Source organism: Strix aluco, chromosome 1 (assembly GCF_031877795.1).
Source record: "Strix aluco isolate bStrAlu1 chromosome 1, bStrAlu1.hap1, whole genome shotgun sequence".
Classification (NCBI taxonomy): Eukaryota; Metazoa; Chordata; class Aves; order Strigiformes; family Strigidae; genus Strix; species Strix aluco.
In genome coordinates, this window is record NC_133931.1 from 43746149 (window position 1) to 43818237 (window position 72089).

The following is a 72089-nucleotide window of genomic DNA, read 5'->3' on the forward strand; positions in this document are numbered from 1 at the left end:
ATCATTCTCTAACTATGTAATATATGTCCTAAGGTTTCTGATGTTCTTATCACCACTGTTTCCAGATGCTAATGGTAATTAGCTTCACTGTGTGCACTTCTTTAAGGTCTTGGTCCATTAGATAATAATGATGTTTGGTAGCTCTCAGCAACAGATAAGTGACAAAAATTTGCTCTCAGATTGTGTTATGAACTGTCAAATGTGGGAGCTCTCTACCAGTGGACAGTAAGCATTCTCTTCTCCTCAAAGACTTATGCTAGTGTCCTCTTCCTATCTGCTCTGTATTGCCTAATAACTGTGAACATGTAGAGAGCCCCAGTGTGTAAGTGGATTTCCTGTAGGATAAGATATGCAAAGGCCAACTGTAGCAATAATGAGCATAAACTCCCTTAAAGGCCTAACTTAAGGTCTGTTCAAGTTCAACGCAAAGACTGTTGACATCAATAAGATTTGAACAAAAGCTTTAGGGGTGCCTCTTCGAATTAATGAGAGTGTCCCACTGAGGCAAATTTATCACAGGATCAGGTTATTAGTATATGAGAAGGACACATGGTTGGTTCCTTCTCTTTAAACCTCATGATAGTGTTGAGGCATCTCTATTTATCTCTATCTTTGCCTGGCTTTCATAAAACATTTTTAGGAAAATATGAGTATGTTATCTAAGCCACAAAAAGTTGAACTTTATTTTATTATCTAAGAGTTAAACCTGCAAAAACCTGAGTCTGGAAACATTAAACTCACTCATCTTTCAATGCAGTTAGTTCAATTTTCCTGTCAAACTGAAACAATTACTTTCCTTGGAGAGTCAAACATCCTTTTTTTTCCCCACCCTTGACTTTCATTTAAAAAAAAAAAAAAAAAAGAGAAGATGCTGTTCTCTTTCTGTGATTTTTGGGAAAAAACATTAATGCCAATTAAACTGTAATTTAAACTCACATCTGTCTTTCAGTGCTGCTGAAATAGGTAATACTGAAAACACTCCACGGAGTTTAGCTGTCTTGAAATTTTGAATTGTTCATACAATCTGTTTATTTTACTCTTCATAGTTTGCCTGCATGCCATATTTAGTTAAAAGTGAGCTAAATGTAAATTGCATCAATCTTTGTTTTTTCCAAACCCTTTGCAAACAAAATTGTACAATGCTTTGCAATATCACTAGAGAAACTTTCAGGACAATTTTAATCACGATTTTAGCCTTATGTTCTGGTTTATAAACAGCTTTTCTAATCTCTCAAGATACAAAAGATATATATATATATGTAAATGTCACATTTAGCAGCAGATTGTGCACATTGGCTGGGCCAGGCGCATACTTAACATTTATCTATTGGCTTGAATCCAAGAACTCACTTAAATTACTCATGTGCTTATGACTGGATAAGTGTTCAGTGGATTGGGGCCTAGAAAGGAAACGCTTTTTTTTCCAGTCCTAAACTTGCAATGCTTGCCTAGTTTTTATAACTTTGAAAGTTGTGTCATGAAATGCAATTTACTTTGTAATTCCTTTCTTTTTTTTAATGGAGCAGGACAGAGTGAGTGGTAAAAAGAATGACATGGTAGAGAGAATTAAGATGAAGCTAAATTAGTTATGGAAAATACAGTTCAGATGGTTAGGAGGCATTTTTTTCAGTTTGAAGTAAAAAAAAAAGACAAAGGTTCTGGTCAGATTCTTGCAACTTCCCTATATAGGAATCATATAAAGCAACATGAAGAATTGCAGACTAGTGTGGTTTGAATCTTCCAGTTTACTCCATCCTTCTATATGCAGCCATTAGAAAACTTTGATTTGCTAGAGGATTTCTGAAGAAGTGGTTGCTCAGCATGTGTTAAGTGTATTTTAATTTTAAGCAATTTAAATAAAGTCCAGGAACAATTAGTAGAGTCTCTTAGCTCCTCTTTCTCTCCTACTGCTTTCTTTCTCTACACACACAATGTTATTTTCACCTTTTTTCTCCAAATTTATCAAACAATATAGGCATATTTTAATCTCTCAAGAGGATGAGAGAAAATGTAAAGGCTGGAGTTAATCATGTACCTTGTTATATGAAAGCCTGTGTCATACATTTTTCTTTTTACTATCTTGTTTCCTTTTTCTGCATTGACACTTTCTTTTCAGATGGCTAAGTTTTGAGGCAGAGATGTCTATGCCCAGTGTCTTCTTAGAGAGATACCAGGGTTGAAATGATTCCCAAACATCTTTGCTTACAAACAGGAATAAATTCCAAATGCTATGTCAATGTATGAGAACAAGATGCAAAACTAGAGTAACGGAATGATGTGTCCCATCTACTGGCAGATTACACGAGTTCAACAAAACAGAAACAAATGAAAGTTGTTGATAGGCATCTTGCATTAATGGTTCTCAGGTGAAGAGAGACAGTTTGCTGATGGACTTTTCCTCAGGATGACCTTGGCTCGAAGGGCTGATGATCAGCTGAGATCCCTTCTGCAGGGTCCCTTCTCCTCCAGGATGAAAGTGTCTCAGTAACAGGGCCTGCCATTTTGTGTAATTTCTCTTTTTTTTGGTGAAAGTAAATTATGTATATGTGGATGAAATCTAGAATTCCTCTCCATTTCTGTAGCCACCCTGATAGTTTCCATAGCAACTTGCCTAGAGTTTGGAAGGAGGCACACTGCCTGCAGGAGGGAGAAGGCACAAAGGTGATGTGGCTTGTTAACACGAACATGGCTGCAACACGAGCAGGATTCTCAGCACGATTTTTAAAAATTATATATATTTTCTTTTTATTTTTTTTACTCTCATAGTCATCTCTGTTACCTGAAATGCAGTGCATGAAATACTCCTTACTCTTCCTAGGCTTTTAATTCTCCCCTTTTCCCTCTAGTCTGCAGTGCATGAAGACTTCTCACACCCTTTCGTTGTCACTTAGGTTCAGTGGGCTGCCATTCCACCAGCACCAGGTCCTGGGGTATCCTGGTGCCCCTTCCTCTCCTTTTCCTGAACAAGCTCCAAGGGATCTCGAAAGGTGACACATGTTTGAATAATCTAAGCAACTGCTGACACCAGTGCACCAATATTTGGAGGTTGTGCTGTACTTGATGGTAGTTGTCTCCTTTGTCAAAAAAATCAGGTAAAGCAAGGAGTGGATAAGCAGCAGAGGGGAGGTGTAAGGTGCTCTGGAGTGCAACCCCAGAGGGCAAGGTTTGAGAAGTACTGTGACTGTACTCAACACAAATGGCAGAAAATGTTTGCCAGAGAACAGTATGATTTTAATTCTGATGTCCAACTTTATACATACTGATTAGTATGATGGTAAAAAAAATACATTTTATAGGCAGGAATTAAAAAAACATGGCCCCTTAAAGAAGAGGAGACAATCCTGCTAGAGGTAACTAGATAACTTACTCCTCCACTGTAGTCTTCACCCATGTTTAGGAAAAAGAACCAATTCCAATGATCACTTATAGCATTTCTGATACACAAGCCTTTCCTCTCTGTATAAATCTTGTTTGTGAAGGCTTTTTTTTTCTCTCCTGCTCATATTAGCTGGGTTTCAATGCTGTCCATTTTGAACTTAGACTTGATGGACTTTGTTTCTAGATTTTAGATGGAAACTATTGACCAAATGCACTACTGAAGCTTTCAAAAAGAGTAGATTTTCTAACCGGGAAAATCAAACTAGAAAAAAGAAAATATAGAAATCCTCCCTGGAGGTAACTTTGAGAAATGCCAAGGTTTTTTTGTTATGAAGAAAGAGTTGCTGATCATCATGAGGTTACAAATGACCTTGTACTTTAAAAAAAATAGAGAAATGAAGATCTTTGAAAGTTAGATTTGTGTCTTGCAGAGCAGGATCTGCACAACACAATGAACAATTTTGAAATTACTTTTCTGAGTGGAGAGAGTGACTATGACTTTGTTCATTTGCCTTGTTTTCAAGACTGATATTTTAGGGTGGGCAATATATTATAATGTAGCCTATACCCTTGGTGAGGTAAGAAGCGATACTTAGAGACTAATTATTGTATCTCAGTCTCAAAACTCACCACTGGTGCTGGCTGTGCTATAAGGGAAAGCTTAACATCAGCTGTGGTCTCCACAGTGCAGTAAAAGGAATTGTAGGTTATGTGCTCATAGATAAGGGTATGGTTTGAATATGTTATGCCAAGATCCTTTAAAAATACTACTCTTCTCTTGAAACTGCCATGAATTTACACTATTAAGGAACAGAGCAAATGGCATTTCTCATTAACTCTTCAGTGTTTAAATTGTCTGTTTAACAAATTCTTTCTCAGAACCTGAAGCTGATATGCCTGCATGGAGAGATTATTTTACACTTATGCTATTTGAGACAATGTAAAGGACCCAGGTGAGATCATGAAGTGAAGACTCTAAAAGGCAACACACCAGCTCAAGAGCAGATTTTTTTTTTTAATTCTGTTTTGATATTAAAATTTGATTGTGAAAATCCGCCCTAAGTTCCAGACGGTCAGACTTTGAAAGGAGAAGGCAAACAAATGTGGAGGTAGTAGGGATGTTTTGCTTGTAAAATATTACAAAAAACAAAATGGAAGGAATAAAATTACCTACCAGTACTTCAGATAAGGAATTACTTATAAATCCATGTAATTCAAATTAATAGAGTGAATATGGAGATCAGTTTTAACAAGATTTGAAAAGAAATTTATTTGAAACCTAGACTCTTACAATAAGATGCTGTAGAAACACTCTTGAAGATATTTCAGCCAATACTGTTCCCATTTCCTGATCTTCTGGTTACTCATCTTCATCTATGGTAAGACAGCTTTTGAATTAAATTGCTGAAGTCAGTTCATGAGTATTTAAGATCAAGCCAAATATCAGTTGTCTTTCAAAGCAAATAATCTTTCTTTTTCCTTTTTATGTTTTGGCCTTGTGGGCTTTAAATAGTGCAGTTTTGAGTCACAGCAGAAAAATCGCAGCTCAGTGGGTGAGAAGTCTGCATGTGAACCAGAAGAGCGCAGGTGGTCTAGGGGAGATTGTCTTGGGATAACACACCACGATGACTGACTCCAAATGACTGTCCCTGTGAGAAAATGTTCAGAGGTGTAATTAATTCTTTTAGCCGCACACTTAAAGAAACATTGCTTTATCGAGCTGTTTTGTTTCATAATGAAACTTGTTCACTTTCACTGGAATGAGACACACAAACCTTTCCCAGAGAGGACATTTCTTCATTAATGCGATCAAGACAGCTAAAGCCTTCCCTGAATTGTCAACATCCATGCTGCATTAAAAATCTTATTTCCATATCTTAATTCTATTAATACCTGTTCCCTTTCTCTCCTTGTAACAACTAAGTGAAAAATGTTACAACTTTATAAACTTTGGGCTGGCTGGTAGGGATTCTCACAAATGCTGTTGCAAGAAAATCTAATATTCTGGATAGTGCATTAGCTCAGCTCCCCTTCTTTCTGAAGGGCAAGGATCTGTACTGTAAAGGTATAGTTCACCTGGAGGTCAGCCTGACAAGCCTCTGATCAACTGTTTGTGTGCCTGATTTAATATAAGACCAGGTTTTCACCTTCATTTAGTGACTGAAAGCTTAAGATAGCTTTCTGCCTTTCAGCTGCACCTGAAAATGTGATGGGTTCTTAGTTACAGTGAAGTATCAGACAATCTAGTTTACACAAATTGACATTAATTTAAACATTACAGTGTTATTAAAACAAAGCAGCTGAATCAATCTGGACCTGGTGGGGTTTCCGTTTGCTGTCTTGTCAGCTTGCTGAAATGCTTAGGCTTCCAATAATCCAGTTTGGGATTGATGCTGTTGGTATTTTTTTTAATTGAGAAGGTTTGAAAAGGAAGAATTAATTTATCTCTCTCCCCCATATTTTTCTTGGAACTGTGATCTCACCCACCTGCTGCCTGTGGTCCCTTGCCAAAGGTGGTTCTGTGTTATTGCACAAGGAAGAAGAGTTTCAGACAATGTTGTGCAGAACTAGAGGAACCCTTGAGACTATCACTTATAGTTTTGCTTCTTTTGAGGAACATCACTTTTCTTCATCTACCTTTTGGGGAATCTGTGCCTGTTATTTTGGGACAAGTTTTTGAGACTAGAAATTAGTGGGAGAGATAAAACTCTGCCCATTGAAGAGGGTGATGAAACTCCCAGTAACTTGCAGAGACACTGACTTTTTTAAAAATTTTTTGCCCCAGTGACACTTTACGTATTCTGCATAGCAAGTGACAACATAAGACTGTTTTTTCCTGCATTCTTCTTGTCACTGTATCTTTATGAAGGTCTCGTGTACAGAAAGAGGAGAAACCACTGAAAAAACAAAGCTGTTGGTGAGACAGCAACTCTTATGGCTTGACAGAAACTTTTGGGAAATGGATGAAGTGCTGAAGCTGACAGAGAGAGCTTCACGTGATACCTGTTCAAGTGTGATCAAAGAGGACAGCAGCACCCTGCTGCTGGGACTTGGGTAAAAGTTTCAAGTGTGCATTTGTGTTTGCTCTGAAGAGCAAATCTCACTTTTTTACCTGATTCCACAAATAGAACTGTGCTTCCAGACACGACCCCTGGTAATTATTGCCATTAGACTAAAAGCTCCCTTTGGTACCTCTGTTCTTGGTTGCTGACATTCATTGCCTGACAAAGAACAGGCTGCCAATTTCTTTTCAATGATATTTTTTCAACTTCTGAGTTAGAAACTCTTTCAAAACTGGGTATTTCCCTTATGAAAGTATGGCCAAACATATGCTTGGGATCTAAATACCTGAGAACATTTGTGTGTGGAAGTGGGAGGAACAGAAGTGTCACTGCACTTTAGGAAACTGGAAAATGACATTCACATTTGTTCCTTCTGGGCACCAAGGTTCCAGCAGTCTCTTGACTACCTCCCCTGCTGTGTAAGGGATCCTGCTTTTTCCTCACCCTGGCACAGCACCGCCAGCATCCCGAGGCTTTCTGCAGGGCCCTACTCATGTGTTTATTCAGCTCTCTCCCACCCTCCGTGTTGCTGGGCTCCATCTCTCTGCACTTTGGCACCACAATCCCCTCTCAGTAGCATTATTTCTGGTACATGGGTAAAGAATGGGGTTCTCTGTGGGTTAGAGGCATTCATTATATGCTGCACTGCAGGCTGCTTCATTTATCATCTTGGTAAGTCTTCTGTAATTAATGGGATGAGACTAACTGAGATTGTACATCACACAATTTCAATTCCCATTAGTACTGAACGTTAGAGAGATGCAGCAGCACCCTATATGTGTATGTACAAAAATTTCATGTGCTTACACTGTTATATCTGCATCATTATAGCTTTTTGTTAGAACTAAATCCAACAACAGAAATAAGTATCATCTTCTGGATTAATTAATACTTATGGAAACTGATCTTTTTCTTTTCACACAGAATTTTTTGATCCTGCATGAAAAAGCATAATAAAAAATGACTATATCTATTTTATAGGCAGAAGTAGCCCTCTAGCTTATAGCAGTGACAATAAGCAGGACTTTGAAGGACTACCAGGTCTGTGGAAGCAAAAGAGACACCAGAATAAATCTGAACTGTGGAACAAGAGAGAACACGAAATAGAAGGTATCACTTGATGAGAGTTCCTAGATTACTGTATGTGAAATTTGGTTGCTAAAAAGTTATAGATTAATGTAATAGATGTAAAAGCTCATTATATGACCTACTAGCAAAACTCCCACAGAAGTCAATGTCATTTCCATTTAAAATAAAGGCATTATTTTGCAGGTCTATTTTGTGTGTTTGGATAATCTCTTCTCTTTCATTGACATAGTGTATTATTATGGGACTATTGATTGGACTACTGTCCTAATCTATAGGTCTGAATAACTGTGGTATGATACACCTGGATGAAACTAAATATATATAAAGCCTGTATCCTACAAAAATTAGGTACTATTAAAATGTTGATGGTATTCACTTTGAACAAGGCATCATTAGTTTTTCCCTAAATAAAAAATGTTTCCAGCACCCAGTTGCTTGGATAAAATGCTGTCTCTTGGAAACTTCAGTAAGAAAATAGTTCATCTTGGAGGTGAACATCCTGACACAAATGGTAAGTAATATACTTGTTACAGCCATAATGTGACTTGAAATGCCTTTCCGACACTGAAAAGTATTATTTTTCCTATTTAGGGTTTTTGAACACTAGATGACTCCTTGGCTTTTACATCAGAAAAGTACAGTAAAAGACCTTTCCATTTTCAGCTCAGGTTGCCAGAATCTGGTCAGATCACTGTATTTTCAGTCAAGCAGAATTCCCTCTTGAGGACCTAGTTGACAGAGGATCATAGAATCATAGACTGATAGAATCATAGAAGGGTTTGGGTTGGAAGCGACCTTAAAGTTCATCTAGTTCCAACACCCCTGCTACAGGCAGGGACACCTTTCACTAGACCAGTTGCTCAAAGCCCCGTTCAACCTGGCGTTGAACACTTCCAGAGAGGGGGCAGCCACAACCTCTCTGGGTAACCTGTTCCAGTGTCTCACCACCCTCACAGAAAATAATTTCTTCCTTATATCTAACTTAAATCTACCCACTTTCAGTTTAAAACCATTACCCCTCATCCTATCACTACACTCCCTTACAAAGAGTCCCTCCCTGTCTTTCCTGTAGGCCCCCTTTGAGTACTGGAAGGCCTCTATAAGGTCTCCCTGGAGCCTTCTCTTCTCCAGGCTGAACAATCCCAACTGTCTCAGCCTGTCCTCATAGAGGAGGTGCTCCAGCCCTCTGATCATCTTTGTGGCCCTTCTCTGGACCTGCTTGAGCAGGTCTATGTCCTTCTTATACTGGGGGCCCCAGAGCTGAACGCAGTACTTCAGGTGGAGTCTTATGAGAGCAGAATAGAGGGGGAGAATCACATCCCTTGACTGCTAGCCACAGTTCTTTTGATGCAGCCCAGGATACAGTTGGCTTTCTGAGCTGCAAGTGCACATTGTTGGCTCTTAGTCAGTTTTCCATCCACCAATACCCCCAAGTCCTTCTCCACAGGGCTGCTCTCAATCCACTCATTGCCCAGCCTGTATTTGTGTTTGGGATTACCTTGACCCATGTTCAGGACTTTGCACCTGGCCTTGTTGAACTTCACAAGGTTCACAAGGGCCCACCTCTCAAGCCTGTCAGGATCCCTCTGGATGGTATCCCTTCCCTCCAGTATATTGACTGCACCACACAGCTTGGTGTCATCGGCAAACGTGCTGAGGGTGCACTCAATCCTACTGTTCGTTTCTCCAACAAAGATGTTAAACAACACTGACCCCAAAACTGACCCCTGAGGAATGCCATTCATCACTGATCTCCACTTGGATATCGAGCTGTTGACTGCAACTCTTTGAGTGCAACCATTGAGCTGATTCCTTATCCACCGAGCGGTTCATCCACCAAATCCATGTTTCTCCATTTTAGAGAGAAGGATGCCATGTGAGACAGCGTCAAAAGCTTTGCCCAAGTTCAGATAGATGACATCAGTTGCTCTTCACTTATCCACCAATGCTGTAACCCCGTCATAGAAGGCCACCAAATTTGTCAGGCACGATTTGCCCTTAGTGAAGCCATGTTGGCTGTCACCAATCACTTCCCTATCTTCTGTGTCTTGGATGGTGTGTCTGGAGCTCTTGTCTGCGGAGACTGAGGCAAAAGAAGTCACTGGGTACCTCAGCCTTCTCCATATCCCAGGTGACCAAGTCTTCCTTTTCCTTCCAGAGAGGACCCACATTTTCCCTAGTCTTCCTTTTATCACTGATGTACCTGTACATGCATTTTTTGTTGCCTTTTACGTCCCTGGCCAGATTTAATTCTATCAGGGCTTTGGCCTTCCTAACCTGATCCCTGGCTGTTTGGGCAGTTTCTCTGTATTCCTCCCAGACTACTTGTCCTTGTTTCCACCCCCTCCAGGCTTCCTTTTTATGTTTGAGCTTGTCCAGGAGCTCCTTGTTCATCCATGCAGCCTCCTGGAATTCTTACCTGACTTCCTCTTTGTCAGGATGCATCACTCCTGACTTTGGAGGAGATGATATTTGAATATGAACCAGATTTCTTGGACTCCTTTTGGATGACAAAAAGAGGATGACATCCTCTTTGGGATGACAAAATCAAGCTCAAAATTTGGACATACCTTGATCAAAGCAAGTTAGCAGTCCTTTTTATTTATTTATTTCCACTTTGCCAACCCTGAACAATAGTTTTCCTTTGAAATATACTTCACAGTAGTTATAATTTTGCAAAATATGCTGCATCAGATTTTTAGCATGCATATCTCCATTCTCACCTTATTGATTTCTGAGTAGGTATGTCTCATAACAGGGGTAATAAAAATCACCTGTTAGACCACATTCTCAGAAGTATTCTCCAATTTATTTGTTATTTCTCTAATTTAGCATATTTTAAAAGTGTGTGATTGGTGTAGGAAGAAAAAATCAATATGCCATTTGACTAGGATTTCCCTGGGAAATAGGAAGGTGTGTAAGACTAGCTTTCAGATGGCAATGTTTTTTCTCTTTAGGGAGTTCAGCTGCTCTTTGCAGAAAGATATTAAGGTCTTCCTAGTGGTACCACAGTAATGTGTCCTGAAAGAGCTTTTGAGCTGATGTTGCTTTGGAGACAAAAGCAGTAATGCACATATATACACAATACCTATACTTGCCCCACTTTTATGGTACATACATATTTCAACTAGTTTATTTTGGACACAGCTGCCTCAGTAGGTTGTTATGTATGTATACTGTTGCTGTGAAAAGAATAAACCATACAATTTTATTGTAAGACAAAGCTGTCTTCTTGCAGAGGATCACAAAATATTTGTGTGATACCCAGCACAAGCTGACAAGCAACAGTGATGCAGGGAGTTTACTGCGATTACTCTTTTCCAAAGCATATGTTGCTCTTGATTATAACCTGACTTCTGAAAAGACCTGACTTCTGTTACTATGGTTGTGAGACACCTGCAAAGTGGAACAAATACTGTGCTCACTCTTGCACATCTTTTCCCACAGAGAAATTAATCTGTTCCTGCAATGTTTTGTTGTTGTGCCTGTTAGTGCTTCAACCTTGTTGCTCAGACCCGTTGCTGCCTGTCATTCTTATCTTAGTGACGATGTATTGGCAAACAATCAAACCCGTAAGGTGTGACATGCTTGTCATGTCCCGCTCAGATGAGGGAGACAAGTGATTTAGATTTGTAAATCCCCAACAGAGTGAGACAAGTCTCAAAGTCCAGACTTTTATTAACTTCACAGAATGTACTAATTGGATACACGATAATTGGCTAAGTATATGATGAGTTATGGCAGGCAATGTAGTATGCCTTACATTTCTTAATGGTAGTGAAGGAAAAAGGGAAAAAGGAAGGGAGGGAAATAGAATAGAGAAATAGAGATCACCAGTCTGGGTTCCTGCACTGGTCCTGTACAAGTTTGTCAGGGATGCATCTGTCTTCTTCACATCTTCTTTTTGCTTTCTCCCTTTCACTCCTCCCCCCCCCCCCCCCCCCCAATTTATACACACTTCCCTTGGGTCCATCCCCTAGGTCAACGCACATACGTACATATCCCATGTATGGGGAGGTGTAAGGTGCTTCATGGGATGATGTAATTAGCATAATCTTGTTAATCTTTATTAGCATATTCAGGGGTGTCAACTTTAATATACATTTCATGGATAATGAAGCAAAGTTCATTCACGGACAGATGGCCCTTGAAACTCAGGGTTTCAAGATGCACCAGAGCAGAACTGTCCTGCCTTCACAGGGCTCCCTCCTCCAGCTGCATCCTGTGTTATTCAGGCAGCCTTGTCACCTCCAAACTCCACACTATCCACCCCGTGACTGTAGTTTTGCTACTTGTGAGCATTTGAGACATTCCTTGGCTCAGAGGGCCTCCACTCCCCCCCATCCTTTATCTCTCTCAGACCCTGTTTTTGGGGAGTTACAAGTCGTCTCTCACAATGCTATGTGGTTCTGTTATCTCTGTTACCATATAGGCAAATAGTAAGAAAAAATAAATTTTTTTTAAAAACTCCTTGGCAGAGGCAGTTGGAAATACTTTGTCAAAATAATTTCCTAATAAGTGCAGATTTATTAAGAACAGGTTTCTTTCCTCACACATGCCAGCTTCAGTGAGAGCAAGGGAGCTCTTGGGTCCACATTAAGCTCTGGTTAGATTGGGAAAGATCTATTTGTACTGCAGGAAATCATTCATTTTGTGGTAGATAAACATGGTCCTTGGTGGAGAGGACACTTAGGCAGGCTTTATGTAAGCGCATCCCTACTGCAGCCTGTCTACTTTAAGCTGGTACACAGTTTGGATGAGACGGCCTTTGGACTGATAACTGAATGAGTCTGAAAGGAGTATCCCAACTGCACCTCTCTTTCCTTGCATTTGGATTTTTTAAACAAAGCATTATTTATTCACTCAAAGGTACAAAGCAAACATGAAAGGATAAAACCAAGGACCGCTGTTTTGGGTTTCCTCCTTGCTTTTTACCAGTGCTCATCAAATTCTGGCCTGTTGCTCCCCATTCCTCTGAAGACTTGATTTTTCTCTCCTGATCTTAAGCTTAGTGCTAGAAAGAGCAATCATCCTTACTCTGGGTATGGTGCAGTACCTGCTTCCAGATAAATGTTGCCAAGGTTTGCACTTGTGATTTCAAAGTCCTGTTTTTTTTTCTTCCAAACTACATTTAATTTTAAAGGATGTAATATACTGAACAGGGCTGATTTAATTTTTATAGGACTGAGGAACTCTAGGAAGTTTTCATAAACTTACTTTGTTTAAAATACTATTATTATGTAAGAAGCTTTTTGATTTCTTGGCTATTCTTTTCTCAACTGAAATCTTTTATGAGCTGTGTAGGTCTTTACTGATGACCCAAGTGACTTTGAGCCATGGATTTTTTGTGTTTTAAATCACTCCAGATACTTATTGCTGAATATAAAAACTGCATATAAACAGTTCCTGGAAATTTATTCCCTTGCAAAACAAATAGCAAAGCTCTAGAAAAATCATCACTTTGGAAAATCTACTAACTTGTTATGAAACAAAGGAATAAATCATCTTAGATGAAGCAATGTCTAAAATAAGAGGGAAGAAGATGAAAAGCTTACCCCTTATTAAAAAGTCTATAATTGTACTTCTAGTACTTTGTAATTACATAGTACATAAATTTCTCAGGCATCTGCAATTACTTTTAATTTTTGTAAGCAGAGTTCTAAATATATGAAAGATTCATTCTTATCTGTAGTTTTCTATTCAGCATATTATAGTTACATTTTTGCATATATAGTATCCAATACAAACACAAAACTTGACAATCTGGTTTTTTGTTTATAAACAATGTTAACTGCAGTGTATTAATAAAATATTTTCTGGTTAAATCTTCTGTCAGAAAGTGAATAAAAATGGAGTACAAACTCTGCAATTTAACCTTGGAAAAATTTAATGAATGGTAGTATGAACAGCGTTGGAAGAACAATTGTTGGACCCATTCATTGCAATAAGGTTGGTGGGAAAGTGATTGGAAATTTTATGTAAGATTTGGATGATTTTCATTAGCTTAGTAAATTATTTAAATTGGCTGATTCCTTGTACAGATTAGTGTTACATGTTTAGTGCTTAGCCACATTTTTTTGTTCATAGGATTCTTTTTTCTCTTCAGTTTTGTAAAAAAAAAAATATATAGTTAAGTCTATAATTTCCTCATCTAATGTTATAAATTGCTTCATTTATTTAAGTGTTTAGTAGTGATTTTTAAGGACAAGGAAGGTGAAGGTAAGAGCTGGTAGCACATATTTATGCTTGTAGTAAATTATATAGAAACACTTCTCATTTTATTAGGCAGATGTGTTTTACCAACAATTAATCGTCATGCAGTTGCTAAAGGTAACATAATATCCATTTTCAACCACATATATTTGCAAGCATAGCATCCAGTAATTTTATCATTGCATATTAAGAAGGCTTATAACCCTTGTCCAAGAATTGCATTGGGTCCCTTAAACAGTATGGGAGCATCTGAGAACTATTCTTCTCTCCATTCCTGTTAACTTCAGTGAACTTCAGGTCAGGTTCTCTTTTAACAGTTTGTTGTAGGATGTTTTTCTGAGTACAAACACATTTTAACAGTGAAGGAAGTTCTTCATTTATGCAACATTTTCTTTTTTCATCCTCAAAGAATTAGCATTTCTGCTGATTTGTTTTTCCCTTTGCTTTTCTTCATGACCCCTGACATGTGCTTCTTAGTAGGTAGGTGACAATTCCTAAAAGCTTTTGCTGCACATCATAAATGACAAATTCCTCTTGCAGAATCAGTGGGAGGCATTGTTGTGCAGATAGTATTGGAGTCTCCTAAAAGTAGACAAGGGAGGAACAGAAGAACAGCTGACACTACAGTAAAGAACATGTTGCTTTCCTTGATCCCATTTTAGTGGTAGCATAAATTTGATTGAGGCAGTTCAGAAGACAAGAGGATGTTGGAGGGAATGCACAGTGAAATCTGTTTGATGTGGACATGGTAAAGACCCTGAAAAGGTAGAAGAAATTAGTTTTGCAGGGCACCTGTGAGCTTGTAAAGAGACTGATAGGGTATGGCTCATGCGGCAGAGATAAGGGCACAAGGAAAAGAAGGTCCTGACCTAACATCCTCAGTGAACAATGTCTGGACCTGAGAAACAGCACCAGAACCTGAACTCCCCCACAGCTGTATGTGAGATCTACCTTAACTGTGGTGTTGCTTATGTGTAGCAGATGTAGAGTTAATTGCTTATTTATAGCAGATGTAGAGTTAATTTAACATAGCATGTAGGTGCTGATAATACAGTCACATATTGGGTGACTAACGGCTCGTATATCACTCTATTTGTCTTTCAAGTGTTATGGTAATTTAGAATAGGTATTCACCCTTGCTGTAGGGATTTCCTTACCCACTTCCTTTGACTCAGCTGGTGAATGGAGGGAAAGAATTGCTGCTGCTGGCAGCTCTAACTGGTGCGTGGAATGGGGCCCTGTTGACATGTAGCAGGTAGGGTCATCTGGTCACCTGTTCTAGCTCACTGGAGAGGTTCTTCTGTTTTTCTCTTCTGTAATCTTCTGAATTTTCAGACCATCATTTGAAAAGAAATCTAGGTTCATCCACAATTTTGGAGATGATCAAACTTTTCAATTCTTGTGTTTGCTTTGCTTTTCTTACTCTTATGATGCTTTAGAACTTCTTCCTTTTTCCACTTGCTACTTTCTTAAAAATACTAAATTTAGTTTTATTCATGATCAAACTCTTTTAGTCAGTGTTTTGCAGAACGGCCAGCCCAGCAGAACCCTATTTGGGCCACTGTTTGCTCTCATTGTACAAATAGTAAAAATAATTGTAAAAGGTTTTTATTTCTGCCTTGCCAGATTTAATTCTGACAGGTAGTGATGTATGCCACTGCCCACACACAGAGTATAATAATGTCCTTGGAAACAATTATATGTCACCATATCAAGCAATACAATATAAGACCTGTTGGAAACAGACTACTTGGCAAAACAGACTGTTGTTTTAATCCAGAATAGTAATTCTGAAATAATGATTTTTTTTCTGGAAATTCGGCATTTTGCAATGGATATATATTTTTTGTTCTTGAATACTTTTAGCTGCAGTAATGTGACTCAATAGTAGCAGTTCTTCAAAACACAAAAAATGTAATTATTTAATATAACCACTGAGTGTCACTTCACTTCTTACCTAGTCACAGAGGCATGGAAATTGGCCACCTCAGATTTAACCAGCCTTGAATAAGAGTGTGGTAATCAATACAGCAAAAATTCAAAAGATGATCGCTGGCAGTAGTAGGGCCTATTAGAGTGATTTCTGCATTGATCCTTCTGTCTTATATTCCTGCTTGGCCTAGTTTATTTAACTGTATTCTAAGTTATTTATACCAGGATTAATTTCTCTGGGTAACATTTCTTGATGCCTTTTTGATTTTAATGGAGTTTAAGTAAGAGTCAGCAGAACACTTCATCACACTAAAAAAACTTGTCAACAGTGTTGAAGTTTGTTCTGAGCTTTTTGAGACCTACAGTTTTTGAGAAGTCGTCTAACATTTGGTATTCTCTTTACCACACATTGCCTGTGTGAATGAACAGGTGAATATCAAAACCTTAGAAGAAGGGAAAGATTACCATACTCTTTTGAATCTTTTCCTTTTAATCCTGCAGTGCTGCATAGAAGATAGGTTTGGTTGGTTGGTTTGTTTTTTTTTTTTTTTTTTTTTTTTTTGCAAACTGTTCAAGGTATCCCCAAAAGATGACAGCTAACTGCCTTCTCCAATTATATGACATTTTCACGTTCAGTTGTCCAAAGTTCCCATTGCATGTTGCAACACCAGAAATCAAAAATGATCTGTCACACAAGCTCTTGCTGATACTTGGGTAGCTTTAGCTCATTGCAGAGAACAAATGTCCAACTGTAAGGCCCATCAAATATGAAGACAATAGCTTCTACAGGTACCTAATATAAAGCACACGAAAGTTTTACATAGTATATATTGCTGCTATGTCACTATGCCAACCAGAAATTGGCCTTGTTATTTCTTTAGCTGAAGATCTGTTTTATAACACAGACTCAGTGAATGAGGCATAAAAGCCCATGTGCAATTTTTCCAGATTCAGTCTTGAGGTGAATTTAATGCAGAAGTGAAATGTAGACCTTGGAAAATACATGTCTCTTCTGAGGCATGGAGGGAAACAGGTTCACGATCCTCTCAGGCTTTCAGGAGATCAGTGTCCCCAGGAAAGCAACACAGTGTCTGTCTCTTTTAGATTGCAAGTTCTCTTGTGCAGCTATTAATTTTCTGTAGGTGGATAAATGTCTACCACAATAACCCAGACTGGTTAGTATCTCAGTATCAGCAGTAAGTAACAATAATCAACCAACAGTTCCACTATGCGAGCATTTTTCTACTGATTTGGCTTAGCCTCAGTAGGCAAGGATGTAGTGCAGAAGTAATGCACCTCAGAGCTAGAGCTGAGGAGTGCTTACTCATCAGGTGCCAGGTAGTGTAGCCTAGGTTTCTCTCTGTAGAAAAGGGATCTGTTACCACACAGGCATGTTGTAGGACTTCCATCCAATAAAAACATAAATATACATTACAGTATTTAAGGGGACTGTAGTAACACCTGAGCCTGTAACAATTTCTAGACAGATTACATGGTTGGCTATTCATCATATATTAAAATTATACTAATTGTACCCAAGCTCATTGTACTACTTATAGCTCCCCATAATTCTGCCAGATATTTAACTGACTACACTCCTTGCTCCTTATTAGAAGCATATAGATTCTTCTCTTAATATACAAATTAACAAAAGATTTTGGACACATTTCCTTTAAAGAAAATACCCATTTTACTTTAAGGACTTGAGAGTTTTGGTTGAGAATCTCTTGCCTTACTGATCTGCCTAGTGTCTGAACTCAGAATTTAAATTTGGGAGCAAAAAGGAGTTTTAATCTAGATCTAAGATAAACTACTTCTATAATTTCAGCAGACTTTGTTCAACTGTTCAAACAATACTTGTTAAAATGTACTCATCTCCAAAATTTTTAAATGCTTATGGATTCATGCCATTTTATGTATAATTTTCAATAAAAACCCCAGTATTGTCTTGTTTCCCCTGACGAATTTGTATTAGTTTTAGCATATCCTATAACATAGCGTCCCATTTAGCTCTTGGGAGCATTTTTTTAGTCTTTTAATTCCGGTTTCGGTGAACAGTGATGGCTTGTAGTGAAGAACCACTGCCATCTAGGGGCTGAAAGCTGAAAGGAGGAGAAGTGTCTAAACCACTAGATACAGCCTGGGGATAATAGGATCAAGGGACAGGAAAAAAGGAAATAATTGAAAAAAAATCCGGCTAATAAAAATAGTGGGAAGCACAGAACAGAGACACCCAAATCCTTACCCAGAGACATTTGGGGTCCACAGGGATACCCTGGCTTTGGGGAATGGTGGGCAGGAAAAGTGGCATCTGCCTGCTGACACTGCCTTGGCTTTGTGTCAGTGACATCTGCTCAACGCCCCCCCCCCCCCAACCAGTCCCTCCGTGGGGCTGATTGACTGGGCATGGGAATGTGCAGGAGGAGATGGGTCCTCAGGTGCATCCAGACATCACGCCTCTTGGTATTTAAGAGTACTGCATACTTGAAAGGGATACTTATAAAGAAACAGAAAAACACTAAACAGCTTTGGGATCACACCTTTAGAAAGGTCTGACCTAAACTCTGGTTTGTGTGTGTGTGTGTATATATATATATATATATATGTTTTATTCCTTTCTTAAAGCTATTTTAATATCCTACTTCTGTTTATCATGCTTTTGAGTAAAATCTGAGGTATTTGATGCTTTTGAGTAAAATTTCTCCTACAGAGAAAATGCATGCTCCGTGTCAGGAATTCAGTGCCCGGGAAGCTGATGGAGCAGCTCATCCTGAGTACCATCACACAACACATGTGGGACAACCAGATGATCAGGCCCAGTCAGCATGGGTTTATGAAAGGCAGGTCCTGCTTGACAAACCTGATCTCCTTCTACAACAGGGTGACCTGCTTATGGGATGAGGGAAAGGCTGTGGATGTTGTCTACCTTGACTTTAGTAAGGCCTTTGACACTGTTTCCCACAGCATTCTCCTGGCAAAACTGGCTGCTCGAGGCTTGGATGGGCACACGCTTTGCTGGGTAAAAAACTGTTTGGACGGCCGGGCCCAAAGAGTGGTGGTGAACGGAGTTAAATCCAGTTGGTGGCCGGTCACGAGTGGTGTCCCCCAGGGATCGGTTTTGGGGCCTCTCCTGTTTAACATCTCTATTGATGATCTAGACAAGGGGATCGAGTGCACCCTCAGTAAGTTTGCAGATGACACCAAGTTGGGTGGGAGTGTTGATCTGCCCAAGGGTAGGGAGGCTCTGCAGAGAGATCTGGACAGGCTGGAGCGATGGGCTAAGGCCAACTGGATGAGGTTCAATAAGGCCAAATGCCGGGTCCTGCACTTGGGCCATGTGGTGGTTTAGCCCCTGCCAGGGTCTGAGACCACGCGGCCGCTACCCCTCTCCCACAAAGGGAGTGAAATGCAAAGCCCCAAGACTGAAATAAGGAAAGGTTTAATACAACAGTGCAATAGCAACACAACAAACAACAACAATAACAGTAATAGTGATAGCAATGAACAGAGCAAAATAGCTACCAAATACAGCAGTGAGAAGCACGATGTACAAAACCACGAGTGCACCGCACTCCTGCGCCAGGAAAATGTGACCTGCCAGGATGTGATCTGAATAACCCGGCTAGAGCTCCCCCCCCCACTGCTGGGGAAACTTAACCCTATCCTGGTTAAACCAGGACAGGCCACAACAACCCCCAGCAGCGCTACAGGCTTGGGGAGGAGGGGCTGGAGAGCTGCCAGTCAGAGAGGGACCTGGGGGTGTTGATTGACAGCCGTCTGAACATGAGCCAGCAGTGTGCCCAGGTGGCCAAGAAGGCCAATGGCATCCTGGCTTGTATCAGAAATAGAGTGGCCAGCAGGGACAGGGAAGGGATCTTACCCCTGTACTCGGCACTGGTGAGGCCGCACCTCAATTACTGTGTTCAGTTTTGGGCCCCTCACTACAAAAAGGACATTGAATTACTTGAGCGTGTCCAAAGAAGGGCAACGAAGCTGGTGAAGGGTCTGGAGCACATGTCGTACGAGGAGCGGCTGAGGGAACTGGGGTTGTTTAGTCTGGAGAAGAGGAGGCTGAGGGGAGACCTCATCGCCCTCTACAACTACCTGAAAGGAGGTTGCAGAGAGCTGGGGATGAGTCTCTTTAACCAAGTAATAAGTGATGGGACAAGAGGGAATGTCCTCAAGTTGCGCCAGGGAAGGTTTAGACTGGATATTAGGAAGCATTTCTTTACAGAATGGATTGTTAGGCGTTGGAATGGGCTGACCAGGGAGGTGGTGGAGTCCCCATCCCTGGAGGTATTTAAGAGTTGGGTTAACATAGCGCTTAGGGATATGGTGTAGTTGAGAACTGTCAATGTTAGGCTAATGGTTGGACTGGATGATCTTCAAGGTCTTTTCCAACCTAGACGATTCTGTGGGAAGTACAGCAGAAACCCGTTTCCACTCAGTGCATTTGCTGAATAAGTTGTCTTTGAACTCCCTCTGGTGGCATAAAGGTTTAGGAAGTATAAAAAGGTTTTGGAAGCAGAAAAAGGTTTTGGAAGCATTCGTGGAGCCTCAAATTACATAGTTTTATCAGTGAGTTGACAGTTTATGATTTTTCTTTACACTTCCTAAAAATGTCTATGGAAGAAGATGAGAGAAACGGCAAATATATAAAACTTATGTAGAGTTCATTTTTTTTTTTTTTTTTTCATTTTGTAATGCAGAAAAAGAAGCTGGTGGGTTTCTTTCACCTGGGACACAAATGCATAGTTACCTTCAGTTAAAATCATGCTTTACACTGGTGAAGTAGCACAATTATAAAACTTTCTCTATTGTCCTCAAAAGAAATGCTTTGAAACAGAAGGAGGCCAGATAAGTCATGGGGCCTTGGGGACCACTCTAACTGGAATGGACTGGTTTGCAAGATCCTTATTCCTACCAGTGAGCAATTAACCCTGATACAGGGTTAATTAAGAAATCATCTCCTTGGCATGACTGGCCTCTTCATATAAGCAGCTGCTTTCCAGAATGAGCAAAAAAATCACAATCTTCTTCTTTTTTTAATGAAAACTTGTATATATTGTGCATGTGAACATACAGGGGGTTTGCCAGCTGCATGTTGTACTATGTATGTTAGACAACAATGTCAATGTTAGACCAAATGTTGGTCTGTTAAATTCAAATATGTAAACTTCTGCTTCATATGCTGTCTGCACTGGGTGAATATCAGATCCTTTTTGCTCTTTGATTAATTAGCAATTAATTTTTTTAAATTTCTAAGATATTGGATGTTATTCTGTTGAATTATTTATACAGTTGAAATTGCTGGGACCCCATAGGAATGGTCTCTGGAAAAGGCATTTGTCTGTTGCAGGCTCTGGAAATTCCAGAATTTCTGAGCTCACTGAGTAAAACTCCATCTGCTCAAATATAACTAGAGAAAACTCAGAGCATTTTTCATTTAAGAGGAAGTCTCTACAGCAAAAATATTTCTAAAAATACTGGACCTAAAAATAAGGTATTAATCTGCTTCAGAACAGGGAATACCTAGTTTACCTAAGCACAAGAAAACTGGAAAATTTTGCTCTCAAAAGTTTTATTAGAAAAAAAATGATTGTTTAGTTTATTAAAAGTTATTAAAAGGAGCAGAAACTAGAAACATTCTTAGGAGAGAAATAAAAGAAATTGATTCTTAGAGACTCCCAAGAATTAGGAAAATATTATAAATGGATGTTGTGATTTAACTTCAGCCATCAGTTAAGCACCATGTAGCCACTTGGTCACATGTTGTGACCAAGTCTTCCAGTCCCCCCTGGGATGGGGAGGAGAACAAAAAAAAAAAGTGAAATGCATGGGTTGAGATAAGACCAGTTTAATAACTACAATAAAATATAATAACAATAATTATAATATAGTAATGATAATAGTAATGAAAAGAAATACAACAAAGAGAGAGGAATAAAATCTGAGAAAGACAAGTGATGCACAGTGCTCACCACCTGCTGACCAATGCCTGAGCAGCGATCCACCCTCTGCAGCCAACTCCCCCCAGTTTATACACTGAGCATGACGTTCTATGGTATGGAATATCCCTTTGGCTAGTCCAGGTCAGCTGTCGTGGCCAGGCTCCCTTCCAGCTTCTTGTGTACGTGCTTGCTGGCAGAGCATGGGAAACTGAAAAATCCTTAGGATAAGTGCTACTTAGCAACAAGTAAAACATCTGTGTTATCAACATTATTCTCACACTAAATCCAAACCACAGCACTGTACCAGCTACCAGGAAGAAAATTAACTCTATCCCAGCTGAAATCAGGACAATGGGTTTAGTTTAGCTTGCAGAGTCAATTTAAACAAAACATTATTTCATTAAATAAAATGTTCCTTTCTGAGGATGGACTTTCTTGCCAGATGTACCCAGCAAGAGACACCTGCAGGGAGCCATCCAGATGTACTACAGGTATCAGAAATCTGCCCAACAGTCTTGTTCATGGGGGGAGTTTTTAAGACTTCAGCTTGTTATGCCAGTGACAGGCAGCCTTAACTGCAAGTCAGGAAAGAATTGCATGATGTTTCATGTCCCATTAAGTACTATATAGTTATATATAGTAATCAGCATATATGCTCTCTATAAAATAATCAACATAATCTAAGCATTTGTATTTGGCCTGTTATCAACTACTCAGAACTAGGAATTAGGGGCCAGATCCTGGATTTCCTAGTACCTCTCAGAGTGAGAACTTCTTGAACCTAGCTTGTGAAGTTTCATGATGCTATGGGGATGTCTGCATGTCAGCACCTCAATTAGGCCAAGAAAGTGCTTTTGATGTACCACCCTTTGGTCCATTCTGCAGAGCAGCCTACATGTGTGCCAGCTGAAGTCCTTCTGGATGAAATTAAAACAGCACATGGAGTCTAGGATCACAACTAATGTATTGCAACTGCTAATGCATCTGTGCACTCAGACCACAGCTAGTCCAGGGTAGAAACTCCTGAAATACACTCAGCATTGACTCTGGGTTCTTAACACCAGTCATAAGAACAGATCTGTTCTTATTGCACTTAGTGTTGATATAGACAGAGCCCAGGATCTCCCTTTCTGTACCCAAACACCAGCGTCACTTTCACCTGACATTAGATGATTATCCTCCGATACTATGTACTCCCCCTTATATCTACCTGCTTCCTGCTGATGTGCTGCTCTTGACTTCAGGGCGGCTTTATGCTGCAGAACAAATAATTGGAGAGACACTTGCAAGCCACTAAAATAAAACTGATAGAGGTGTCAAACTCATTGAATAAATGATGTAGAGATGACAGAAGAGGTGCATGTTTTGAGGGCTGCTTTGGCCACCCAGTGTTGCAGTGTATCTGGAACATGAAAAATAGCATGGTGTCATGTATCCCCTCCATTATGCCAGCTTTCAGGGCTAGACATGCTGCAAAAACCCATATGGAAAAAAATGCCTTGCCTGGCCTGAGTGAGAAACTTGCCTAAATTCTCTGTTGTCAGAGCAGCCTGCTGAGGGACCCCAAAAGAGCACAGGGATTGGTGACAGTCAGTGGTGGCTACAGGTTTGGGGTAGTTGGCTCAGGAATGGCCAGGCAATTGTGCCATTGCTGGGAGAGTATACAGGGTGATTTTAAAAACAATTTATAGAGAACTCATGGGCCTGAAGGAATATCTGGTTTTCAGTGATCAGAGCTCCCAGAATGTGCCACTGAAGGACATGTACACTCAGGGTTTCTAGCTGAAGGGGGGCTTGACAGTCACACACAGTGTTACTCTCTAGGTCTCTATAGCTTGATCTATATAGACTTTAGGAAGGTGTTCATGAAAAGTAATGCATATGTGTCAGAAGCCAAGGTATTGAGGACATTTGGTGCTGACAACCCACAACAAGCTGGAGGCCTGGTTCTGTTTAATCACATTATTTTTTTTGGCAGGGGGAAAGCTGAATAGCCACTTATACAGAAAAGATGACACTGTTCCCTACTGTCTTGGCTTGTGAAACCTTACTGCAGTCACACCAGCTCTCAGTAAAGAGACAATATCAATCCTATGCAGCTCAAGACTCTATCGAGGTGCCTACCTTGCAGATGAAAGGCAAGCTCGTGCAGCTGACTAAACCACCATCTGGATTCAAAGTGACCTGTTGCATCTCACCTGGCACCATGGGGCTGGATGACAGTGTTTCACAGGGCCCTAGGTGCTGAGGGTTCCCTTTACCTCTCCACACTGCCCACATCTGGATAAAAAGGATGCAAAGGAACTTATGGATGCCATATGTTTTCACATGCTTATCAAACATGCACTTATCTGCATTGCACATATCTTCCTTTCTTCACTATGTTTTGCTGAGTGTGCCACTGTATTAATCTTATGACTACTTTTTTGTACTTTAAAGTGGGTTATATCTTCATGATGGTCAGCTTTAGATGTTGTCTCTGATTAGTTTTATCACCAGTACTGCTTAGCTTCTTTTCTCAGTTTCCATGTGTGGGCTGCCTGTTACCAGTGTGATAATAATTGGAGTAGCTCCACTTTACAGGCTCCTGTCAATTCATGGAGTGCCTGGGCTCCATGCCTGAGGCTGTTAGTGGAGCTGCCTGCTTGCCATCCTTTGTGCTTCTGCTTCATCAGAGGCTCAGCCCTGTCTGGGTCCCGGAACGTTGTCCATCCCTGCTCTCCGCAGAGCAAGGCACCTGGTATTATACAGGTGTGTCCTCCTGGTACTCTAACTAACCATGGTCCTGAGAATACAGCCCTGTCTACTCCTTCTGTCTTGCTCCCCTGCCAAAATCACACACACACAACAAATATGCTGCATGCTTTTAGGCAGGGGCCAACAGTTCAAAATGCCGGGTTTAACATCAGTCAGGGTATAAACAGGGGGATAAGGCACAAGTAGCCAGAGGGTCTCTCTGTGGGACTTGGGTCTAGTTATACATGGATACCTGCAGCTGTGCCCCAACTGCACAGGCAAAGTGGACCAGAGCAGGATGATCTGCTCTGCAGCACTCAGGGGAAAAACTAAACCTGTGAGCTGCAGGTGCAGCTGCCTGTACAAAATTGCTTGGGCAGCTGTGTGCATGGCTGTGAGCCTCAGCACAGGGGTTGGTTACTTGCAGTCAGATGCCTCAATCCAGAGAAGGCTTAGTCTTTCATTCCTGGCCTGCCTGGCCTACCAGGGACCCTATAAAGTAGCTGCTGTTAGGTAAAGTAGTAGGCTGTAGCAGGGCTGGTGGTGTCTGCCTTGTCACTTACTGCATAGTTTTCTTTGCAGAAGTATCAGCTTTATTTTCTTCTTGGGATGCTCATACCCACACTGCCACTACCCATCTGGATTTGCAGGTCATCCTGGATTTGCTTCCATCTGGAAATGCAGGCATGCTTGAGAGTAAAAGTTACTAACCAAATGGGATCAGTTACTTCGCTTTTGCTTATAAAAAGGATTAACTGTGCCTCCAAAACAATTTCCATCAGGCAGGATAGAAATGGCCTGATGGCAACTCCTCTCATTGCCACTTCAATACCATGAAAAAAATCCATGTTTTTTAAAATGTTTATATTATATTTAATTATACAATTTGTTTTTCTATTTTCTCTCCTTTTCTCCTGAAATTCTGTATCTAACATCTGCAATATCAGGTGCAGATTACAAGTTGTGCTGTGGGGAAAATGGATTTACTTCTATCTTACTCATTTTCATATTTGTAAAATACTTCCTTACAGCAACTATACTGACTTAAGGTGTGACACTGTTAAGTTTCATTATAGCCAGTTAAGCATGGGCTGAACAGGTGCATAAATCCCTCCTCTGGACAGGAAGTAGAAATGTTTAAGGGGAGCAAATTTATTGAGATATTATCCTTTATTGCTGCTCTGGGAGCTTCTATACATCACTAGGTCATCCTTGCTGAACAGCAGTGTTGAAGCTTGAACCCCTCTCTCTCCTGCTGAATGGTTTTGGTCACATTTGGACTCCCCTAGCATGTTCTCTTTCCCAAACAAAAAGGACATATGATGGAAGAAGAAATATGTGTTGGCTGTTTTAATGCTGAAGCTCTGCAAGATCAGAGGGGGCCTTACTTACCATTCAGCACCCTTCCCAGGCTGTCTAGGCTCAACTTCCTCCTCCATGCAGACACCCATCTGCAACACCTGCATCAGAACAGCTCCAGTCCCACCTCCCAAACATGTCACAGACACTGCAGGCAGCACAGCCATGCAAGGGTAGTCTTGCCCTAATGCATGAATTTGAGATGAGTACCCATGTTAGAGCTGGGCTGTTGCTCAAGTCTCAGCCTATTCTGTGATTAACAACCATAGGAAAACTCCAAGCCTTTTGGGAAACACTGAATTCTTCTCAGATATTCATTCTACTATGAAGAACAGGTAAGATGTGGCTTCAGAATGAGAAGGAATTTAGGGAAGGATTGAAGGATTGTGTTTACCACAGGTGATGTTCTGTTTGCATTTTTGTGTTTCTGATCACAAAAAAGACAAGCAACACAAGATACTTTGAAGTAAAATTTGTTAATGGTAGCAATTTTCATATTTTTCCCTATGGACAACAGGAATTGAGTATGGGGAAGACAAAGGGATGAGATACTGAGAATGATGAAATGCATACTTTAAAATGTGTTCCTATTTCCTAAGAAATAGGAAAATTTTAAAGAGATCTCTTTACATTGGTCTAGATTAGAAAGTTGTTTGGTTTTTTTGTTGAAATCTTAAACCAGATTACATTGTCCAGAAACGGTTAAAATTTTGGTATTCAAAACTAGATAAAAACGAAATACAAATCAGATTGTTCGTATAACCTCCTGTTAATATCAGCCGAGCATCTCAGAGATGCATTTGACGTGTAGGTACAGGCTAGGTTTTGCAGTAGCACAACAAAGCTACTTAAGTGTCAATAACATTTGTGAGGTAAATAGAAGCCCTGACAGGTGATGAGACAAACATGACTGCATAGCAGCTTGATCAAAATGTTCAGGTGGTCGCTGTCAGGAGCAATGCTCAAATCTGTGCCACTCTCTAAGGTGAGTGACAAAGAACAGTATTTCACTGGTATTCTTTGGTCTTCAGGGAAGGATCAGCAACAAATGAGAGCACAGCAATCTTGAAAATGTCTTTTCTGAGAATAATATTGTTTACTTTTAAAACTATATGGAGTCTTCACACAAGTAATGTTGCTGTGGACATGGTGGTTTAAGGATATAAGAGAGGTGGTGTCTGTATTAGCAGCTTAAATGAAGACAGACTTTGCTACTCATCCCATACAGAGTAACATCTTTCTCCACGGCAAGTGACTGACCACAGAGAAGCATCATTACAATTTACAAGCCCACATGAAACAGCAGGCAGCTGATGGGGAAAGTTAATTACCTTTTGTTTCAGGCAGAAAGATAAAGTGAGAGACACTGGTTCCTGCAGCACGCTTTTGTATGTGGTGTGGAAATGGGTACTCAACACCTTTTGGGCTTGTTCTTTCAAAGGCCAGCTTCTGCGTCTGATGGAAGTCAATTATACACCCTTCAGTGAAGCAGAATTAGACACTGTTGTTCCCCAAAGAAATCCTTTCATTTCCGTGACATATAGACCGGGTGTTGAAACTAGCAATGACTGTCTCAGAGAACATTAACGGTTTATCAGGAGAAATTATTTAATCATCAACTCAGTTATATGGCATTATAATGTAGGAGGATTTGTATAATTGCTAAAATCTGCAAGTAAAATGTTTATTTGAAGTTTCTTCAGAAGGATTTAGCAAAAGAAGCTTCCCATGTGTCTACGGCAGAACTTTAGACTGCAGCAGTGGGAAGGGACCTGGGTCTCAGGAGGCACCTGCAAACCGGAGCATGTGCCACACGAATCACAGAATCACAGAATCATCTAGGTTGGAAAAGACCTTGAAGATCATCCAGTTCAACCATTAACCTAACACTGACAGTTCCCAACTACACCATATCCCTAAGTGCTATGTCGACCCGACTCTTAAACACCTCCAGGGATGGGGACTCCACCACCTCCCTGGGCAGCCCATTCCAACACCTAACAATCCATTCTGTAAAGAAATGCTTCCTAATATCCAGTCTAAACCTTCCCTGGCGCAACTTGAGGACATTCCCTCTTGTCCCATTACTTATTACTTGGTTAAAGAGACTCATCCCCATCTCTCTGCAACCTCCTTTCAGGTAGTTGTAGAGGGCGATGAGGTCTCCCCTCAGCCTCCTCTTCTCCAGACTAAACAACCCCAGTTCCCTCAGCCGCTCCTCGTACGACATGTGCTCCAGACCCTTCACCAGCTTCGTTGCCCTTCTTTGGACACGCTCAAGTAATTCAATGTCCTTCTTGTAGTGAGGGGCCCAAAACTGAACACAGTAATTGAGGTGAGGCCTCACCAGTGCCGAGTACAGGGGTAAGATCCCTTCCCAGTCCCTGCTGGCCACGCTATTTCTGATACAAGCCAGGATGCCATTGGCCTTCTTGGCCACCTGGGCACACTGCTGGCTCATGTTCAGACGGCTGTCAATCAACACCCCCAGGTCCCTCTCTGACTGGCAGCTCTCCAGCCCCTCCTCCCCAAGCCTGTAGCGCTGCTGGGGGTTGTTGTGGCCCAAGTGCAGCACCCGGCATTTGGCCTTATTGAAGCTCATCCGGTTGGCCTTAGCCCATCACTCCAGCCTGTCCAGATCTCTCTGCAGAGCCTCCCTACCCTTGGGCAGATCAACACTCCCACCCAACTTGGTGTCATCTGCAAACTTACTGAGGGTGCACTCGATCCCGTCGTCTAGGTCATCAATAAAGATGTTAAACAGGAGTGGCCCCAAAATCGAGCCCTGGGGGACACCACTCGTGACCGGCCACCAACCGGATTTAACTGCATTAACCACCATTCTTTGGGCCCGGCCATCCAAACAGTTTTTTACCCAGCGAAGTTTGTGCCCATCCAAGCTGCGAGTGGCCAGTTTTGCCAGGAGAATGCTGTGGGAAATGGTGTCAAAGGTCTTACTGATGTCAAGGTAGACAACATCCACAGCCTTTCCCTCATCCAATAAGCAGGTCGCCCTGTCATAGAAGGAGATCAGGTTTGTCAAGCAGGACCTGCCTTTCATAAATCCATGCTGACTGGGCCTGATCATCTGGTTGTCCCACATGTGTTGTGTGATGGTACTCAGGATGAGCTGCTCCATCAGCTTCCCGGGCACCGAAGTCAAGCTGACAGGCGTGTAATTTCCCGGATCATCCTTCCGACCCTTCTTATATATGGGCATCACATTAGCCGATTTCCAATCTATCAGGACCTCCCCTGTCAGCCAGGACTGCTGGTAAATGACGGAAAGCGGCTTGGTGAGGACCCCAGCCAGCTTCTTCAGCACCCTCGGGTGTATCTCATCCGGTCCCATAGACTTGTGTATGTATCCTTATGCACCTCCTGAAACCCGTCATCCCTTCCTGTGTAAGTGGAAATGCAATTCCTTAGTCACATTTCCTTATCTCTCTGTATTCAGTGGAGGAGAAAATATGTAACAATTTCTGTTACACTGATTTAGCATCTGCTGCAGGGAAAAACAGGAAAGACCACTAGGATGACAAATGTTAAGTGACTGCAAATATTTTCCCAGTCTTCCACAGTTTTTCAGTTTTCCTTAGAGGGCTAAAAGAGGAGAGGAAGTAAAAAATATCCTCATGCAGTGTTTGGACATGTGAGTTCTAGTGAAACTTTTATTGACCGTCTCCCCCTTCCTCCAAATAAAATTCACCTATTCTTTTGGTGTTTTTTTTTTACTTCCTTTGTCCTCCTTAAGAGAAATATTAATAAATCTCACCAGCAAGCAAAGTACAAGTGTATGAGAGCCTGTTAAAAGTAACCTAACCACTGCATATATTATGATTTGCAGGGAAGAAGTCAGAATATTCCCCTCATTTCAGCAAGTTCTTTTCAAAGGTTAACTTGTTCTGAAAACACCTTCTGATTCTGTTTTTTAGGACCAAAAAAAATAAGTCTGTAGGTGCCAGAAGGAGATTGCCCATAAACATATGATAAATAAAGAAGTAAACATGACTTCTGATGCAAACAAAAGCTGCAAATTTTACAAACTACAGCTACCAAGTACACTTTTAAGCTATTTTCCACAGCAAGTAGCTCCATACCCACATCTGTGTATTTTATTCAGTACTGAGGGCTTGCTCTTTCTTCCTTAAAGCTAGACTGAGGTCTCTCTTGCCTGTTATCATTAATTTTGACTATTTTATCTCAGTCCCCTCTAAAATGAAATGAGCTCAATACCTTGGTTTATTCCTTATCCTTTGGAACTGTGCTTTTTTCAGTGTTGCTAAGTTTGCAAGACTTTGTGTAAGCAGGCCCCGTGGATATGAAAGAGGCTGAGTAATTGTGGTGGTTTAACCTGGCAGGCAGCTAAACACCACAGTGGCTCACCCACTCCCTGCCCTGCAGTGGGATGGGGGAGGGAATCGGAAAATAAAGTTCGTGGGTTGAGATAAAGACAGCTTAATAGGTAAAGCAAAAGAAAAGCAAAATGAGGAATTCATTCACCACTTCCCACCAGCAGGCAGGTGTTCAGACATCTCCAGGAAAGCAGAGCTCCACCATGTATAACGGTTACTTGGAAAGAAAAATGCCATCACATCGAACATCCCCCACTTCTTTCTTCATCCCCAGGTTTACATGCTGAGCATGATGTCATGTGGTGTGGAATATCCCTTTGGTCAGCTGGGGTCAGCTGTCCCAGCTGTGTCCCCTCCCAGCTTCTTGTGCACCCCCAGCCTACTCACTGCTGGGGCAGTGTGAGAAGGAGAAAAGGCCTTGTCTCTGCGTAAGCACTGCTCAGCAGTGACTAAAACATCCCTGTGTTATTAACACTGTTTCTAGCACAAGTCCAAAACATAACCCCATACTAGCTACTGTGAAGAAAATTCACTCTATCCCAGCCAAAACCAGAACAGGAATCATTAAGCAAGACACTCAATAACACCTCTTTATTGGGCTTTATGAATCACAGGTAATGGAGACAGTCATGTGGCTTGACTTCACAAAGCAATAACTATAAAAAGAGAAAAAGGACCTGCTGCAGCTCTGTGAGCTACAAACCTAGGACAGAACGCACACTAGAGAAAAGGAATTAAAAAAAACAACAAAAAAAAACCCCAAACAGGTCAAGGGATGGAGAGCAGTGCTGAGGAAACGAGTGCAGGAAAGTTGAGAAAGATCCACCTGTCCCCAGTTTGTGTCTTGGGTAGCTAAACAATCTGAAACCCCATGGGCTGTCACAAGGAGGCTGGAGAGGAGGCACTCTATGGGCTGGAGTCACCAAGAAAGAGCAGATGACTGTGAGAGGGACATAGGAGCGGACAGAAGGTTGGCTTTATGAGGTGGTTCGGCAATCTATCAGTTTGCGAAAGCTTCTCCGGAAACTGTCATCCAGAAAGGCATACAGGAAAGGGTTGAAGCAGCTGTTGGCATAACTCAAGCTAGTGATGAAGTAGGAAATCGCAATGATGAGTGGAGTTTGTGGGATATCTGTGGTTAGGGCCACCACTGTGCTGAGGTGATAGGGCGTCCAGCAGAACAGGCATACAGCCAGGATGACAACCACCATCAGTGTCACTTTTTTTTTTGCTTTATCCAGGGCTTTTGCATTGCAATGGAGGTGCACACGTCTCAGTCTGCACAACATGGTGGTGTAGAGGATGCAGATGGTGGACACTGGGATGGCAAAGCCTAAAATAAGGGTGTAGATCCGACTACCTTTCCACCACACGCTCTCAGGGTGGGGGAACACGAAGACACACTGGGAGCGCCCCTGCTCCTTGTGTATCTTAGCAAAGACAGTGAAGGGCAGGATGATGACTGTGACGAAGGACCAGACACAGAGGCTCACAATCTTGGCTGCTCGGTAGGTGCGGTAGGACATCTTCCTGGACTTGGTGGTGGCCACCACAACCAGGTAGCGGTCAATACTCATGACGGTGAGGAAGTAGATGCTGGAAAAGGTGTTGTACTGGTCTATGGAGATGATGAGCTTGCACATGAACTCTCCAAAGGGCCACTGCAGGAGCAGGTAGTCAGCAATGTTGATGGGTAGCACCAAGGTAAAGAGCTCGTCAGCAATGGCCAGGTTGAGGATGAAGATGTTGGTGACCGTTTTCATCTTTGGGGCTTTGAGGATTACATAGATGACGGCGGTGTTGCCCGTCAGCCCCACAGCACAGATGACTGAGTAGATGACAGGCACTGTGACGTAGAAGCTGGGGCTCAGTGGGGGAGTGGACATATTCAGACCCCCATCCCCTCTCCCGGTGCAGTCTGCACATGAAGAATTGGTCTCAGGGAGGGAGGAGTTCTCCATGGCTGCAGGAGAGGGTGTCCAGGCCCTCTAGTGATGGAGATGAGTTAGAAGTGGGGGAAAAAAAGCGAGACCCCCTTCTCTTGTCAAGCCTGTCTCCTCCGGTGCATCCAACCACTGAGGTCTCACCTATGCTGCCCACCGCTGCCCTGCTGGGAGCAAGGGGAGATCACTGAGGGCTCAGCGAGCAGCAGAGGGACCCACCATTCCCTCAGAGTGGGTATGGTCCCTCACTGGCTGCCCCTTCCCTTCTCCCACACCAATGGATGCTGTGTGGGGTCAGCACCCAGCATCGGACTCCCCCAAAGTGACTACCCCAAGGTGACGGTGCTTAGCTGGAAACCCAGTTGTCTGACCCAGCCGTCGCCCCCGCTGCACCTTTGTGGCGCCCAGAGGCGCTGTGGAGGGGCATCAGGGGCGTCGGTCGGGTCAGACCGTGGGACTCCTGCCCTCGGGCGGAGCCGGTATCTTTGGGATGCTCCCCAAAACGCAACACCCCCCCCCTTCCCAGAGGGGGCCAAGCGCTTTGGAAGGGGAGGAAGGATGCACTGACCTCTGCCAGCCTGGCTGCGGCGGTGGGACTCCCGGAGGGGCGCAGGACCGGGGGCGGGCTGGGGGGGAAGCGGGTCCCGGGTCCGTGCAGGCGGGGGATGCCGGTGCCGTCTCTTTGCTTGATCGTGAGAGTTAAATGCGCGCCCGTCTCGATCTGGGTAGCAACAGCTAGGTAACACGAACCGCAGAGAGGATGGTTAAAAGTCGGGAGCTGGACCACTGGAAAGAGATTTGTGCGGTTACCTGAAGTCACATCTCCTCCCGACGGCGGCGAGGGACCGAAGTGAAGCAAAGGGGAGAGAAATCCCAGCTCTAGGTGGCATCTGCTTGTCGTGCTGGGGCTGAGAGCGCAGCATCCACCGCCTGCCCGGTCCCGGGGGCTGTCCCGGTGCAGGGAGTGGGCAGCGCCCAGCTGTCAGGTGATGCTCTGCATCTTCCCACGAAAAGGCGTTTTTCACGGGCTGTGGGTATCGAACTGAAGCAGGGCAGATGCACAGGACTTCCCACACCTCCGCCCGACACTTTCCTTCCTTCACGCTGTGATAATGATAGACTTGAATATAACCCCGGGGAGGCAATCTTTTTTAAAGGGTAATTCAGAGTTCCTGATTATCATGCTTTTTCAAATAACAGATGATGTAAAATCTATTTCACTTCAGTTTTATTTGTTCTTAAATGAGATTGAATTCTATGGGCTTGTAGTACATTTGATAACATTTTGCATCTCTTAAATCAGAAGTGTAAACAACTTCTTTTGTGGTGTTACCAGAAGTACTGACCACATACATTAGTACTAGTTACTAATAAATTACTAATAATGTAATACATGCATATTTTGGCAAATAATTCTGCAAAACTGTTTAATATCTCTAAGCTAACACCATGGAGTGAGAGATAAACACAGTCTGGTTCTGATTGTCCCATATTCTGATGCATAATTTACCTAGATTAGCAGGATATCACAAATATGAAAATCCAAGCAAATAAATTGATGAGTAAATAGGCAAAAAAGTATGAGCAAAGAAAAGTAGCTTTGTTTCATTGTGGTTATGCTTTCTAGTGCTCTGTTTTATTTTATTCTATACTACTAGCTACATAATATAGCAAATGATACTTCACCACACAGGCTACGCTGTCAGCTCTGTGGTTCTTGACTTCCTTTACGTAAAGGTTTGAGAAGAAAAGATGTTTTTATACACCGGAGTGCTTCCATGAGAATGACATAAGTACTATGGTGCAGGCTTATCATGGAGTTTTGATCCCTTTTCTGCATACTTTATACTTTCACAAGCCAAGCAGTGAAAATGTCACCTTTGTTATGAAGTTTATTAGAAGCTAGAATCTGAGTCAAAAGCTAGAATCTGACCTAGACTTAGGCAGTTGCCCCAAAGTGAGTATAGCTTCAGAAACTGTCTCTAAGAAGTACATTTTTGATTTTGGATGCAATCAAAACTCCTGGTGACCATTTTTTCATTTGGTCTTTTATTTCCAGTGATTTAATATAGATAGTACCACAAGCCCCATCTTTCTCTTTCCCCCTCTTTCCCTTTTTATCTACCCAAGTAATCCCAATTAGAAAATACAAATTTAATAGTGATTAAACTAATACAGCTGGTTTTCACTGTTTTCACATATGTTTCTCTGGAGAAGCTTTGTGAGCTTCCTCTCTTGTTTTAGAATTGTTTTATTTCCTCAGAAATCCTACAGAAATAGGAATTTCTGCTGAAGTCTACTGAAGCCTTTCATAATATTTCAGCTTTATTTTAAGATCAGCCATGGTATAGTTCAAACAAAACAGAAAACGAATGCTGAGCAACACCATAATAAAACCAATACAGTAGAAAAATTTACTACTATTCACTTTCTGGTATTCTAAACAGGCAGAAATATTTTTATGTAGAGATGTTGTTGGAGGACCTCAGCTATAGCATGTACTTATTGCAGTAATATAGTAGATAACCTAAATAAATAAAATCTGTGACCCTCTACTTACAGTCACTGGAAAAGGCCTCTGGTGTCTGCAAAAGGCATGTCATACTCACCTGCTGAAATGGCAAGGAAGACAATCCAGGAAATTACAATTTGCTCCACCACACCTGAGTTCCTGGGAAGACTGTGGGGGAAATCTTCCTGGAAGCCATTTGCCAGAACATGGAGAACAAGAAAGTATTTTTGAGCAACCAACTGAGATTCACCAAAGACAAATCATGCCTGACCAACCTGGTTGCCTTCTGTGATGAGATGACTGACTCTGTGGATAAGGAGAGCATGATGGGTGTTGTTTACCTGGACTTTTAACAAAGCCTTCAACACAGCTATGTTGAATAGCTGAGCTCAAAGAGTAGCAGTCAGCCACTGAATGTCTAATTTGTGGTCTGTTATTGGTAGCATTTTTCAGAAGTTAGTACTGGGGCTGGTACTCTTTAGTGTCCCCTTTAGGGACATGAATGATGGGGTGGGGCACAGCCCCAGAGAAGTTCACAGATGTCATCAAATTGGGAAGGGTGGTCAAATATGCTGGAGGGCAGGGTGGCTGTTCGGAAATGGACTGACACAGACCGTGTTAGGTTCTAAATGGTGAAAATTTCCTGTGTATGAGGTGGAAAAACCACATGCAACAGCAGAGACTGGGCACTGTCTCACTAGGGAGCAGTTTTGCCGAAAAAGATGTACAGAACAAGATGAACGTCAGTGGGCAGAGAGCCCTTATAACAGTGAAGGCTAACCATGTCCTGTGCTGTGTCAGCAAGTGTATAGTCAGCAGGTCATGGGAAGTAGTTATTCTCTATTTGGCAATTGTGATATGACACAATTTGGTCTCTCTGGTAGAAGAAAGACATTGAGAAACTGCAGCTAAGTGCAGTGGAGGGCCATTGAGAAGGTTAGGAGGCAGAAGCACATTACAGGTGAGGAGATGTTGAGGGAACTGGATTTGTTCTGCATGGAGAAGAGAAGGACTGAGGTTTGGGGGAAACTTAACCGCTGTCTCCAGACATCTAAATGTGGGTTACGGAGAAGACAGAGTGAAAATCTTGCAGTTGCAAAACAGTAGGATGAATGACAACAGTTGTAAACTGCAGAAAGGTAAATTCTGACCAGATGAAAGGAATACAATTATTTACAGAGAGGGCGATTGAAATTCTGAACATTGCTCCATCCCTGGAGATGCTCAGAATTTGACTGGACATGGTATTGAATAACCTGATCTAATTTTGAAGCTGGCACTGCTTTGAGCAGGGAATTGGGTTAGATGATGTTAAAAAGTCCCTCTAACCTAAATTATTCTGTGATTGTACCATACTAAATTCTTATTTAATCCTTTGAGGTCAGACTCATGCCAACAAATTATACAGTAATAAAAAAAATAAAGTTTTTAGAGGAAACTACATGTTTTTTGATGCAATTGCATAATATCAAACCTTGACCAAAAATGATAGTTTCTAACAACCCTCTGTAGAAAGGAATATCCTTTGAGAGAGCACAGAACATCTTGTGAGCTTTTCATGGCTGAACAAATAATTTGACAGAGCTGAAAGTTGATGTTTACAGCAAGATTACATGAACAATGTGATCATTATGAATGTGGTTATGTTTAAAAAGCTATGAGTTTCTGATCTGCCTTATAGAATCCTTATAGTGAAGTCTGGAACACTGAACATAAGAAGGACATAGATCTTCTCGAGCGGGTCCAGAGGAGGGCCATGAAGATGACCAGGGGGCTGGAGCAACTCTTGTATGAGAACAGACTGAGAGAGTTGGGGTTGTTCAGCCTGGAGAAGAGAAAGCTCTAAGGAAACCTTCTAGCGGCCTTCCAGTACCTAAAGAGGGCCCACAGGAAAGATGGGGAGGGACTCTTTGTCAGGGATTGTAGTGATAGGATGATAGGTAATGACTTTAAACTGAAAGAGGGTAGATTTAGATTAGATGCAAGGAAGAAATTCTTCACTGTGAGGGTGGTGAGGCACTGGAACAGGTTGCCCAGAGAGGTTGTGGATGTCCCCTCCCTGGAAGTGTTCAAGGCCAGGTTGGAGGGCGTTGTGAACAACCTGATCTAGTGGAAAGTGTCCCTGTCCATGCCAGGGAGGTTGGAACTAGATGATCTTTAAGGTCCCTTCCAACCCAAACCATTCTATGATTTACTTATTCTCAGTATTTTCCTCTCTTGTAACTAGTCCCTTTTTGTGGAAATAGCTTTAAGGGTTAATTATGTGGGAAGGAAGTCTTTAAGAATGAAGTAGAAGGAAAAAGTTCCTTTTAAGTACTGCATAGTGCTACAGAGAAGTCTAATAATTAGTTACACTTTTAAATTAATATTTTATCCCTGGAGTTTCACTGGACTGATGGAGCACAGAGGCTGAATAACAATGGATGAGAAATTAGATTTAATTTCCTAGAATATATATTTCAAATTATTTTCTATCCTACATCCAAAAGCTGTCAAGATTACTTTTGTATTTACTAGAAGTGCTTGTTATATATTTTGACAACTGAAAAGGAGAATATAACTCTAGAGGATAATCTGAGACTTTATCAGTATGCTGGGTCTTGCCACTTCTTTGGTTGCTCTAACTAAACAAGTGAGAGATGTTTACTTTAATATGTGGCATCAAAAGAAAAGAAAAAAACCACAATGAATCCAACCAGCTTTTAAACTGTCATAGTGATGCATATCACATTTTACAGGGAGAAGCTGTTCTGGGAATTAGAAAATAGGTGCCAGAGATCATCTTTCAGTAGCAAGAGCATTGGTAGCATACTTCTGCACTAATTTAAGACAGGTTTAAAATGCTCTTTTATGTAGTATGTAATATGGGAGTTGCCAGTGACTGAGACACAGAAACTCAGAAAAATGGGATTCATATTAGAAACCAGGACCACCTTCTCTCTTTACTTTAGGAGTTCATCTTCAATATGTGAGTTGCATTAATATAACTCTGCAAGATATGGCAAGGTATACTAAGTCACCTACTTACTCTACAGGCTTGCTGCACCTTGAAATTAACTGAAACTGTAAAAACTTACTCTATTTGTACATTGGTCCTGTACAAGTATTTCAATGCATCCTTTATTAGGAAATATTAATGTAGATCAAACATGATATAAAGAGGAATGGTTCCTTATGAAATAATTAGAGTCTATAAATTCAGTGCGCATTGAAACTGAGCAATCTAAAGGATTACAATATATAACTTTTTTCTATGATAAAGGAATTCTATTCACAAAGGAACTTTATTTCTGGTTTAGCATGGTTTTATTCAGAATTTCAGTAAATATAGCCATGCTACTTCTGACAGCACAGGTGATCAAAATTTTGTCTAATTTGAGACAGAAGCAGAGGTCATGGAGATTTAGATAAAGGAGTGGGTCTGGTGTGGGGGAAAAATCCAAATCAGTGTTAATGCATGCCAGATGAGTTTGATTATATTATTCCACAGGAGAAGAGCTGCATTGACAGACTTTTTTTGGTCACTACAAAGGCAAAGAGCGATGTTCTCAAAGGTTGTGTACGATGCAGCTGGGAGCTGTCTGCTACTTACTCATATTTCATTTTTCTGCCCAATTGGTTGTTTTTCAGGGTGTTTTTGCTCACTGACCCCTTTGATTTCCTGTCCACTACCAATGAAAAGAATTTTCTATGTAATAGAGGTGAAAGCGGGAGATAGTTTTGTCCTTTCTTTTTTGTTTCTGCCTTTTATGGCTGCCAGATTTTTATGCCCAAGCTATTTCTGGCTGATTTTGTATGATTGTGTGTTTGTTGTTTTTTTAGAAGCTGGCTGGGTTGCTCTTGGTTTAGTGACTAGACTAGGGAAACGGGGGCTAATTGTATCAATTAGTACTGAAGAGCTGATTGTGAAGATTGAGAAAGAGCAGATCAAAGCAGTTCTCTCATGTCCAGATGAGAAGGGAACTGGTAGTGACTGGAACTGTAAATGTCTTGATATCTGTTTTAGGTAATTTATTTCTATTTTCCATTTTAAAATAAAGAGGCACATTGCAGCCTCAGAATAGGGACTCAGGGATTCAGATAAACTAGGTCCTCTGTTTAAGGAATCTTGATAAGGGAATATTGTGTTAACACAATGGTATAAGGTAGTTTTTTATCCAGGGTTGTTGAGTTGATTTCACAGGTCGCAAACACCCCTTGGATCAGTCTACTTAATTATTTTCTTCTGTGTTCTGTTGTGTGGTTAAAGGTAAGCTCAAAGAGAGTGTGCCTGTTGCTGGATGAAGCAGTCTTGCTCTCTCAAATTGTCATGTATGAACAGAATGTGGCTCATTCCATGGCTGATACATGGCTACTATAACCTGGAGAAGAAAAACTGGTATTCTTCAGCTCTGATTTGTTTAAAAGCTCTATGCACTTCAACAGCTCTCTCACATAAAGGGCAACTCCTCCTCCTTGTCTTCCCATCCTGCCCTTCCTAAAGAGCCCATATCCTTCCATTGTGACACTCCAGTCATGGGTGCCATCCCACCATGTCTCTGTGATCCCAACAGGATTGTAGCCCTGCAACTGCAAACACCTGTCTAACTCATTGTGTCCATTCCTCACACTGCATGCATTGGTATGAGAGGCATGCCAGGATGCTGAGTTCCTAGAAAGGGCTTAGGGAATTTCTCCATAATGATGCCTTATAGGCACTTCTTTGTTTACATGCAAGTGCTGGAGATGACCTCACCTAAATGTGCACAAAAGTTTTGTCATAACGCTTGTGCCATGGTGTCTATACCCACGCCCTTCCTTTCAGCTGTATCATTGCCTGGCTGAAGTGGTAACCTTCCTCTCCCCAGAAAAGATCCCCTAACTCTAGCAATAACTTTATTCTGTGGAGTGAATATCTTGTTTTTCAATTGTGGAGGGGCAAAAATGCAGTTATAATAGGAATCTGACCAGCAGAGGGAATCTGTCTGTTTCCTCTCTCCTGGCAGCTGAAGAAATAGATTTTTAGCCTAATAAATCTCTAATGTTTTTCTGTGAACTGGTGTCATTACTCAGGGAATTATAACTGTCTGTACAGCACACAGATAAACAACTTGCCTCTACTATTGGGTGTTCATTGTTGTTGTTGCTGTAGTGTTTGGAGGCATCAAAAGATATCAGGTCTCATGGACAGCCATCAAAGTAAATTTATTTTTCCCTTTTATAACATCAGTTTCCCAGAAAGGCAATCAAAGATATGAAGGGCAGAGTCGGGGGGGAGGGAGGTGAGGGGAAACCCAGAGAAATGCAATGACTAGCCCCAGGAGAGCACTCTAGTTATCAGAACAACTAATAATATGGAATATAGGATTTTTAAGTTCTTTAATCTTTGCAGGGTCCTTGCAAATCCCTCCCCCTGCCCCACCAAAAAAAAACAAACTCAAAACTGAACAAAAAAGAGACTTTGTTGATTCTTTCATTTTCATACTTGTAATAGAGGTCTTCATTTCTGTCCCATGTGAGGCTGAGGTAGGAATGTGAAGAAAAGAAAAAATAACACAGAGACTTTAATTTCAGTATATATATATTTGACTTTTTATTGCTGACTGCTATAAACTTAGAAATTCTGTACTTTTGTTCTTGTGTGGATATGTCCAGGTCACAGCATGCATCTCAATGGTTCAGCAGGTGCACAGAGCACCTTCCTTTCAGCTGAAAGCAAAGAGAAATGAGAAGTGTTAGGAATAACCTGATAACCCCTATAAGGCGAAGCTTTCAGGATTTGGAAGTCTGGACTAATGAGTACAGCAGCTCTTCAAGGAGCCATTAAAACCTGTAGGCCAAATTCAGCTCTTGGTCAATGAGGTATGACCTCATTACAGCTGGTGGAGCTGTGCCTGCTGACAAACAGTTGTACCAGCCAGTCATTAGGCATGATAACACCATATGCTCATGCCCTGAGAAGACACTAATTTGTAATCATTATCTGTGCATACAGAATATCTCTGACTGTGTTTTCTTCTGAATACTTTAAGTACTTCATGCTGTCCAACTTAAGAAAAGAAAAAGTCAGATGTCTTTTTCTTTGAGCAGTGTAAATCATGTTTGTTTCTTTGATAATATTCAATATCATTATCTGGTGAACTAGATGAGTAACAAAGGAATAAATGACTTCATGAATTCCCCCTAAGAACTGAGATTTCTTCATAATGAGTCTTGTACCTTCTCCATTCAATGAATCCATGTCTGAATTTTAGGATGTATCCCTTCCTTATGTAGACCAAACCCATGTGAGAGAGATCCCCCTCACTGGTTAACTGAGTCCGTCTTGAAGAACTTCAATCATCTCAAGTGAGGAGAAAAAAGCCACATAACTCAGCTTTGCAGGAGTGCTTCATCAATCACTACAGAAGATAGCTCAGCAGTGGAGCTAGTGTGCAGCTTCTGAAGTAAGAAAACACACTCATTTTCTGCCTTTGGGACTGACTTATTTGCCAGTACAATGTATAGATGTGGAGGAGCGCAAAAATATTCAAGTGAGAGGATTCTTTTGTGACTCCTGCCTTCTAGGGAGAGAAGATGTTTGATTAATAGATCTATTTATTAGGTGCAAAGGAATTAACTTACCTGCATGCTAGGTGACATCAAGATCAGCCTATCTTCTACCAATCTTCACAAATATTTGTATAAATTCTTTCAAAAAACATGCAGTGATGGCAAAGCCACAATCTCCCCAGATAATTTGCTCAGGCAAACCCTGACTTTTTCTTCAAACCCTGACTTTTTGCTATGATTTTAAAGCCTTTGGTTATTTTCCTGTCCCAAATGGAAGCTGGGAATGGAACGTTTTCTGCCCCCCTGTGATGAACTCTTCCATGTCTGTACACTGTAGTGTCTTGCCCTTAGCCTTTTCTCTAGACTGACAAACACGGTTCTTACAGTCTTTCCTTCTGGATTATCTATTCTAGATCAGAGAAGAGCAGTTATTTCCATTTGATCTGTAGCTTTTGTGTGGTGTCTTCTATTAGGTTTTTCTGTATTTATTATGTGCCATATCTTTGTGATAGTATCAAAGCAAAGTTGCACATGAGTAAATGAGGCCTGTGGCAAATCTTCAGGTTGTTGTGATTTAGACCAGGGTTGGCAGGCTTCTATATACCCGGGATTTGGACAAATAAAGAGCCCTGTGAGGTAGGGCTGGAGGGTTGGGAAGCTGTTATGGGAGGACATGTACATGGTGTCTTTTGCATCGCATTACTCAGCAAGAAATCAACCTGTGTTTATCACATCTTGTTGGTTTCAATTCAACATCATCCCAGTAAGATGAGCCTGTGTACCACAGAGGAAATTAATCTCTCTGCCCTGTGCTCCCCACAGCTGCAGTCTGTGGAAGCAGCTGAGTTCTGGCTCTGCAGTAATGTGAATAAGTGCTAGATCTTGGTGTGCTGGAGGGGCATCCAGGCAGTCAGCAGTTGAACTATGCAGGCTTAGAAGTCAATTCTAAACTGGTTCAAATCATGATTGGTATCAGTGAGCTTTTTTAAAACAAAAGAAAACTCACCCTACAACCAAGTATATATATATATATATATTTTGTCTTTCTGTCAGAACCAGGCATCAAACTATGATAAAAATCAGAACACCCACAGAGATTTGGGCTGTATAGATGCTAGGGTTAGGAACAGGAATTTGAGGAAAAAAAAAAAAAAAAAGAAGGAGGTTCATTAGTACAATATGAGTACAGTATAGCAAGGATAATGGAAGAGAAGCAAAACCAGTTGCTGAAAAAAACCCAATCTAACCACAAACTCTTTGTGTCTGTTTTTGTTGTCATTTGGGTTTGAGGTTTTTCTGGTAATCAAAACTCACTAAACTTCAATGTATTCCTCACATTTCTTAGACTTAATGTCCTATTTGTGAACAAGAACGTCCTGCTTCATTGGTCTGACAAACTCTTAGCAATGTTTTTAAATTCATTAACTTCAATAGGTTCTTACGAACTTATTTAAGGGCTTAAACTAAACTGTGTAGTTCTTGCTGTATTGGAGATTAGTTCCATAAATCCCTCTATGGCTTTGTTATTCTACCATGAGATTTTGAAGGGCAGTTAAGTAAGTTGTTAGAGAAAAGGAATCCACTTGCAGAACCAAAAATAAGCAACAGTGCAGCAGTAACTGGAATACAAAATGCAGCTGTCTAAACTTGATCAAAACTTCTGAAAGACTTGAGTGGTCTCCAGGCTACTAAAGCTGAAATACAAATGCCCGTGCTTTGTTATTTTCCTTATTACAGTGGCTAAGTTATGGAATTATTTTTCTCCAAGATGGATCTTTAATAAAAACCCAGCAAAACTGTAAGACAGTTAAGATCTCCTGAATAACATTTTTTCTCCTCCCTAGAAGTTTTGGTCTGTAACAAATACTACATCAGGCTTTACTGAAGGAAAATATGAAGGATATAACTAATCAGTTGGTGACTCAGACTGAATTATGACTGCTCCTGACCAGGGTTGTTTTGCACATGGAATTTGAGAATAGCTTTTGGGTCCCTTGACACATAACCATCCAGAATATCAGAACTTTATTCTTCACTTCAGTAAATGTGGTTGTGACCACATGATTATGGGGTTTCCTTCCATGGCTATAACATCTGCATTGGAAGACTGAAACTTCCCCTGCAGAATGGAGAAAGGAAAAAAGGGAAAAAATGACAAAAATTTCAATCAATACTGGGATCCTAGAACTTTTTTTATTCTTTTTAGCCTGTATATTTCTCTTCACTTCCTCTGACTGAATGCTAATCCATATCTGCATGTGGAATAAGTCAGGAAAGGAGGATGTGCTATGTAATTCACCTTGTTCTGTGAAACATCCCTTAAGGCGAAAGATCTTGATGGCACCAGATGTAACATGAAATGTTATCTATTTAATGTCTACATTCCTATGAGAAGAGATCTTGGTTTGTTTCTCCAAAACATGATAATTGGACACGAGGGGAACAGTCATCCTCCCTTCCCTTCTCCAGTACTAATAGAACTCCCTATTACAATATAGAAATTTTACCCCCCTTATCATGTGTAAGGCTTCATAAAACCATGGAATTTAGTCTGAAAGGGACTTTCAGAGCTCATCTCTGCAACCTCCTGCTCAAAGCATTGTCAATCTCAAAGTTATATTAGGTTGCTCAGGTCCTTGTCCTGTTGAGTTTTGAATACCTCCTGGGATGGAGATCCCACCGCTTTGCTGTGCACCTCTTCCAGTGCTTGGCCACCCTCACTGTGAACAGTTGTTCCCTTATTTCTCATTGAAATATTTTGTTTCCTGTTAATTTTCTCACATCCTTTCACTGTGTACCTCCCAGAACAGTGACTCTGTTTTAGGTAGGTGAAGGCAGCAATTATATTCTGAAATTTGCATTAAGAATAAGCACTTGGGTTTTACATCAAAATCCTGTGCAATAGTTTAGAAAGGAATGAGATATTAGAGACCTGTAATGCAGAAGGCACATAGCAGAATCACCCTCATAGTAGCATAAAGCTGCTGGTGGTGGACAGTCAACAATCTTCTGCTCCTACCTTATTCTATTGCAAGATCACACAATAGTACCACCTGCAGTTAGTTATCGTGTCCAATAATGTCTGACAGCAATTCACCTTGCCCTATGTCCCTTGGAGTGCCAGCCTTGACATTGTTTTCTCAGCTGAAGGCTTATGGAAACTATAGTAAACTAAGGCCTAAATCAGTCTTATATGTGTCTTTTCCCCATCTGTCCTGCTGAGCCCTTCATGACTTTTCCACCCCACTGCTTTCCCATTGCTTCCCCTTCAGTGAAGTGTTCAAATAAAATACTTCCAAGCTTCTTTAGTCTGTGAACCACCAACATTTGGCACTTTGTGAATTGTTTTTTCCCTTTCTAGAGGCAAACCCAGTCCCTCTCCCCTGTTCTGGGGTATAGCCAACTGTAATCTTGGGGCTGCTGCTTAGCCTTCATCTCCCATAGCTGTGATGTTTTTATCACCATGTTCAGGCTACTAAAAGCATTCCTAGAATGAGGAACATTTTCAGTAAGCACGTGATGTTTAAATCATCGTGAAGCATGAAGAACATGTTGTGTACTTCTAAGGCAAAACACTGGTTATGTATGGACAGAAGAGAAAAAGCTCTTTTCCCCTCCCTTGCTTCTTTTATCGAGAAACCCAACCTCAGATATGCTTGAAAACAGTCCAGAGTTGTATTCAGTGAAAAAAACAATGCATAGGCAGAGAGGGATGGAAAATGCTAGGAGCAAAGAGGACAATGGAGATAAATTATCACACACAGTCTGATTTCTGTGGGGTGGGATGGGAGAAAGTAGATCTTGTAAGAGACATCTACTAAAAAGTCTTTTAAAGAGTGAAATAAGAAGGAGAAACTATAACTTCCACAAACAAAATGGAAGCATAAACAAGGAAGGAAACCATGTTGCTTTTATACATATATAGGGGAACTTATATTTAAATATAGTCCCTATTTCCTCCCTAGCTTACTGCTTAGATGCTGGCTACTGAAAGATTTCTGTATGCAAGCTGGCATACAAAGACTTATTGGCACTTTACATAGAAAACTAAAATCCTTCCTTCTAAATACTTCATGTTAACTTTGAGCTTTGTGCAACACAAATAGCAAGCACAATGCTTGGTGTTTCATGCTTTGCTTTTGCATGTGCTGTTCATGACCTACATTTCCAAGACTGTTTCTGAAGTTTTGGGATACTATCACCTGTTTTGTGATGAACGATGTCTGAAAATTTCTCATTGCTTCCCGACTCCAATTGCTTCTGTCTTGTCTGTGCTGTTGTAAGCTTGATTGTTATATTAAGTGACTTATACATTTGTGGCCTCAGGCCACTCTGTAGCTAGGTCCAGGTTACTTTTCACCTTTTTGACCAGTTCTAGGTCTATGCCAAAGCTAGAAGTTGACTATTCCTTTACAGTTTACTATATATTCAAGAACATTTGCATTCTCAGCCGCTGGAGACTAGACCTATGCAGTCTTGTGTGCATGACACTGTCTTTAGGTAAACTGTAGCTTACACAGTTTACATTATTCCAACATGTCGTTGTTCCTACCATATATAAACACAGAGCAATATGCTTGCTGATGGACTAATATGCCTAAATTGCCAGCTGGACTACCCCAGCCTAGGAATATCTCTCTCTCCTGTGTCCTGTGACATAACCTGTCCTTTCATTTTTCCTTGAGTTTCTTCTTGCATTGTTTGCTTTAATGTTTAAATGAAACTTAGCAATTCTCAAGGTAGAGGGGAGAGGGTTGCAATTAATTATGAAAACTAAAATGATATTAAAAAGCCAGCAGATTAGATTTGGAGCATTTGTGCTGCCTCACAGGCAGCTTGCTCAAGAGGACCTGCCTCAGTGCCCCAGGAAAAAAATCAGTCAACCTGGGTGATAGAGAAGCAGAGGTTTGACAACCTCTATGTTGCCTTTTTTGCTGATAGACCTTTTTATAGGATGAGGAAAGAGACAGTTCAAGCACTTCCATCTCTAATCACAGTAGCACTAACACAGATGGAGCTTCCCAATTGAGATTTTTTTTTCTTTCTCAGAAAAAACCTGAGAAATTCATGACATCTTCAACTCAATCTGCATAGCACCAGGCAGCCAGAAATTCTCCTGGAAAGAATAACTCACTGCTAACAAGCAAAGAATTGATTTAAATCTGTTTGTGGGACCTGTAATGCTGCCAGACAGTATAAGGAGGCAAAAAAGTCAGGCTCCTGGCCAAGATTTTGAAAAATGGGTATGTAATTAACTATTCTGATTTGCAGCACAACCAAGCATCCAGGATTTTCTGCCTTATTGTGAATATTCAGGTATGTTGTGACTTTTTTCTTTTTTAAGGTTTTTATTTTGTTTTCCTGTTCCTTGATATCTTCAGGGTAACCTGCCTTTCACCTAAAACCACCTGATGGTTGCTGTGGACTGTTGCTTTTCAGTGGACTGCTTCTTTTCAACAGGTCTCCACAGAAGGAAAGGACAGAGCCTCAGATCCTGACAAGAAAGAAATGCTTGAAACTGTATTGCATTTTGCTGGTTTCACCCAAGGGTAATATACCTTAAGTGAACTTTACCCTGACCTTAAGGTATAACTATGCCCCATACAAAAGGTTTTGCTCCCTGTAAGGAGCCAGTAGCAGCAGTGATGCTGTGGAGGCAACTGCATCTGGTGGGAAAGGTGCTGACTCAGCACCAGACATGGGTAATCTCGGCTAAGGTAGGAAGGAGCAAATGGGCAGCCTCTCAAGCTTATAGCACACTGACAGCTTCACAGGTTCCGACTCTTTGTCAACCTGCTGCCTTTTTTGATCCTCAATCCATGAGGATTTTATGGTGGAGCTTTAGAAGGAGTTTCCAGAAAAACCTTATGGGTCTTGGCTCTTGCACCAGATACGCTTTCTACCAGCCCGAACTGCAGCTTGGGGCTTTTCAACACTGCAGTCCCCAAGCATTAAATGGTTCTAATGAAAGTGAGGGTTCTCTAACCAGGTGTCTAATTCCTACTTGCCTCACTTTTTTTCCCTCTAAGCACTAAAATATATTTTTTTGATTTGCAAAGTACAGCAAATGGTGTGCAGACAAAACTAATTCAGGATAGGCAGTGTGTAATTTCTGTGTCTGTATGAGGAAAATTAACTGTTATCTGGATGTCTTAATTACTTTTCAGAGTAATTAAGAGTAATTACTGAGGCCAGTAGGCATGAACAGTCTGCATCCCTAGTGCTAAATCCTGCCTCCAAATCACAGTGGCTTGAGGAGTGTTGCCCACCAGGAACGGTCCCTGGCCTCTTCTGAGCAGTGCCAGGGAATTGCTTGCAAAAAGTGGCTGGCTCAAGTGGATTGTTCACAGTGAGACATCACATCGGGGAAACTTCTGAGTAAGAAAAAAAGAAATGTTATTGGTGGAACTATATTGCCCTCCAAAAGGGATAATTAATTTTGGTAAGATGACTATTTTCCTGGGTACTGTATAGCTTACATGTGTGCATATGCATGAAGCCATAGTGTCTGGAGTCAATGTCTGTCATCAATGAACACAAGTGAGAAATTTAACACTGACAAACCTGGTTCTTTGCCAGCAGAACTATTGATTTTCTTTGCAAATACTGATGTGCCATTTATTTCAGCCACAGGAAGTGGGGTTCTTGTATGCCTGGAATATATCCATCTCACATTTTAACACTGCAAAATAGGTAGCATCAACATTTCCTTTTCTATAATGAACAGCATAATAATCTAGAGGTCATTAATGATGCATTGTTTAGACAACTACAATAGCAAAAGTTTAGTTGAGGTTACTAGATGAGGATGCTTGGGTGAGCATCTTGAAAATGGTGTAGTGAGTAGTTAATGAGGGCAGCTTGAGCACTGAAGAACCAGGCTGATCACAATGTGGGAAGTAGTTGGGATTGAGGAAGAGATGGTCTGGAAGCTTCCTCATGCCAAAAGCATCTGTTTGCACTTTTTTGCTGCAAGTGAAGGCAGTTGTTGATCGGAAGGCAGGAGAACTGCTGGAGAAATTCAGAGTGGGAGGTATGGATGTAGGGCAGGGAGGAGCACAAATGGACAGGCAGCAACATTCATTCCAGGTCCTGCTCCCCAATGTGTGCATGGCTGGTCTCAGTCTCACCTTCTTAACGTTCTGTATGAAACTTAGATCAAGAGTCCATGGGAACAGTAAGCTGAGTTTGCCTGTGAAGCTGAGGCTCATTGCAAATGTTCTCTTCACTGTCAGTCCTGGGCATCTGCTTGTCTTCCTTTCCTGGTTTTCATTTTAACACTCTTTTTCATGTGTTAAGATGTTCTGTGTTTCCAAGCCTCAAGTTTTTACATAAGTTCTAAAACTTTGCTCCAGCCCCCTCAAAGTGCTCCTAGGGAGGATATTCACTACTCTACTCCCACAGCATTGCCATAAGAAACTACTTCTCATTTTTTCTGGCTGCTAATTCTAACCAATAAAATATACTTACGGTCTTTGAAACTTTACCAGGAGCATAAGAGAACCCTAGAGACTTGGTGGGCCTCCAAGATCTGTCTCGATGTTGGTGAAAGGATATGGCATACCATTATAAATATTTAAGAAATCATTACTTTATTTCTGCCACTTTTCAGTAATGTTTCCAACAAGCCAGAGCTTCCCAGGTGTGCTCAGCTTTCTGTTCTGATGGAATCTGGGCTGAAGTTTCATAGAGAAGCCCTTCTTCACTGTGTAGCTTTTGAGAGGTGGTAAAAACACACTGCATAGAAACGTTTGTACGTTGGCTTGGCTGGTGTTCCACACAGTGAGTATCAGTGCTCTGATATTACAGAATGTGGTCTTATGCATTTCATTATTGCACACATTACCTGTGGCTTTGCAGAGGTGCTGATTACCAAGTGCCTGTCTGATGAAGCTACAGATTAAATGATATCTTGTGAAGTTGAGGAAATGAAGGAAGGCAGTGAGGGACTTGGGTTGAGGCCTGGAGGGAAAAGGGGGTATGTGTTTACTTTGGTTGAAGCTGGGGACTTACATTTAGAATAAATTAGCTCTTAGAAGGGGAAGATTAAGCTAAGGTGACAAATGCCAAGAGTTTTCTTCATTCCAAGATTGTGTCTTTTTTCCATGGTCAGGATGCCAGTTCTCAAGGAGTCTTCAAAAAGAATTGCTACTTAACATGTCCACTGGGGCATCAAATGTATCACACAGAAGCAGATGAAAAAATCCATTATTTTTTTCCTTTTTGCCAGATTCACTATGAAAAGACATCTGTTCCATAAGCATTATCAGCTACTACACATTTCATATGTTCAAATTTGCCAGCTGCAGAATGAGAATAGCAATGAATAATCATTTTGTTGTCTGAGTGTGTACACTGCATCTGTAAATTACAGCTCCTTTGGGAGTGTGTGAAGGTAGGGAGACAAAAAATTTTAGTTTAATGCAAAAAACTGTCTGTGGTCTCAGCAGAGCATAGATGAGCAGGTGAAAAATATTCCCCCTGAACATCAACGGTTGGTCAAGTACATGACTTTTTCATCTACCAACTAAAGCAGAGTCTCAAACACAGGCTCTAAAGGGCTCTTTAAGGCTAACACAGACTTTTATAGAGGACTTTTTGATAATAAATTAGCATATACATGAGAAGCATAAAGCCATGAACAGCTGAAAAAATATTAATGAGCCCTGGACAGTATGTCTCCACAGAAAATGAGTAATAATATGCCTTTTGAAGCTTAGTAGTAATAAACTGCAGTAATTCAAAGGTCTTTAGCAACCTTAACCAAAAACCATTCTTTCATTTCTCAAGAATCCATCCTTATGTTTGCGAGGCTTTAGAAATAAGTACTAGAATGGATTTATATAATCCTCAGGCAAGGGAAATAAGGAAGTGATCTTTAATACTTGTGAGATTGTTGGCCTGTGATTCAACCTAAAAGTTTTCCTGTCTTATGATTTTGATGATATAATGCTATACAATGCAGCAAGACAGTGTCTGAGAAGTAAATCCACAAAGATATAGTCATCTTTGCTTATAATACAATAACATGCCATTTGAGATAGAACTGTCAATGCTGTGATTTCTCTGGAGATGACTGACTTGGCTCCATTCTCTTCATTTGCTATAAAAGAAGCTTCTGCATTGAAGCAGCTGAGGACCAAGTCAATTTGATGAAAGGACTGAAAAAATTCTTGTAAGTGTAAATGGCACAGATTTGAACAGCTCTTCACAAAAGACTGCAAAGCAACAAATGACAGATGGAAGTAAATAATTCTGTTATTTCAAACAAAAGAAAAAAATAATGCTCTTACCTTTTTTCCTGATTTTTGATGGTGATCATTCCTACAGGACACCTCACCCAAAACTAACCCCACCCCCCAAATCAGTAAGGATCAAGTATTCTAGTCCCATCTCTCCAAAACCAAGGATCTGGCTCAGGAAAGATTCTTAGCCAGGAAAACATTTATCTAGCACTTATCATCTCTTCTGGTTAACAATGTTCAGTTTCTGATTCAGTAATGATTTTCTATACAAAAGTCATTTGAGTTCTGGTTCTTTGCCTATATTGTAGGGATTTGGAGTCTTTTCCCCTGGCTTGAGTATTATAGTAGAAAATCTTCAGAGCAGTAGCTGACACTGCATGTATGTAAAGTCCCAGAATCATGGGGTCACAACCTGCCGAGGTATTAGTATTATAATACTAATTCAATATCAACTGCTATGGTCTGTGTTATGAGTGGAACATCCATATTCTCCCCAGATGAAATCTAGGTTAAATTGTTTATGACTTCCAAAGATTATAGTTATGTAATCACAATAGCTGTGGAATTTAATGACCTTGTTTGGAATCAATAGATATAAGAAATATTCTGTGCAATTACCAGGGAACTACCATTATCTTCAAAAACTGTTTGTATGTACTCAGTTTTTAATTTATTCTCAATCCCTTTTTAGAAAGAAAATAAGATCTTCAGTGTTGGATGTGGGATTTGTGTTTTTCCTTATAAGACTTTCCTGCGGTGGTGGTGGCAATTTTCTTGCTGCAGCTGCTTTGAGAACCTCATCCTTTAAACATTCATTCATACTTGACAGAAAAAAAAATAGTTTAAAATACACAGGTTTAAAATGTAGCAATGAATAAGATTGATATTAAGAGTAGGTATGTTAAGCAGCAGTTTTAGTTATCAGGCAGTTCATGCACTTCAGATACCTTCAAACAAGGGGAAAAAAATCCCTTTTTTTCTGTTTTTGACTGCCTGCTTTACCTCATGAAGATCCTTAATTCAACTTCTTGGAAGCAGAATAGCCACTCCAGGGAAGTGCTGAGACACACTTGCTCTGCATTTAATATCTTCTCTGGAGACTTTCTCCTGACTGCTGTAGGATGTTGGGTCTTATTTGATATGTCTGTTTATGCTATATATGGTTTGGCTTGGCATTCAGTACTGACCAGCTCATTTTCTTTTATGCATTATCTGCCTTGGATGAAAAGCAAAGCCCTTGGCTTTTTTTTTTTTTATTATTTTTTATTTTTTATTTTTTATTTTTAGTGAAGACAGCTGAAAGCCTGGTTCTTCTAGCATTTTCTTCAGATGAAAGTCAGCTGGTTCTATTGCTGTTCTACTCTTTTTAATGCAGAATGGTATTTCTTGCAGAGCAGGTGTAGGCTTCAGGCTAACTCTTCTTTTGTCTTGCCTCTGAGATTTTGGAGTGGTTTTTTCTTTTCAATTATATTAGATAGGTAAACATAATGGTACCCTTTACATCATAAACCAAAAAAAAAATCAAAGTTGGGGAAAGCTTTCTCATTTATTAAAAGCTTTACTTTCTGTTAATTTTTCTGGGATCTTAAAATAGTTCTTGATAAGCAGCTGCCATAGAATTTACACAATCAACATTCCCCTCTGGAAAAGCTTTTCAACCTACTCCTGATATGATTTACAAGTACATCTGATTTAAGTCACTTTACTGTGTTTATCAATTCATGTTCAATTGTCCAAGGATTCTGAAGATGTTTTACTCTTTCATACTTGATACATAATTACACATTTGGAAATTAAAAGATACATACAATTGTGTGTAAATATAGAAGAATGTAATTTTAATTTTATTAATATGGTCTTAGAATTCAGCCAAGGACACTGTTAACTAATGTAAGATGGAAACCTGTCACTTAAAGGGAAAAATCTGGAAAATCTGGAAAAAAACCTGGAAAATTTGGAAAATCTGGAGGCATTTCATCTAACATGTATGCCCATATGCAAAATTAGACCTCACTCTGCCTGACTGTGGGTTCAGACAGCCCAGAATAATCATTGTAAGTTTTGATCACAACCACAGATGCAAATGCAACATATAATAAGAAAAGATGAATGGGGAAAAAACAACTGTGGAGATAAAATGTAGATTTTCACTATAGATTTAGAGACCTCTTGGGGGCTAGGGACAAAGGGGCAAACCTCACCTGTATTCTCTGCTAGTGATTAGAGATGCACTTTCATGCACCAAGTTGTATTATCTGATGTCAGTGGTGGAAAAAGAGACACCATTCATCAAATTGCTAAAACGTGCCATGCAGGACTATTAATTACTTAGTTCATTAGATGTTGGAGATACTCTGGAATACACTCTGTTTGGAATATTTTGGACCAGGTTTTTTGCCGCTCTCTTTACAGTAATATTTTACATATTAGGAGGCTGGTAGCATGTAATTTTTTTTTTTTTTTTGCTAGACTTAACAGAACTGTTTCTTCAGCCTTGTGCAGTCCTACTTTCCAGACCTTCTCTTCCCAGTGTTTTTCTCTGAACTCTTCTGAGTTTGACTCATAGTTTTATTGAAGTGGGATGTCCGAAACTGACCATCAATGCACAGATCTGCAGTTTAATCTCTTCTACCTGTAGAACACTCTAAGCCAGATGCTGCTTCAGCCTTGCAGCCTTATCATGTGTGATGTGGAATAGCTGGGCCCTCAAGTGCTCTCTCAAATGGTAGCTCTCTAATGCTGTGTATACACTTCATGAAATTATGAAAACACAGAAAGTGATAGTAAACTATCATGGCTGGCATGCCCTTGCATGCTTTGTAAGAATTACTAAATGGCACAAAAGGAACAGAATACAAACTTGAAAGAAACTGTCATCATAAAGTTACCAGATGCCTTTTTGTGCAGCAGTCTCTGCCAAAAACATTAGAGCATTTGACATCAGGGAGACATCTCAAAGAAATGAAAGTGAAAAACAGAAGCATCAAAGTGAGAAGAAGCTGTATAGAGATTTCTATATTCTGGTCCAAAAGTAGCCTGAAAAGTCAGAGTGTATCAAACACTGCATACAGCAAGCTCCTTTCATGCTTTGTAGAAGACAGAAAAATACAGCAAGATTGAGGTAATCCCCTCGCAGAATGGTTTTGTTTCTCTAGAGGGTCCACAAGAAGGAAAATTTGTAGTAAAGGGACCTTATTTCAGCCTAAACCTAAAAATCAGATATCTGGGTATGGTGTATTTCTCTAAGCAGTGATTTAGAGATGGACATCATTCTGCTTAATAAACAAGTAAAATAAGAATATTCTAGAGTGGTAGTAATCTCTCAGATTGTAAAAATTTACTTGTTGACTTGGAAAATACCAGTTCCTAAGTTTAATAATAATAACAACCCCAAGATAGCTGTCTTGAAGATGGACACTAGCTGGTGAGCACATCTTATTTGGACTAGAAGACCCATCAGATTTCAGGCAGTATGGCAGTCTTGCAAAACTGTGCAGTTGTGCAACCATTTCTACATCAGGAAACTAGCATTCATTGCACCATGCTGGCTCCTGGCAGTAAAATTGTGAAGGAGGACATCAGACCCCCTTAGCTTCATTAGTAAATCTACACCTCTTCTGAAGCTAGCTACTCTATTGACTATTTAGACATTTCTTAGTAGTTATGAGGGACTTGATTTTAATTTTTAAAAACAAAGCAAAACAAAATCCAGTATCTTCAAAAGGAAAACTATTTTAAAAATGCCTTGTTTAGGAATTTGCTTCATAATTTGAAATCACAAACAAATCAAAACTCTTTCAAAACATTCCTTTTTTCACTATTCAGCAGAAACCAAACCTTTAACAAACAAAGCCGAAGAACTCTATTATGGGGACAACAATTCTATATACCTGTAAAAATCTTCAGTGAAATTCGTCAAGCTTCATATGCCCATTGAATCTCAGTGTACTGTATTCAGATTGAGACAAAAGAAAATAAATGGAATCCATTCTTTCCCAACCTTTCTATCACTTGTTGCCCCCCATCCATTGACTCTGTGCACTCTGTCATTGTCCATCCTTATCACCTTGCATGAACATTGATGGAGTGTTTCTACAGTTGCATCCCAGTATGCTATTAATCCAGGAGGAGAACAGTCAAATACAATGTCCCTCATGTCAGGTGATTGATAGTGGCATTTGTTTATGATATTACCGAGCACTTTTTAATATTCTGCAATTTGATTTTCTGTGGGTTTTTCAATGTCCTCCGCTCTGATTTATTAATTCATACTTTTGTTTACTATCCTTGATGTATCTCTTCTGCAGAGGAAAACAAAAAATAATGAGACTTTAAGGGTTTCACTGAGTTTTGAGGAGGGCTAGCCTTAGATATAGAATATCAGAGAAACTTACTCTGAGGCCTTTCAGACTTAGCCCATTTATGTCTCATCTACAGTGCACAGATGCTGCCCAAGTACAGCCTTTTTGCTATTCCAAACGTGAGGAAAACGAAGTTTGCCTGCCATGGAATGCACTGTTATGTAAAAGACTGGGTACAGCTGGTAAAGCAGATAAGGTGGTCTGTGGAAATCTGTTTGTATGAAGCAGCTATCTGTACCATGCATGCTGGGATTGGTATTTCCAGGGTTGGAAACAAGAGTCCTGGAATTAGGTAAGTGAGTTCACGTGGAAGTGCATTGTAAAACTTGTCCTTGGCACAAGGCATCATGAGACTTATTTTTTAAAAGTTCACTCTACAGTGTGTTGTATCCCCCTTATCTTTCACACATCTGTTTTTTGCCTTTTTGTGAATAAAATAAGAAAAGATTCATGACATTACTCATGCCCAAACACAATGATGTTTACTCATCATTAACAGGTTCTACTTATTTTCAGCTGGAGAATTTATACTATAAATAGATAATCCTCTTGTACTGAAAATTTTACCAGGGAAACTGTCAGCTGCTAAAAACCACATCATTCTTTAGCAGGAAGCAAATGTCCATAACTACTTACTGCTGGTTTGGACATGGTTGGGATTTTATTTTTGCTTCTGGATTTTTTTTTTCCCTGCTGAAAAAATTGTCATTTCTCATGTCCAACTATTTTCCATAAAACCATCTTTTTAAACATAAAATCTTACAGTTTAGGAAACTCTAGAACTCTCTTCTATTTATACATTTCCAAATAACGTTGTCTTCAAGTGAAGTGTTTCTGTTTCTAGAATGTTGAGACCGACTTTTCCCCAAAAGAGCAATGTTTAGCTCTGTTAGTTCATGTTACCTCTGTTAGATAATTGGACAGAGCTAGCAATGAGTACAGAGAGTAAAAAATGGATTCACAATGTTAAGGTTAGCTTTTAACAGGTACAGAATAACCTTTACAGAGGGATCAACTTGTGAGTGTATGGAGTGGTTAGTAAGAAAGCAATCAAAATGTAATATTAAAATATTTGCTCAAGGTCCAATTCTTTCTGAAATATATCTGTTTCAACTTGGAGACTGTCATTCTGATACTCCAGATCATTAGATTGAGACCCTATTTGCATTGAAGTTAACAAAAAATTGCATCTGGCATCAACAGAAAGCAAAAATCAGTGCAAAGACTTCAAATGTCAAGTTGTTCAGGTATCAGAAAAATAGAAACATTAATTGTACAGAATCTAAGGACCTGTCAAAAAGAATGTTTCAGATTTGATTTCTCACTCGACATGTAGTTCATAGCTTATATTAAACCTGTAAAACTATATAGACCTCAAAGAACTGAAGATCTGGCTCAGTGAATCAAGTCCATAAGTGTTGAATTGATAGGTCTTCCCCAGTAAGCCATAGTCACCTGAGAAAAAAAAAAAAAAAGTTTACATTTCTCCATTGACATGCATTCACAAAAGCAGATCTGCTTGGTGAGAGAACGCTACCTGTCTAAACTGTACCAAAGTGTGAACCAGGCTGAACAGACACCTTACCAAAAGAGACTTTTGGTCAAAGATGAATAATGTGCTGGGATGTGTGATTTCCATAAACCACACCGTGAGTAGAGAAGAGCTCCACAGGGGAAGTTGATGACATACTCTTCTCAGTGGTGTCCAGCCTGCCTCAAATTCAAGCCACAGATCTGCTACCCCTGTGTGAGATGTCCTCCTGCCTCTCTTATCTTTGGATCTGCTCTCCTAAGTGAGTCCTGTAGTAAACATGACACTGGATCATGTAGTGTATTTGGGCTGATCTGAAGCAGGGGTCGAGCCATCTCCTTTGGCATCCAAATGGGAGATCTGGCCACCATGTAGGACATTGACTATTATGTAGTGGATCTCTCACTGCTTTTTGTTGATTACCTCTCTTTTGCCAGCCTATTTCCTCTGCGAATATTCAGCAGCTGGAAATCCTCAGCCTGGGTAGAAATGCTCTGGCTAGGTCAGCTACACAGTCGTAGGCACTGTACCATTTCTGGTTTTTGCCCCTGGTTAACTTGGCTTAGTTCACTCTATTTTTCAAGATCCGTAGGCACATGTGCTCATGAATTGTGAGACAGCCTTGATCAGTGCCAAACTACCTTTGAGATTTGGTTTGCATGGCCAAGTGCAGTCATACCAAAGTACTCTAGGGGATCTATACCTTTCCATTTTAGAGCCTTGATGGTGACAAACAGAAATAATGCTTCCTTTTCTCCATCTGTTGTATGTGAGCAGCACCGGACAGAAACTGTGTCCACCTACATGTAGGTACAGCAGCTTGAAACACAAAGCCTCAGTGTCCTCTAGAGCAGAGCAGGTATTACTGGGATGTCATCAGATTCTCTGTTAATGTTACAGGTTTTTATTAGGAAGTAACATGGTTTATGCTGAGATTTTGCAAATCCTACTGCAACAAAGTGTATTTTTAGTAACCACTTGCAAACTAATAATAATGATAATTTTGGTAAACAGGAATTTTTAATCTAAAAGACAGTTGCCAAATGATTGAAGAAACTTGAAATTCTACACACCTGACCCATACACCTGTGAGTTTTGCCATTGACCATATTGTGAAAAAGAATTTATTCTTGGTTTCTTGAGGCTAAGGGAGAGGTAAAGATTTTGGTTTTTCCCCAAAGAACAGTATCTTACCAGAAAATTTACACTTTTGCCTCAAAGTAAGTCTCATAAAAATACCTGTATGATGAAAGGAGCAGGTATCCATGGTGACCAGAAATTTAGCATCTTTTGCTCTCAGTTCTCAGTTTTCACATCAAAGAAAGGAAAATAATGACTCACTATTTTGTCTAATGGCTAGTTTTTTAACAAGACAAGATAAATCAGTCAGAACTGAGTTATAATTTAGTTGCTAAAAGTATCAGCTAAACCCATCTCTGGCAAACCACTATCTGCAATGGGATCACCTTATCTATAATGTCATTTCATTCTAAATTAAAACAAGATACTGTAAGGTATAATATAAGGAGAGGCAAGTTACCTGCATCTTTATTTTAAATCAGTCAAGACTGAATCTCAGAATCAGCACAGGATCAAGAAATATCTACATAAACATCTGCAGTTTCCTCCCTTTTGCTGCAGAGGTGGTTGCAAATTCTGCTGATGGCAGAGTTCAATTCTTCTTTCAAGTTCATGTTAATATTGTCATCCTATTGAAATTATATTAATGCAAAGATTATTTTACACTTCTGGTTTTCTTTGTGTGAGAACCTCAAGTTCTTACTCTCTTACTATAATTTTTATTTATATTTTTAATTCACATGGTTTTAAAAGACGGAGAAGATGTTCAGCAGCTGAAACTTGGATGGTTTCCTCCATGTTGTACTAAAATGTACAGAGAACTCCTTAGGTATGATTTGTGAAATAAAAGGAGAAATAAGGAATATCCTTTTTTGCTGGAACAAGCTGCCAAGGGTTGAAAGAATTTGCCACTTAATCCTTTGCGCAAACACTGAAGCCTTCTGAATTACATGTTATGGTTAGATTGCAGTAGATTCAGGAGCTACTCTGTGTCCTGAACTTTGAGGAAAGATCATCTCAACAGGATATACTGAGTAGACTTGTATGAGTTGTTTGCTTGTCTGCCTCTCCTACTAAAGAGGTTAGTCCTCTAGTTTCTAGCTAGAAACTCCAGCTAGAGCTAGTTTGTAGCTAGCCACTTCCCAGTGGCTAATGGCTGTAGTTGAAAACAGGTTACAAGGCTGAATTGATCTCTGGCCTGACCCAAATCCAGGTGCTCTTACAATTTTTGATCCTTAAAGATTCAGCTATGCAAATGAATATAGATTCAGCAAATCAGTAGAAATGAAGTATTCTTCAGAATTATATAACCATATTCATAGTTTATTCATTAATGATATATTAATATTTAACTCTTGGTTCATAGCATTAAAATCTAAAAAAGTTGATGGTAGTTGTGAAGTTTATGTACTTTCAAGGAAAAGAAAATTTCTACCTTTTACATTTTCACACTCATTATTTATAAAGATGACCCTTGGATTTCTGATGTGCTGTTACAGTCAAGCGATGTAAAGTTTGCAGGAGGTTTACTGTGCTTGGTGTGTGCTAGACTGGACATAGAAAAAGAGAAGGTTTGGTGAGGACAGAGGTGTTGCTTTAACAATTTGAAAAAACATCTGTCTTTAAGAAATATAACGGTCTTTTGTGACATTTGAAGTATTTTATTTGCTTCCTGTCATCTGTAACCTATTGTATTTCCACTCTGTACTGACAGTGTTGGTTTGAATCTCTGTGGTTGTCTTACCCTTGAAAGAGCAAATTTTAATATAGTTTTGTATAAATTACTGCATAATCTTAACTTCTGCATACAGCTGAGAATAAGATATATCTTAGAACTGAAGTAGAAGATAGTGTCTTATATTACAACTTTGAAGAATTCTAAAAAAGAGAACTTAGAACAGGTAGTTTGATTATTGTTATTCTTACAAAAATAAAAGATACCAGTGTTGATAGCAGTTGATGAGAGTTTGTCACATTTGTATCAGTGGATGTAGAAAAAATAAAGATATGGGATATTCCTTTTGCTATTCTAGTCTTCCAACATTACAGAAGATGATACAATGGAATAGAACAGTTGTCAATAGCAATTAAAATGTCCTTTTATTTGATTTATTAATATAGAATTTAAAGAAACTTTTCTGTAAACTGAAAATTAAAAAATTGAGGAATAAATGCTGCTGCCCTTGACAGAGCCTAGAAATAAGACTGTACATTTGAGTGCTCTTAGTCTTGCAGTCTTGCAGTCCGACCACTTCAATTTAATCAGTCTTCTAAGTACAAAAGGTAGATCACTGGCAAGCAAAGATTGTTAAATCTGCACTGTCTGTCTAGCGACTTTGAATTCAATGTCTGCTTTTAGATAAATGGTGCTATTAGAACTTGACAATTTTGTCACCACACATAGGCATAGGTTTCTAGCAAGCTATACTGGTAAATATAGCCCTTTCATATTGCTTTTCAAATAAAATGAATGTTTTTCAAATCTCCAAAACCAGGATAAAAAAGTAGGGTATGGATCTGCAGAAATCCATACACCAGTCTTAGCATAGGATCTCCCTGTCTGCCCTTAGTTTATTTTTTTTCAGCCTTTTGTTATGGGACACTTCAGCCTGGTTTTGATTATAAGTAATTTATGTCCCTGCTTATTCCATCTGTGCAGCAAATGAATGGTCCTCTGGAGCTTTTTGTTTGCTCTACATCAAAGTATTTTGCAGATATTTTCATTTTCTCCCAATATCTCATATAACTTTTTATGGAGATGTGATGCTGGAGGTGCCCAAATAGGCAGCCTGCTAACAATGGTTTTTCAGACTTTCAACTTCTTCCTCTCCAAGTGATACTTTCTAGTATCATTACAAATTATTTTCCAAAAAATCATCTGTCAAAATTGTGTTTCCTGGGCATTACTTAGAGTTGGATTTTACTCAAAGTAGGTGAAAAGCAAGGAAAGCAATGCTTTACTTGAATGTTCTTTGTAGTGTCCATAGCTGTTTCACAGGCTGTAAATTATCAGTAGAATGCTACGGAGCCATATGGGAAACTAAACCCTTCTTACCTACCATATGCCCTCAGAGAACAATTGCTCAGAAATAAACAGTGTATAGTAAATAGTTAAAATGGAAACCTGTAGAATAAAAAGGAGTTTAAAAGTCAATTATGCAAACTGTTCTATGGGTAAAAATGAAGGCTGTCTTCTCCTTTCAGGCTATTGTGCTGTGATGGGGACTAAAGCCATGAGTCTTTCGTACAAGGTGTCAATACTTCAGTTGGGTTTGCTCTTCTCCAGACATGCAATATGGTCAGAGTCCAAACAGCAGCACCCAGGTATGGGGTCACTGGAGAAAATTTATCTTCCACACCCTTACCTGCACACTAATGCATTGGCTTGGCATTCAAGCAATACTGGACCTGGCTCCAGGCTGCTTTGCTGACACTTTAAGCAGTTTTACTCATCTTTCCTTTTCCTCCTCATGGCCTCAGAGGGAAATCAAAAACCTGCAGCATGTTGACAATGAAAAAAAAATGAAGCCTTTTATCTGGGAAGATGGGGAGTGTATTGGGATACCTATAGTGAATGAATGGCATATTTTTGTCCTCAGGCCTCAGAATAACAAGACAGTGACTCATTTTTAGAACAGCAGCTTGTCATATCTAGCCTTCCTATTGTTGGAAAAAAGTACTCTTTTGTTATCTGATTAAATCAAAAAATGAAAAACACTTGCCAGAAAGGAATATTAGTTTATCACACTAAATGTCAGAGTTTTAGGAGTGTGGAAATATGTCCCTTTCTTTGTTCAAGGAGGTGAACTTGACACTGAGGAATTGCTCTGAGCCCTGTGGGAGGGCCAGTAGCAGGTGTATACCAGCAGGAAGATGCTGAAGTTTTCCTTCAGCTTCAACATATGAATTTTCCAAGTGTTTTGTCTGAAGAGCATCATATTTGTAACTAGGTGAGAGTAGTATCCTGGCATTCATATGGGAGTAGAAAAGACTGGAGGTCTGGATTTTCTACAGTTATCTTAACTCATGGTGACTCCAGGTGGAGTCAATAAGTCTGGCTGGCTTGGTAGGACTTGCAGCCAACCTGGTGTTGGGAGGTCTTGTTCATTAGAACCAGTCAATACCCTTCACAGCTGCTGCTTTTAAGCTGAAATATTTCATTGACATCTTCCTGGAGGTCCTGAATTCTCAGCTATCTCACCGAGTACCCATCACCAGAGCAGTTCCTCTGAACACTAACAGTGCTCTTCTCTAGTGATCACCTGGTTTTCTGTATCTGAGCTTTTTGGGATAAGGTAGCTGCAATTTTTTTAGCTGTGGAATGAATATAACTTAATTATTTATTATAATGATACATATTAATCTATTACTACATTTATGTGTCTTTCTAGTCTATTTATCTTTCAGTTGTCAGCCTTTATAATTACAGTTTTCCTTTGTATCAAAAAAGAATTTTTAAAGGGACTTCTTGTGAAATAAAACACCTCGGTGTCACTGGGGCTTTCACAGACTTTCTCAGACATTGGCTTTGGTGTGGAACAATTAGTATAAACAGATTTTTCATTATGACTTGCAGGAACAGGTTGTACTATGTGGTTTGAGGGAAAAAATTAGTCTCTAAATAGAAGCAAAAGTAGTTCACAGGTTGAAATTAAAGCTTCTGGTGAAAAGCATCACTGAATACAGTGCTGAGATCTATTGCATTCTCCTCAGCTAATGTGGAAGTGACTGTGAAGCTCTCATCTTGGCACTCAGAGTGCAGGCACCAAACCATCACCCTCATTAATTCCACCAAAGTACCCACCCTTCACCACCTACTGTAACGATGCATGGCACACTGCCACACTGTCTTGCGTTTCACAGGTCAATAAAGTTACTGGCTGTGGGTGGTGATTTGCCATGTTGTTATTCTGCAGTAATTCAAAATATCCAGTCGTGTTCACAAGCAGCCAAATCTGTTGCAACTGTTTAATACTGTTTTCCAACCCCTGTGCTCCTGTGAAGCAGAAACTCAGCTCAGAGTTTAGAAGTTTACTCTCATGCCTTTCTCCCCTTTCCATCTGGCTTTGATTTAAGGCCAATTTTACTGAATACAGTGCTCAGCTTCTGGGACTTGCATGTCACTGGAGGGAGATTTGCACAGTTTTGAAGTGACAATATGATACAAATTGGTGTAAACTGAGCTGGTGGCTGGAAAGCAGTGTTTGTGAATAATGTAGCATATTTTCCACAGTTTCTTATTCTGAAGCAAGAAATAAAAGTAAATATGTAATTGTGAGGAGCCTCATTTACTTCAGGGGCTTTGTTGCAGATGCAGTGATATTAGACATCAAGGTGAATATGCAAGTAATACTTGACTCTCTAAATAGGGAACTGGGCAATGTTCTCCCAGGAAAATCAAACTTTTGTTCATTGTATGTCAAGACTGATTAGAACACACTGTCAAGAACTACAATGCATCTGATAGGACAAATGTTAGAGTAACTTTCTCATTATTTCTGTTTAAAGTTTTTGCCAATTTAATTAACATTCAAATACAATAAATCTGTAAAAAACATGCTAATATAAGTTTCATTTTCTTAGAGCATTGTGTCCAATGGCATATCTAATACAGTCATATGTAACACATTAGTTTAAGAGTGTATATCACTCAAGGTCTTTTGATCTATGCTATGGAAAACATATAGCTGTATTGTATACTGCTGCCTTAAAATCTGAAGCTCTGAATGTGTGTTAGTTTACATGTTTGCTAGACGCATATCCCACATTTCTTGGGACTTGTTGATTTCTATGGATGGAGATCAGGAGCTGAGGTCTAATTCTCACTGGGCTATGTTGCATCGCTGGTTATACACTAGTCTGTGAAATCAGTGTCACAGCAAAGAACACTTTTACTGCATGTCAGAAAACTCATTATGTTAAAAACTTAGGGGTTTTAGAGGGGCATCTTGGAACACTTGTTCCACTGTTGGACTCCACAGTCTGCTGGATGTCACAAAATGCCATGGTAAGTAGGTAACAGAAACTCTCTGGAGTCAAAGAGAATGATGCACAACAGTCGAAAAGCCTATTTCTACTCACATCTCTTCTGTTGGTAGCTACCCAATTGCATGTGGATGATCCCACAAAGAAGAAAATGAGGAAACGTGTGTCTTCAAACCAGGTCTCTGACTCTTTTCCCTTTGTTTTTATTAAAACCTTTGTTTAGCATAAATAGAGCAGAGTGTCCTGAAGGATTTAAGATGTTAGGACATTCAGGAATTTCCACCTCTCCTCTTCAGTCCGTACTTGCACCAAAGGATATTTCTGGTGTACGTATGAAAACCATTTTGGCAATGAGAGAGGTCAATCACTGGAGCAGGTGCCCAGAGAGGGGGCTAGAACCTCCATCCCTGGAGATGCTCAAACTTGCCAAGATGTGTCCCAGAGCAACTTGATATAAGTTGGAAGTTTGATCTAGCTTTAAAGTTATCCCTAATTTGAGCTGAGAGTTGGACTAGATATTCTCCAGAATGTTTTCCAAAATCTGTAAACTAGTCTATGATCTTGCAGGGTTTTCTTGAACAAGATTTGCATCAAGAATCAGACTGAGAAATGAATGACCATTAAACTGTTCTTCTCTTGGCCAAGGACCAATTTAGTCCTCTACCATTAATTCTTCCTTATTTCTTTCAATGTTCTATTTCTTTTTCTTCCTTTTTTTCCTTTCTTATAAGTATGTCAGAAAAAGCATGTGTTCCAACAGGGAATAGTATCAGTCAGGTGAAAAGCAGTAACAAATTAAAATTGCTGTAAGTACATTAAAGAAAATAATCCCTTCCCATAGAATTCTTGCTACCTTGAAGCATCAGATGATGCCATTCACGACGACTTTAATATCAAAGTTATTACTAACTTCTTCTATGGACTTACTAGCCAAATTTTTGGATATTTTTAGATCATGTTATCTTGTGCATCCATTGATACTATTCAAATATTTTATCCTTTTTTTTTTTCTCCTGCTACTAATTTGGGAAATTATCTGTATATTTGACAAAGAATAAACACCACATTATTATGTTTCTGCCAGTTCTATTCTCAGAACAAGTCTACGCAGATTCACAATACTGTAATAGCATGGAGCAACATATTGAGACAGTCTGGAAAATACTGAACTTTAGAGCAAAAGAAAGAAGGTCTTTACCCCAAAACATCTAACCAATCATCTATTTAAATCACTTTGCATTTCTGACAACTAGTGGAAAACCAGTTCCTTCTAAGCAGAAAAACAATGTGGAAAGCACAAAAGCTTTACACTGATATAGTACCTAGAGACAAGCTAGGCACGTGAGCTGTTTATCTAAGTGATTTCTCATATTTTGATATGTCTTTCCAGGGTATTGTTTATACGTGTGAGAAATTTCAATAGTAGTCTTAAAAGCTGTTGTTCTAAGTTGTTTTAAGACTTTAAAATTCTTCACTGATCACATGTATTGAAATACATATATATTTAAGAAATTACTTTTTTTCCTCAATAGATCTTTTTTCAAAATTTTGCTTCCTAGACCTATAAAGAATCAGTTAATTACTGATTCATTCATGATCCTTCTATAATGCATTTATTAATTATGTAGAAAAAATACTTTTTCATCCTATTCATCCTTAGCATATGCTTAATTGTACAAAAAAATATATGGTCAATCTATCTTATTGCTGCTATAATTATCATTCTTATGCTAATTTTTGCTTCCCAACAGTTGCTATTCATCTGCATCAATGCTGTTTTTATCAGATTCATCTAGCAACCCTGAAGGGCAGTTTAATACCCAAATTGGAAAATGTGGTATAGTTATTTAAGATATTATCACCTGAATTAAGACAGGATAAGAAAACACATTTTAAAATATCCACTGATGCTTTCCAGGAGAGCAGGGGTAGAAATTAGTTCTACTTTTGAAGCTTCTGGGAGAATCTAGGGGTAAACCAAAACAAAAACTACAGCTTTACTCGAATAAGCAGAAATAGAGGAACATTTCAAATAACTTCAAATTGTACTGACAACAACTACCTTGCAGAGTCACAGTTTGCAGAGAGGAGGAGATATAAGGAGGCAAAATGAAGGAGTTTTCCCCATCTCTGCCAATGACTTGTTTCCTCTTTCCATTACAGAAGAGGTGCTGCGAGAGGCAATTGTGGCAGCTGCTGGAAGTAACAGCAGTTATTTCCTCCTGCACCTGACCTGAGAGGCTGCCTCTGAACTTGACCTTTCAGTTTATTTGGTATCTGCCCCGTGCATCTTCTGAAGTGACAGTCATTTGTTAGCTGTGTATTTGGGGTGAAATCCTGAGTTTCTCTGCCTTTTTGAATAGATCCATAGGCTGGTAGACTCCTCTAGGCTAGCAGGAGGCCTTGAGATCCATCCTTCACTGGAAAAAAATGTAGTGGTTTATGAGAGAGAACAGCTTTGACACAAGCAAGTGCCCAGGCCTTGTCACACATTGGTACCTGCTGAGGCAGGTTTGGGTGTCCTGCTAGGGCTGGAGGGTTTCCTGTGTCTGTACCCACTGCTTCTTGTCCTTGCTGTTTTGCTGCCTCAGACAACCCAGTCCTTCCTCCAAAGCCTGGAGAGATCAAAGCCAAACCGGTCCATCAAAATGTCAAATGTATTAGCATTTTTAATGGTAGTTTAGTACTAGTTTGTCTGGTAAATGACAGTTTTGTTTCAAGTGGTGAAGAGGCTGACAATTCTTCCAGAGCCTAGCTCTGATTTTATTGCTTTGCTCAAGATGTTAGTAATAGATACCATCCTGGTATAAAGCAAGAGTTCCAACTGAGTAATATTCATGTTCGAAAATGGCAGGAATGAAGGGTTGGAATAAGAATTCTCCCTATGTCTTGATATTGAATTTTCTTTCTTCAGTTGATGTCATTGTATTTAGCTTCCTGTTGCTTTCTTGATGATCAGATTAATAACCATGACAACAGTTTCTAAAGACATCCTGTTGCCTCAGAATAAGACTTTGTATGAAGTCTGTGTCTGTTTTATTTGTAAATCAAAACTAATTTTTGTAGGCCAAGCAACTTTTCTACTTCATGACTGCTTTGTTCTGTTTTATGCAGAAAGACTTATTCCAAAGAAGCAGATAGGGAGAGTGTTTAGCTAAATGTCCATGATGAATGAAAAAGCTTTGCAAGAATGCAGGCAACAGTCTCTATTCTGAGTTCTTCAGTATTAAGTTTTAGTAGTTTTACTTTGGGTCTCAAGGTTAAATTGAAACCTCAGCTGAATGATTATTTCACAGAATTTTTATCTGAGACCACTCAAATAAAATTATATTTCTTTATTATTGTATGTCCTCATTCCTCTGTTTCTTCTTCCTAGGCTTGGAAAGACCAAGATGAGGGATATCATTCAATTGTGTTAAGGAAATCTGAGTCCTCCTTTTACTGACATGATTCAAGATTGGTTAAAAAAACCCATCACCACACCACAGCACTCCAGCTATTTCTATCACATTTTTTAAAGTATAGGGTATTATATTTCTTAAGAGGTTTTTGTTTCTGTTTTTTCCCCCAGGGCTAATTAACTGAATTCTATGCAACGTGCATTGAAGCTCACTGAGGAAAGCTAATACTTGACAAATACAATGCATTAATCTGGAGACTGGGAGAACTGCAGATACACTCAGATGAAATGGTAATAGCAAATAGACTTGGACATCTCTTGTGGATCAAATCAGAATATGTGCAAGGCCTAACAGATAGTAACAAGACGTTAATTAACTTTCTTTAGTATTGACTGTAACATTGAAGCAAAGTATATCCCTAGAGTCTTTACAAAGTTCTTTAACTTCCAAAAAGGATTTGGAAGGCCCAGAGAAAGAACTTTACATTTACAGTATATAAGCATTGCTGGAAACTTTGGATTAAGATCCTTAACAGCAGAAATAACATAATTCACTTTGAAGAGTCTTTCTTGATACAGGGCAGTTACTTTGACTTTTCTACAACTGCAGTTCTCTTACAGATTGGAATGCCATAAACCAGAGAGGGCTCCAGTGTGAGAGAAAGCAGGGCTGCAGCTCTCACCTATTGTTTGAGGAACCACTATGGAAGGGAGAAAATAATTTGTATCAGTGCTTGGACCAAAGGCTATTTAGAGTAAAACCATTTAAAAAGTAGAAAATATAGGAATATACTGGAGAAAAAATACAAATCCTGTGTCCCCTGGCTTGAAACCAGTTTCCTGTACTAGGGCAGGATATGTGTGTCTGTGTATTTGAGAAAACAAAATGCAATCCAGCTATGATAGCTCCACTTCTTCCCATGTGATTTGAGATCTATATAGACAACAGATGTGTAACTTCACTCACTTGGTTGCAAGGGAAACCCCCCCATCCTGCCTTGAATATAAAATATTACTCAACTTCATGATCTTTAAGAATAATATATTGCTCAGGTTCCTTTGAGTAGTATAAAAGCATTATCCGCATGCTTAAAAGCCATGTTAGAGAAATAAAATGTATTTCTTAGTTCTTTAAAAACTGATTGATGGTACCATCACTAAACTCATTCACCAAAATGAAACAAATTGAACCCTTGATTTAATGAAACATATATAGTGTTTTACATTACTTCAGTATCTAAACCCCTTTAAATAACTTTAGAAATTAAGAAAGAAACATCCCATTCATTAAAATTTCTTGACAAGTGAAAGAAAACATTAGAAGCAGGACTAAAAATTTTTTATTGAATTGTATATGTGTGTCAGAGAAGGATTTGCTCAGCTGAAGCTGAGCTGCTGCATGATCAAGTTATTTTCACCAGGTAAATTTTTGGCAGGAATACGTGATTTAATTCTTGTTTGTAGTGCTTTGTATTGCAGTGTCAGCAACACAGGTCATGTATTTATTATGAAGGAGACATCCTGTTGATGCATTCAAAGGGCCTCTCTTCCCTCCATGGTGTACAGCCTTATTCTGGTGTCCACAATCTGCTGCCGAGTGACACTGAGAGTGCTGCTTGGGCTCTGATCTCACACCTCTCAGAGTGAAACATCTTATGGTACCTTATTCCACATAACTTTCCCTATGTGTGAATGAAGGGTATCAGAATCTGGATCTACCAAACTGAAGAATATACTGAGTCTTTGTTCAATGTTTCAGCTCAGCGTGAGTACACAAAATTAATCCTGCTCTGCTCTCCCTGCTGACATCCTCGGTGCCTGCATCTGTACAGGGAGTTTGTTTATATTTTCAGGCAGATGTCAGATTGCAGCTATGACTTCCGATGCTTACATAGGTGGCAAGCAAATAAGACAACTTTGGAGTAATTGCAGCATAGTTAATGTATGTGAATTCTTGAATAAGTCCATAGCCATCTCCTCCACCAAAGGAACATGCTTTTAAGCATTGTTGCCTTTTCTTTGAGATTGGAGAATGCAGGGGAGAAAATAGTGCCTAAGTCATAAATACAGTATTTGTGACAGATCTTGAATACCCCTAGAGGTTAAAATACTGAATTTAACATGAAGTCCTAGATTATTTAGGGTGTTTTTGATTTCCTGTAGGTGTTTTTTTTTTGTTTTCATAGGGTCTCAAGGGTTTCCCTATGAAAGCATATATTTCACTTTTCTTGTAGACAAGCTTTATTTGCAAGAAAGCTTGCTGGTAAATAACCTTGTTGCTAAATGGTTTTAATATTTTAAAACTGTTTGCTTGCTTGTTACTGCTGCTTTGGAGACTTTCCTAATCTTTCTGGTCATGAAGTTGACACAAACCACTTCACTTTCCATCATTCCTAAATTGTTACTTTAAGACTGAGAGTGACTGTTAAGAAATAGAAAGTTGCAGTTTTGATTTTGCAGTCCTAGTTTTTTCCACTTATTTCTGTAGTGATTTGTTTCATCATTTTAAGATGTTCTTATACAGAGTTCTCCAGCTGCACTGACAAGGTTTCTAACAAAGTTGGAAAAAAAGTGATCCTTTTATCAGTACAAAATCTCTTCATATTTCTCAGCCTGTCTCAGCAATCAGAAACCTGCTCAAAAATGCTGTTGCTACTGTATACAAGAAAGTTTTTTTGCTTATAAAAGGGATTTTAAAATACATACTACTCAAATGCCAAGATGAGGCATAAGGATTAAGAAGCCTATTTCCATTAAAGCTTTGTGCTGTATTTAGATGACAATCCCTATAATATTTTCCATCCTTTTGAAATGCCAGACAATCACTTCACTAATTTGCTATTTCCTGAGTTTTCTCATTCCTCATGATGGAAAAAAACCCAACTAGTGGGACTATTACATTTCCCATATGTCTTAAATGCCTCAGAAACTAAATCACTAGAGCAGCTGCTGAGTAAGCTCATCACTCACGTAAAGCCCTTGTTCCTGAGATGATAAGTGAAATGCCAGAAGGAACTCTGGAGGTTTGTAAGGTCTGTTTCATTATCCCTGTGAGCCTCTTGCTCTGCCTTAGCTGCATTCAGGTCAGAGTGAAACCAAGCCTGAAGCAAACTGCAGCACGGACCTCCAGGATGAGTGGAGCTTTGAAGTATAACAAGGGGATCTTCTTCTAAAGAAGATTCAAAACTCATATTCTGGGGAGTGTTTTTTGAGAATGAATGAGAAAAGTGTGTCAGATGGCACAAAAAGGTAAATGGTACTGTACTAATTCAAAGGCTGTCAGGGACCATATACAAGTTCTTTATTACCTTCACAGAGCTATAACCAGGGAGAGAAATGGTTATTAGGTGATAACACTTGTATTTGCCAAAGACAGCTTGAACCTGGTTGAGTAATTTGAAAGATTTTACTGAATGAACTAATGCACTTCACTCCAGAAGTACACTCAATGCAGTCCAATTCCTAATGGTGATCCAATGTACTAGAGCCAGAATTATGAAAGACCTCACACAGTTTAGCCAGAAGATTTGGGCACTCCTCCTAGGCAATGCTACTTGCTGAGGTAATATGGCCTGTGTTTCCCAAGGATAAAATTTGATACAAACTGATTAGGTGGCTTGGAATAAAAGCAAATGTGTTTGGAGAGTGGTTTGGAGGAGACTCATTTTGTATCTGGCATTTCAAAATTTCCTTGGGAATGATTTTATACAGGTCTGTTTGCTTCAGTTGTAGGGACTTTGTGTAAGTTGCCTTATTAAGTGCTTTGATGTTCCAGAGAATTCTCTCTGGAGAGTTGTTTGGATCAGATCATGCTCCTTTTCCACTTCTTTCTGAGGAACATCAGCGTTGAGAGGCACACTGGGTGCCTCCTGCCATCGCTGTGCATACACAAGCACCTCTGCCCTGTGAGGAGACAAACAGAAAGGCAACCCTGGAGAGCCAGGCTAAGCTAACAATGGGATTTTAGCCTGAGTTTTTATAAAGTCTCAGGCCCATAATGTTGCTTTTCAAACAGCTGGTCTTATAATTCAGCCTCTTAAACTGCGGGTGCCACAGCAACAATGCCAGGATACCAACAGCAATGAATCAATTGAGGCAGACTAATGAGGCCCAGCTTTATTATGCTGATTAGAAGATGGTTTCTGAGTTCTGCTCCTGGTGCCGGGAAAGGATTTCCCTGCATTTGAACAAATTACAAAACTATTTATTATTGATTTCACCCTTGTCTTTTTTCTTCCACCACATAGGAGAAGGCACACAGTTCAGAAGAAAATGTGAGCTTTCCATTTTCCTGTTGCGTAAACCAGCCATTAGGGCAATCAGTCATGGGTCTGAGCCTCAAAAAAAGGACCATATCAAGTGAGAAGGATTCTTTCCAGGAGAAGTAAAGGTAATAACATTTTTGAAGGGTTAATCAAACATGTTTGAATGGAGAAAGTTCAGAAGAGTCTTTTCAGATGAGGGAGAAATGGAAAAAAAAATTGTCGAGTACCTAATCTTTGTGAAGGGAAGTTTTGAGAGCTTTTCCTTGGAGTGTGAGTAGAAGAAATGGTTTAAAAAGAGACTTGGCAGAAGACATTGCATTCTGCACTTCTGTGACAGCATACAGATGAAAGCATATATACTCATTAGAAATAGAAATGCAGAAGGATTTAGAGATACACACTATTTTTTAGGAAAGGTGATATATCTCACCACTTTGAACAATGCTTTCCACTTTTCTCTCCTTCACTGACATGTAATGTAATTTGTTACAGACAGCAAAAAAAGACATATGCTACAGCTCAATCAGCCTATGTCATCTTCAGATATTTTCAGACAGCTTTTACATTTGTTACTGTAATACTGTCACCTAAATAAAACAACGAAGCTCTCATTCTGTCTGTACTATGTCCAGAAGTAGAGATGATTTCAGCCTCAGAAAATAGCAAAGTTAAGCATCTTTTTTTAAATCCAAAACATTTACTAGAAAAAAGAAATATTATGAAGATATCCTTATAGTCGTTTTTATAACCTTGTCTATTCACTCACACTTTTGCCTTTATTGCAGATACGAATTGAAATCAGTCCCATCTTACAGCATATTTGCACAGAAACTAGATAATTCAATAAATTTTCTCAAATCCTAGTGGCTTTCATTTGAATACTCAATTTAATGAAATGCAATTAAACCACCTTTGAGAGCATGACTGGAAGTGATCTGATTTCCTTGTAACATGTTTGATTTATCCAAGGGAGGTAGCAAGAGGACATTAAGGCCCCTTCCTGTTATACTTATCAGTAGGCATAACCTAGGGGACTGTTTATTCCAGATGCTGTATAAATATGAAGACAGACGCCACCCCAGGAAGCTTGACGGAATGATCTATAATACAGGGTACAAACACAGATAAAGAGTGCCTGGCAGGGAAACATGCAATGAGTGG

The 72089-nt window shown here is 39.9% G+C and overlaps 1 protein-coding gene across 1 annotated transcript; it reads right to left on the minus strand.

Moving 5' to 3' along the window:
• Positions 1 to 31052: 31052 nt before the first annotated feature.
• NPBWR1 (neuropeptides B and W receptor 1) lies at positions 31053 to 32036 on the minus strand. The gene has a single exon (XM_074847492.1). It carries the CDS (start codon positions 32034 to 32036, stop codon positions 31053 to 31055), a length of 984 nt encoding a protein of 327 aa, XP_074703593.1.
• Between the last annotated feature and the right edge of the window lie 40053 nt (positions 32037 to 72089).

What these genes read in the sequence shown, in the direction of transcription:
- NPBWR1 (XM_074847492.1), bottom strand. Translation starts at nt 32,036, where the DNA reads ATGGAGAACTCCTCCCTCCCTGAGACCAATTCTTCATGTGCAGACTGC.